Source organism: Helianthus annuus, chromosome 14, assembly GCF_002127325.2.
Source record: "Helianthus annuus cultivar XRQ/B chromosome 14, HanXRQr2.0-SUNRISE, whole genome shotgun sequence".
Lineage (NCBI taxonomy): Eukaryota > Viridiplantae > Streptophyta > Magnoliopsida > Asterales > Asteraceae > Helianthus > Helianthus annuus.
The window spans coordinates 68,473,772-68,545,860 of NC_035446.2; the positions used below are offsets into that span (position 1 = coordinate 68,473,772).

Below are 72,089 nucleotides of genomic sequence, written 5' to 3' on the forward strand. Positions count from 1 at the left end.
GCACAGCCCTCAGCAAAATGATGAAACAATAAAATTGATAATCATTGCTGTTGAAGAAAAGATCCTCTAAAGGGGACACACCTAAAGTCGAGCCGTCATCTTTCTGCTAAACGGAAGTTCTGACCTGAGCTCTCACGGTTTCGCATTTAACCCCTTCATAGATATCATCTGTGGTATACTCACTTGTAAGACTGAATATTGGGATCTGGATACGGGAGTATAATCAAGTAGTGGGACACGCGAATAAGTTTAAGTGCTTAAGACATTAATTCGTATCTAGGAACGGTTGAACTTTGTGTGAGAATTTAAATAGACCAGTATACTGACAATCTAGGTGAATTTTTTAGAACTTAAAATGAAATAAAGCTTAACAGTGTTGGTGATTTGTCTAATAAACTGATATGATCCTCTTACACAAACTCACAAAAATATTGTCTGTAAATATTTCTTTACTGCATTTCATATTATTAAAAAAATAAAAAAAAATTAGTGTGTTTTAGCATAAATTTTGAAAAATACAAAAAGATTTTCGACAACTGGTGTTGAAGAGCTGATTTTCAAAATTTCGAGTGCTAAACATGATGACAGATTGTGAAGGGGAATTGAGTAAAAAGAGTTTAAAATCTATCTTACAAGTGGTCATAAGAAGATTTGAAAAATGATATTCCTGCAAGTGGTTCATCTAAATCTAAATGATAAATCATTTTGTGATTTCTACAAGTGATGTCTGAGTGTATTAAAGTTTAAAATCATAAAATTTATGTTTGTGGTAGAGAATGTGCAGATTCGAGTCAGGCAACGATCTTGAACCTATGAAAGCCAGACTGCAATCCCAGCTGATTGAGAGGGGGAGTCTGAATGACAAAGAGCCAGGTTCTGATTCTGAGATTGTTGTTGCTGATGAATTTCAAGAATCAACATTCGAGGAGGAGTATTTGTTAGTGCTGATAAATAGAGAAGACGTCAACATCCGAGGAAGAAGAGTTTGTTGATATTAGAGAGAATAGAAGATAGAGATTGAGGATGCTTACAGCGTCAGATATTTCATAAAGATGCCCAAAGGCTGATAAAGACTGAAGTTGCGAAGACTCGACACTAAAGACTCCGTCAACATCCGAGGGGGAGTTTGTTGGTGCATCCGTCTGTCGTCTACGTCTTGTATCGAGTCTTGTATAGAATGTATTAGATTAGGGCACGAAAATCTAGATAGCATGAATTAGGAAGATTCCGCTTGAAATGACACCTTGTCATTTCCAAGCGAAATCTCCAAATAGTCTGATTCCGCTTGAGTTAAGTGTATGATTCCGCATGAAACAATGTAGGTGATTCCGCTTGAAATGAGTTCAAGCGAAATCACATGGCCTATATAAAGGGTCATTCGAGCGAAATCATTAATAATTCTTTCTGGTTTTGCAACGAAGTGCTGCCGAAGTGTCGTCACACTGTAAAAGTCATTTTATCAATCAAATCGACAGTTTAAAGTGTATTTTTGCTGAATTGATCTCAGTTTGACTGTTTCCACCGTTCAAACTGAGTAAAACTCTTCTGATCGACTCGTTCGGCTCTGAAAACGATCCTACAATATCGCGTGCCACGTGTTAGGCCGGGATGCGTTCTCACCGTTCTCACACTTTAGGGCGTTTTCTCCTGATCCCGTACCTATATATATAAATCGAGAAACTAATCTAGAAATTGTTCATGAATGGTAGTTTTATTTTTATAATAACATGTAGTTTTTTTTCATATGTTTATTATTTCAATATTATAATAGATCATTAATATTATAATAAGTTATTAATGTATTTAAATTTTAACTTTTAAGGATCTTTTTAATGTATTGATCCGTCTAAACAACATTGATCAGTTTAGTTTCTTTATAAAATGTTGTAGATTACCTATTTCATCTTTTTTATATAAAAAGACATAGAGTACCCTTTTTCGTTTATAATAATATAATACAACGTTATATAAAATTCTGAATATACCATTATCATGTGTAAATTTTGACGGTGGTTCTAGCGGTGAATAGCTTCGATGGTTCCCGCGGCGAACGTCGACGGTGGTATAAACTCACACCGATGAGTACCGAGAGACACGAGGAAACTCCGTTTTCCAATAGTTCCTACTTTCTTTCGATTGTGGACCATAACAAAGGTTGATGATAATGGTGGTTTTTTGTGGTTTTGAAGGTGGTAATGGTTAAGGTGAAGACTGTAATGGTGAGCAATGATTTTTATGGTGGTTGTCGGCGGCGATGGAGACCCTCTACACCCGCTGGTCAGAAGTGTTAGCTCAGTGGTGGTTGTGGTGGTTGATAATGGTTAAGTTGCGGTGACGGTGGCCAGTGGAAGAGACCCTCTTTGGTCGTCGATTAAACAGTGTTCAGTCGTGATAAAGTGGTGGTTGGAGGTGGTTTGATACACGAAATGGTTTGGTGAAGTCATATGCATATAGATATACATTTTTAATCAGTTTGTAAGAACCTTACTTAATTTATATGATTTTCATATAGATTTTGATTATAATAGTGTATTTACGTTTATACATACACTTGAAAATACGAGTTTGTTAAAACATTTTAAGAAATAAAACATTTCAACATCTTGTATATATATTCGCCGTTTAAAACGTGACGACGAAACTTAACGCGAAAACTTGAATTCTTGATCGTGTTCAGTTCTTCACTTAGCTAGATCGTCATTCTGTACTTTACATTATACCTACATTTCATAAAAACATAACATGAAATGTTTTAGTTATACGGAATTTACAAGTATTTAAACAAATCCGTAAGTCAAAACGAATTATCAGCATTGCCAGATTTTTAACCCATCGCATGCAGCGCCGGTTGCTTGGTCTCTATAGCCAAAGTGGTCATAAACATTAAACATCGGTCATTGAAGTTATAAGGTATTAAAATGAATCCGTAGCGCAAAAACAACAAAACAGCAGCTTTTGCTGGATTTTGTACCCGTCGCGTGTCGCGCCGGAGATCACCAAACCTGTCGCGTGTCGCGAGAAAAAAGGGCTCCTCCGTCGCGTGGTGCGAGGACCCTCTTTTTCCAGCATGTTTGGTTAAAAACCTGCATTTTTCCAGCAATACTAGTTTTTACGAAAACTGACATAACTCGCTCAATATTGATCCGTTTTACGATCTGTTTCTTTCTACGTGATCGTAAATTGATTCTCCATCACATGGAGTTAAAATCCAACGTTCGGATTAACAACTTTCTAGGTATTAAGCCCTCGGTTTAAATTTAATTATTAACTTTTTGACAAAGCTTTTGACCCGTTCATGATTTTATCAAACAAACATGTTTATTACATCTAAATTCTCATGAACATCATATTTTAAATCTTTCCTATCATATAAGGTTCAAATCACGGGTTTTTATGCATTCTTAACCCATTTTTGCTTACATGCTTATTTTGACCGGTTAAGGGTATTTAAGCACTTTTAAGCATAAAATTACGCTCATTCCTTTCTAGCATCATATTTCCATATTTCTTATCAAATGGTCTGCCACCACAACTATAATTATGGTGGATTTATTGTGGTAAACTAATTATTTTGAGTTCTACCTCTCGGTTTATCTTTTTACGGAAAGGACTCATTTCAAGGCATTTGACTCACAAGGATCATGCCTTTCGCTTTTATACCTATCCTAATGATTTACTTGATCGAAATGCTTATTTCTAAACAACGCATAAGGGTCGTTTGCTTAGTTTATCGATCAAGGGCGTTTTGGTTAACTTTAGCCCTTCTTTTACGACAAAGGACTTTCAACAACGTACTTGACCAAAATCGCGCATCTTTGCTATAATCTTAATTACTCATACCTGGCTCGGATCAAAGTATAGATCCATTTTAATATTTATCTTTAATAACCGCTAATTAATAGCGATGCAAATATCCATTCGATATTTACTCCTGTAAGCATATAACTCGACAAATAGTCACTAGTCGATATTCTCAAAGGGTAATATTTTCACCTTTTGACCCGTTTGGTCTAAATGACCGTTTATCTTTGTGAGTGATATTTATTACCATCTCATCTACATGACTCGCTTCGGTTTACAACGTACGTTCATATTTCTTATAATTTAATTCTTAATTTCTTTTTGACCCATCATGGCTCATGCCATAAGGTGTTTTTTTACACTAACGGTTATCGTCCACGTGTGACCGAATTACCGTTTTACCCTTATTATTTATTTTGGTTTACCCTATAAGGTAACCATTCAAAACTCATTATCTATTAGTCATTTCATGACTGAAGAATCGTATTATTCATTTTTAACCATTAAACATGGCTTTATATTATTCATAACCTATAAAACAATTAGGTACTCAATAGAAGGTGTAAGCTTTATTTACATTGCATCCAAATTATGCTTTTTCCTTCATACTCGATTTGTTTGACCCGCTTCCTTCCCAAGCTTCCACCTAACTTGTTAAGCGTTAACTTGTTAAGCGTCAAACTATCATTGTAATTTGTAAGATGGTTAAATTAGTCATAATCAATCACGGCTATTCCATCCTACGATTTTTATGTCGAAATTATCATTCGATTATGTCAATGGTCAGTTTGACTTTTTAAAGTCAACTGCCTATTAACTTAAGTAATTACACGATGTAGCTCAACAACTCGTTTAATTACTTGGTCAATTATCAGGTAAGCATCATTCTTATGCTACCATTTTAACCACTTATTAACCAAGTTCTTGTAATCGTAATTCATTCAACTAACACATGATGATATCAAACATCATTTTAACATGAATATATCATCATTTTCATTTTATCATACAAAACCCATTTCATAGCAACTAAGATCATGTATTCAAACACACAATTTGTTCAAGTATATTCCTTATTACTATCATGTATGATGATTTTAAACACAATTATATCATCAATTTCATCTTATGAATAGAAACCCCCAAAATGCACAGAAATCAACAATGTCAGGCATCAAATCAATCATTTTAACAGTTCTATCATGCCCTAATACCAGTATCATCCCAAAATTTGATAAGCAGTCTCAGAGAAATGAAACGGTAAGTCAAGATGTTTGTGGATTTTCCTCGGGTACCACAGGGGCAACTTGTTGTAAGGGTTGAGGGTTTTGCGGAGTGATGACCGCACAGTTCTGGCTTGAAGCCTTCCGCTTCTTACCTTTGTTGTTGTTTTTGGTTGGTGGTTTAGTAGGCGGGGGTTCAACGGTGGTATCGGTGGTAGCTTGTTGCGCAGTCTTAGATGAATCTTTGTTGTCAAAATTCTGTCCAAGATGTGGTTATTGTTGAGCTTGGGTGAGGCAGATTCGACGAAGTTCTGGATGGATGGGCAAAAACACCATATGTACTTAGCGATGGCTTTGTCAGTGGTGTCGACTTGGTCAGGGCATAGCGCACTCAGCTGCTTAAACCGAGCTGTGAGACCGACATTGTTGCTCCCCACTTGCTTTAAATTCAAGAACTCGTTTTCAAGTTTCTGGACCTCGTGTGGAGGACAAAACTCGCCCGTCATCAGCTTCTTGAGCTCGGGCCAGGCAAGGGCATAGGCGAAATCATCACCACGAGCGTTGCGCTCAGATGTCCACCAATCGAGAGCTCTCGATCGGAAGACTCCTGTAGCGTTTGTGGTTCGCTGATGATCGGGGCAACCGCTTTGTCGAAACGTCACTTCAATGGCATCAAACCACTGAAGCATTTTGGTTGCACCCACTTCACCTGTGAAAGGCAACGGGTTACACGAAACAAACTACTTAAAGGTGAAAACATGGGGGATTTGGTGTTATGTGGGCGTTGAATCTTGCTAACGATATCATGTATCACCTTGGCCATCTGCTTGGCCATGAACTCCATTAAATCCTTCTTTGACATCAAATCTTTGTTGTGGTTGATGGGCTAAAAAGTAGTTTAATAAAATTAACTAAATTAACCTAATTCTAGACTCTAAGTAATACTCTAGACTCACTAAGACACACTAAATTACTAACCGGCAAGTGTACCGATTGACTCAAGTATACCTAATGTAAGTCCGGATATCGAACCCACGAGACTCTAATTAATTATGCTAATTACTCTATTTAAACTGACTCTGACACAGACTTAACTATTTTGTTTACTTGAGGGAGGGGGGGGGTTCTAAAAGTCCTATGAAAGCAATTAAATTAAACTAATTAACTAAGTTAACTAAAACGAATAACTTTGGTTTTTTCTCAGACGGTGGAAATACTACCTAGACTCGAATCCTGGTTGCTTTTAGTTATGGATTTTATTTGGAAGTTGATTATTATGGACCGGGATCGTAAGATGCTAAACCTCTCGAGTTACCAACTAAGCTCCCTAATCCTTCTCAAGGATACATTAGGGCACCCTAAAGGCTGTTATGACTACTGGTAATTAGACTCCTTGTTCGGACCTCTAATGATTTATGAAAGTACCCTACAAGACTCTCTCCGTCTCGGGACTCAAGTCAAGGATAAATTTGGGTTCTTAACTAGACTTCTTAGACAGCAGCTAATAGGTTAACTTCCTAAGAAGGACCCACCTTACGGTTTGATAGCTTAGACCTTCGAACTTCCAACCTTCAACCGACAGCCCAAGGTGCTCAAAAACGCTCCTAATGCAGCTCCAAGATCGTCGAATGTGATATTAATTCGTAAGTTAGGGTTTTATGGAAGTTAATGATGATTATATAAGTTTTTCAGCTCAAAACCCTTCTCAATTCGAACCATTCTACCAGCATCACTCTCTGGCGGGGCACGACAGAGACATGTGAGTATATCGCGGCCCGCTAGCGCCTTCTCACCACGTTTAACATCTTTAGGTCTCTCGCCGGGTGCGAGAGACTCATTCTTCTAAGTCGCGGGCCGCCAGAAACCAATTTTCCAGAATTTTGACTTCGTTTCAGCTCCCGAACTTTCCAACACATTCCATGACTTGACTTTTTAGTATTTTGACTCGTTTTACTCAATTTCCAGCACTTTTAAGCGTAAGGACCTGCAAAACGCAATTGGATCAACAGTATGCAAATTCTAACGAAAACTAAACTAAATCTAACGGAAAATTGCACAAACTATACACAAATAAAGGACATATTTTACAATACATCAAATATCCCCACACTTACTCTTTTTTTGTCCTCGAAAAAGAATCTATGCATACGGAATCAGAGATGGATAAACACTCGGATCAAAAGTTATTTATACTTATTAACGTCAAAACTTGCGTTAGCCGCGATTGCAAATATGCTTATCCCTTTAAACCCAAACCCGGTTCTAAGCCCCTCATCATGCAAATTTAGTTCCAGTGCGGTCAATCTACCTAGGGTCTCACGCTAGAAGCCACGGTCCACCTAATCCCGTCTCATGCTTATAGAACAAAAGGAACGATACCAATTCCTAACCGTTTTATACCAAAATCAAGAGAATTTAAAACCAAACCTTTTTTCTCATTTTTTTTCTTTTTCATTCTTTTCTTTTAAGCTTATACGTTGCTTTACCTAACCCAGATGCATTCCCAATCAGAGTCACCATCCCCAAGAGAGATTACAATAGGCGTCAGTAATTTTATTGCAATTTTGATTTCACACATCCTAGAGGCATTCCAGGTCAGAGTCACTATCCCCAACCAAGATAACATAGGTCTGCGCTACTTTTCTTTAGTTTCTAGCTCATTTATTTTATTTTTTTTCTTTTCTTTTTAGGATAAAAAATTCTAACGATTTTAGCTTATAACGGCATTCTTTATACTCTTATTGGTGGTTTCAATTTCCCATTTTTCCCAGATGAGCAACCACTACTAGACCGACAATTAAGGTAATATTAAATCAAAGGGACCTAAAACCAAACCGGGCCTATTCACATATCGCAAACTAGACACAAGCTTGACTCTTTTAATCTCGTATTATCATTATTTGAACCCGAATAAAAACACATCTTTTCTATCATTTTCCGTATTAATTTTGCAAACTTCTTTATTCAAAAGACATTTTCTGATTTTTCAATTATTTTTGGATTTTTCTATTTTTCTATTTTTTTTTTTTGTATTTTTGAAATTTTATGACTCGACTACTACTACTATGTACATGTACCCCATCCCCACACATAAAGATTGCATTGTCCCTAATGCAAGAACGAGAATACGATTCAAACTAACTACCTAAAAATAAAACTAAAAACTAAAAAACTTAAAAACGAAATAAATAAATAAAAAATATACAAGTGAAACGACTTAGCTGAATATGCGAGACTGTCAAAGGGCCAGTCAATTCCACATAAGCCCTCCAACCCGAACGCGCTCAGCAAACAATTCCTAAACTCGGACACGCAAACGAAAGCGGCAACAAATATCAACCTAACAAATATCATCACCAAACACTAGAAAAGATAATATATATGATAATAAGTGTTAGTTTCAACCATCCGCAAACCAAACATCAACCAACCCCAAAAAACCCCACCAACCTCTTTAAGTATATCAGTACAGACCAAAAGACGAGGATCAAAAGAACATAAAAGATAAAAACAAAAGATATGATCCATCAGCACTGCTGCATCCTCGCACTACTCCTCGTCATCCGACTCCCCTGAATTCCACTGCTCCTCATCACTCGCCCACATCCCACTGGGCCCTGCCTGAGACTGCTGCCAAGAAGGCGGTGGCTGCAAATGAAAATTATGCATAAGAACCTGCATGCCATCCTCTAGTCTCCTCTGACCTGCCTCCACAGCCTGCCTAACCCCACTAATCTGATCATCAACATACATACGCAAGTCCCTGAAACCCGCCTGCATAGAATCATATAAGGAGTCCAAGGTAAGTGGATCGGGCCGTGTCTGTACTAGTGGGTACTGCCTAGCGGGAATGTCCTGACGAATATGGGGCCTCTGATAACGGGTAGCAATAGCACCCTGCATAGCCTCCGCAGCACCTGAACCAGACGGAGGCTGAACCTATGGCCCCTCATGTATAGGCTCCCACTCAATCGGGTCATTGTATGATATTATACTAGCAGACTGCAAATCCCTAACACTCATAAGGCACGGGTCTGGCCCCTCCCGCATCCTATCAGTCGGGTACCTCTGAAACACCCCTAAGCTCTCAGCTAACCATGTCACCAACGGCCCACAGTAAATACGGGCACCTGCTCCACCTCTCGACAACCTCTTCATCGACAATGCAAACACAGTAGCCAAGTTAGTTGGCCTCTGCTCCACCATACACATCAAACAAAACAAACTCACTTGATTTACCTTGTTATCCCCTTGACCTCTACCAGCCAAAGTCGCTGCGAGAATTTTGTGAATGTATCAACCGGATCGGTAATATCACTGCAACTGCCTCCGTAGAATACGACACTCTCAAAATAGTGCGCCAAAACCTAGCTCTTGGGCGAGTAGCTGGACCTCGTTTCCTACTAGGCCTACTGGACGATCCTTCACCTGACATTCTGCAAAATAATTAAAATTTGACAAGACAAAGCAAAGCAGTATATTAGCACCGGACTGTTTTTGGTATTTTTGAATTTTTTTAATTTTTTTGGTTTTTTTTTTAAAAAAATTTTAGAAAAATTAGAATAACCGTATAGCATTTCATTCGCGGTTTGATTCTGAAAATCAAGTTGAAATTAAAAAAAAACGGGTTACTTTTTACAATTGCTAAGTGGTAAATAAACTCGCCCGAATGAAGATTGAGTACGGGCGAGCCTAGTTAACTTGTACGTGCAAGTAAACCGAGTAAACTAGACTCAAATTACACGACGCAATGTACACTACCTCCTCCCGGCACTTTATTTGTCGTCAATTAAATCTCAAGTGCCAAAACCAACCCACATTGAGTGTTATCCGAATTAAAGTTTAAAACTTAATGATCGCCTTAGTGCAAACGGATCAAAAACAGTGTAAGAAATCTGAATTTCGTCTCAAAAATTTACCCAACCGAATCCTTACACTCAATGTTCCTAAACCCTAACTCATGGTAGCATTAACATGTATATCATAGCACAAACCGAGCCACCCGCAACCTGCAATATCCTGAAATACCCCAAATCGAACCACCCGCAACCTTACACAACCTCTAACCATTGCAAGACATCCGAGTCAAGCAAAACCTAACCTTAAGACTAACACTAAACTAAACAATAACTGAAATACTTGACTCAAAGTTTAAAAATTACAGGAAACATACCTTATATTCGAGATAAACAAGGAGAACTAGAAAAATTTCCGTTGAACTTGATCCCCAAAGCAAAACCCCATTTTTGGTGGTGAATAGTGGTTGTGAGATGATAGTAATCGAATATATGATGGTTGTAAGTGAAGTGGTGGTGTGATTTTGGTTAACTATGGCGGTTTCTCGGTGAATATGGTGGTGAATTGAGGGTTATCGGCGAAGTGGAAAGGAAAAAAGTTAGGTCAAAAGCTTGAAATTGGGGCTTAATCGTACTCGGCTCTAGAGATGGTCTCTGGCACCCCACGACTAAGATAGGTGATGCTATCGTGGGCCGCCACCTTGTGAAAATGTTCCGGAACTAATGGGGTTCTGACGGGCCGTGATTTAGGGTGTTCAGTGTGTCGCGACCCGCCAGTGGGCAATTTTCACATTAAGTTTTGTTATTTTTGTGAGTTCATGCCTTAGAAATTTTTTTGAAACTTTACCAAACTCCCAAAATTCAACCCCAAAATTTTTCTAACACTAGAACTTACCTGGAAACTCATTTTTTTCTAGCAAATCTCTGCAAATCCTCGGTGATGAATCCCTGCAAATGACTCAAAACACAAAAACAAAGACCGAAACACTACCGAAAACAACTATTAGTTACAAAAAATACAAAAAATTGACGAAAAATACAAACGGTACAAACTCTACACTTGAGATTGCTCTCAAGACACTAAATGGTGGTATTTGGAATGTCTTCGAGAGGAGTTTCCTCCCTCTCGGTCTTGTCAATCGGGCCAGCTAAGTAATGCTTCAATCTATGGCCATTCACCTTCCAAGATCCCTTTGTAACTTCATCAAACAACTCAATCGCGCCGTACGGGAACACCTCCTTCACCACATAAGGTCCCGTCCATTTCGACTTCAATTTTCTGGGAAATAATTTGAACCTTGAATTATAGAGAAACACTTTATCACCAACTTTAAACTCCTTCAAATCCTTTAACCCCCTATCATGCAACGCTTTCGTTTTCTCTTTAACATTCGAAGAACGCTCATACGCCGCATCTCTAAGGGCCTCTAATTCATGGATTTGGAAGTACCTCCTCCTAGCCGCGGGAGTAAGATCAAGATTGACGGTTTTAAGAGCCCAAAGCGCTCGGTGCTCCAATTAATCGGAAGATGGCAAGCTTTACCATAGACTATCATGAACGGTGTGGTCCCTAAAGGTGTTTTGTAGGTGGTACGAAATCCCCACGAAGCATCATCAAGCTTTTCCGACCAATCTTTACGACTTTTTCCTACCATTTTCTCAAGAATTCTCTTCACTCCCCTATTCGCGTTTTCTACTTGAACGTTTGTTTGTGGATGATATGCGGTAGACAAACGGTGAGTAACTCCATAACGCTCTAACGCCTTCTCCATCACAGCATTGCAAAAATGTGATCCTCGGTCACTAATGATTGCTTTGGGTATACCGAATCGAGTAAACAACTTCTTCAAGAATTTCACCACCACCCGGGCATCGTTTGTAGGCTAAGCTTGAGCTTCAACCCACTTCGAAACGTAATCTATCGCCACGAGGATGTACCTATTCCCACTCGAGGAGGGGAAAGGTCTTATGAAGTCAATGCCCCGAACGTCAAATATTTCGAGAATTTGAATGGGATTTTGAGGAATCTCATTCTTGGATGAAATATTGTCGGTCCGTTGGCAAGCATCACACGTCCTAACGAAATCTAACACATCCTCAACTACCGTAGGCCAAAAGAAACCGCAATCATAAACTTTTTGTGCGGTAGTGTATGCACCATGATGACCTCCTGTCAACCCCTCAAGCACATGCCTAAGAATATCCCACCCCTCTTCTTTGCTAACACACCTCCTAAGAATGCGATCTACTCCTATCCTAAAATGGAAAAGATCATCCCAAATATACTTCTTCGCATCCCTAATCAACTTCCTTCTTTGTTGGGCATTCATATCCTTCATCACATACCCATTAGCAAGATAATTCGCCATGTCACTAAACCACGGCAACCCTTCTTTCTCCGCCGAAACAAAATCTATGGACTCGTGAGGGAATTATCTCCTATTGCCTCCTCACGAATCTCTTCCCTACTCGGATCCTCTAAACGCAAAAGGTGATCTGCCGCAACATTTTTCGCTCCTTTCTTATCCCTAATCTCTATGTCAAACTTGGAAAGGAGTAGAATCCAACAGATAAGACGGGGCTTAGCATCTTTCTTTTGGAAAAGATAGCGCAAAGCCGCATGATCCGTGAATACTATAGTCTTGGAAAGCACAAGGTATGACCGAAACTTATCGAAAGCAAAGACAAAGGAAAGAAGTTCCTTCTCGGTCGTAGTGTAATTCTCTTGAGCGTCCTTGAGGGTTTTACTCGCATAGTAGATCGGGTGAAAGTGATTCTCCCGTCTTTGACCCAAGACCGCCCCGGCCGTGTAGTCGCTCGCGTCGCACATGAGCTCAAACGGTAAGCTCCAATCAGGGGATATAAGAATGGGTTCACTCACGAGTTTTTCTTTAAGAAAATCGAACGCTTTAAGACACTCCTCATTAAAGACAAATGGGACGTCCCTCTCAAGGAGTCGAGTCATGGGGCGAGTAATTTTAGAGAAATCCTTAAGAAAGCGCCTATAAAAGCCCGCATGACCTAAGAAACTACGGATGGACTTGAAACTAGTCGGTGGAGGAAGCCTATGAATAGTACCTATCTTGGCTTTATCTACCTCTATCCCGGCTCTAGAAATTTTATGCCCTAAGACAATCCCCTTCGTGACCATGAAGTGACACTTTTCCCAATTTAGTATCAACTTCGTCTTGATACACCTCTTCATCATTCTTGCTAAATTCCCTAAACAATTGTCAAACGAATCGCCATAAATAGAGAAGTCATCCATAAAGACCTCCATAGAACTCTTAACCATGTCTTGAAAGATCGCTATCATGTGTCGTTTGAATGTAGCCGGAGCGTTACATAGCCCAAAAGGCATGCGTCGGTACGCATATGTGCCATATGGACATGTAAACGTCGTCTTTTCTTGGTCTTCCGGCGCAATAGGGATTTGGAAATAGCCGGAAAAACCATCAAGGAAACAACAGAATTGTTACCTCGCGAGACGCTCAAGCATTTGATCGATGAAAGGGAGTGGGAAGTGGTCTTTCCGGGTGGCGTCATTGAGCTTGTGGTAGTCAATACACACACGTCAACCGGTAACCGTACGGGAAGGGATGAGCTCGTTTTTCTCGTTCACGACAACAGTCATCCCCACGCCCCATCTTGGGGACAACTTGAGGAGGGCTCACCCATGAAGAGTTGGATATGGGGTAAATCAAACTGGCTTCCATACGCTTCAACACTTCTTTTCTAACAACCTCTTTCATGTTGGGATTTAAGCGCCTTTGAGGTTGCACTACCGGTTTAAATTCATCATCCATAAGAATACGGTGGGTACAAAAAGTGCGGCTAATCCCCTTGATATCGGACAACTTCCAAGCAATCGCATCCTTGTGCTCTTTTAGCACCTCAACTAATTTCCTCTTTTCCTCCTCCGTCAATCTAGATGAGATAATGACGGACATACTATAATTTTCCCCTAAGAAAGCATACTCTAAGTGGGATGGGAGAACCTTAAGCTCTAGGGGTGGAGTATCTACGGGTTTACTCTCACTCTCTTCCTTAATCTCACAAAGCTCTAGGGTTTCGGGAACCCAAGACGAATCTATCTCCTCAGCCTCATCAACAACCTCCTCTTCAACTACTCCCTCACTAAATAGATTGGCCCCACTAATGAAATCTAGACACCTATCAACGCAAGAGATGAACGAATCTAGGAAGTAGACGGAGTGACATGGACCGCTAGAATCATCGCTACCACTAGGATGTGAATGGCTCTATCTATCTCAAAGGTAACTAACTCATCGCCCGCTCGAAGTGAAATCTTACCGTCAAAGATGTCGATGACGGCCTTTGCGGTTCGAAGGAAAGGACGGCAAAGAATGATCGGGACTCTCTCATCGGCCTCCATGTCTTAGACCACGAAGTCTACGAGGAACACAAACTTATCTACCTTAAAAAGCAAGTTCTCTATGACTCCACGAGGATACTTAACCGATTGGTCGGCTAAGGACAATGACATACGCGTGGGGGTAAGCTCTCCTAACCCTAGCTTCTCATAAAGAGAAAATGGCATCAAATTGATGCTAGCACCTAAGTCCGCTAAGGCATGAGCGGGGGTAACGACACCCCCGAAGAAGCAAGGAATGGTGAATGTCCCCAGGTCAGTTAATTTCTCCGGTAGCTTATTCAAGACCATCGCGGAACAACCTCCGGTCAACGGGATGTTTGAAAGCTCACCTAACCTATCCTTACGTTTGAGAAGGTCCTTAAGGAATTTGGCGTACTTGGGCATGGACTGTAAAACTTCGATAAAAGGAAGGGTGATTTTTAACTGTTTGAACATTTCTAGGAATTACCCATATTCCTTAGCATATTTTTTATGCTTAAGGCGGGCGGGGTAGGGTACGCGTGAATGATCAACTAACGGTGACGGTCTAACCCCTATAGGACGCTTTTCAACACTCTTTTCTACTTGGAGCTCCTCGGTGCGTGCGGTACCTGCTGGGTCTAGCCTATGTTGCACCTTACCGGGAGCTTCCATCTCTATCTGCTCGTCAACCTCTTCCTCTTCCTCTCTCTCAGCTCTCTCTCTAACTACCTCCCCTAGACTCTTGCCACTACGGGTAGTAATAGCCTTAGCCGAATGGTTAGCGGGTTCGGGTAGGTATTTCCTGAAAACTGACCAGGCGGGTTCTCTTGTAACTGTTTAGCTAAACCACCTACTGTTCTTTGAAGGTCTAAAAGTGTGGATTGTTGATTTTTATGCTAAAGCTCTTGATTTTTATTAATTTGCTCTTGATTTTTAGTGAAATTACCAAATTCAGTTAAACTTTTCTGTGTAGCCTGATCTCTCACCATCAACTGAGCAAACATCTCTTCAATCCTACTTAAACTACCGTCTGACCCCTTACCACTCGCCTGACCCTCTTGATTTGACCCCCACAAGCAAATTGACCCCCTGAACCTGAACCACTAAACTGACCTCCCTGACTTGAACCTCCACTAGTGTATAGACCGGGCCCCCTATTTTGATACTCGCCAGATGGAAAACCGGGAGGATTACCAGAAGAGCGGAAACCACTATTATTGCCACTACCACGCCAGTTGGAGTTATAATTAGAATTATTAAAAGGATTCGTGGGACCTCTAGACTGACCGGCTATAAACTCTACCTACTCGAGTGTAAGTGTGGGGCAATCTATCGTATCGTGGCCTCCCCTACAAACCTCACACCTATCAACTTTTTTTCTTAATCCCATTCAACTCTTGTCTAAAAGATTTATCCATCCTCACTAGACAGCAGTTACCGATGAATCCAAGCCAACTTGGTTCACCCCTCGAGTGGCCGAGGAGGTGGTCATAGGAATGGAAGTCCTGCTGGTAGTGCTATATTCCATGTCAGAATAGGCGAAACTCTTAAACAAATCATTGCACTCATTAACTGTCTTTTTACCCATCAGTTGCCCTCTAGCAGAAGTATTGAACCGGGCTTTGATCTCGGGAGTGAGACCATTGTAGAACTTTTCAACGAGTGCCCAATCCGATAAACCATGCTGAGAACAACGAGAAATCAGAGTTTGGAATCTCTCCCAAGCCAGGTGGTAAGGCTCATCAGGCTCCATCCAGAACAAATGGATCTGATCGCGTGGACGAGATGCTTTAGCAGGTGTGAAATATTTAGCTAAGAAAGCATCTCATAAACCTGCCCAGGTGGTGAAAGTTCCCGCTGGCTGCGAATCGAACCAGACGGCTGCGCGGCCAGCGAAAGAAAATGGGAAAACCAGTAGGTACCTGGAATCTAGATTAACACCCTCAATAGAGAAGGTGCTACAAAGGCGGGTGATGCGGTTAATGTAGGCGGGAGCATCCTCATCATCACGACCATGGAATTGGCATGAATTAGTGATGGCCGTCATGATGTAGGATGGAATCTGCCAGGACCTATCATTAGTAATGTTGGGAAGGGTGATGGGGGAATTAGCACCGGTGAAGCCGGTGGTGGGTTGTTGGTAAACGGTTCTATTGGCCATTTGGACTATGGGTGTACGACTAGGTGTACGGGAACGGGAAGGTGGTGGGGAATTGTGGGTTGACGACTTCGGGGTGAAGTCAAAGGCTGGTGGTTTAGATTGGGATGTAGAGTAAGAAGGGGCGGAAGATGAAGTGGAAGATTTACTAACCTTTAAACTAGAATACGAGAAGGCAAACAAGTCAATCGGCGACTTCGGTGGTCCCTGAGAACGTGTATAGGGCATTCACTGCAAAACCGAAAATAAACAAGTAAGACGACTCTAACAAAAGAATCTAAAATAAAAACAAACGACTCTAGGACTATTTAGACTCCTACGACTCAAAAACACACAAATAGCACGTAATAATATCAGATGAAGTCCAAACAAAGTAATCAACGCAATTTCCAAGAATCCCCGGCAACGGCGCCAAAAACTTGATGTGCTAAAAAGTAGTTTAATAAAATTAACTAAATTAACCTAATTCTAGACTCTAAGTAATACTCTAGACTCACTAAGACACACTAAACTACTAACCGGCAAGTGTACCGATCGACTCTACAATAGCTAATGTAAGTCTGGATATCGAACCCACGAGACTCTAATTAATTACGCTAATTACTCTGTAAATCCATAAAAATCACAAATCCATAATAAAAATCCAAACTTTATTCGCAACCATTCATCTGGTCTAGCTAGTTAAACAATTTAACCAGTCATAATCTTTGAAACAAACATCAACAAAGTATTTTCAAGAAAACGAAACATGGTCAAAAAGAAAGAAAAAAACAAAGAAAGACACCCGGATGTTAAAGAGACGACCCGAATGATTCTCCGAACTTCCAACCTTCAACCGACAGCTCCAAGTGCTCAAAAACGCTCCTAATGCAGCTCTAAGATCGCCCAATGTGATATTAATTCGTAAGTTAGGGTTTTATGAAAGTTAATGATGATTATATAAGTTTTTCAGCTTAAAACCTTTCTCAATTTGAACCATTCTGCCAGCATCACTCTCTGGCGAGGTGCAACAGAGACGTGTGAGTATGTCGCGGCCCGCCACCGCCTTCTAACCATGTTTAACATCTTTAGGTCTCTCGCCGGGCGCGAGAGACTCCTTCTTCTAAGTCGCGGGCCGCCAGAAACCAATTTTCCAGAATTTCAACTTTGTTTCAGCTCCAGAACTTTCCAACGCATTCCAGGACTTGACTCTTCAGTATTTTGACTCGTTTTACTCAATTTCCAGCAGTTTTAAGCGCAAGGACCTGCAAAACGCAATTGGATCAACAGTATGCAAATTCTAACGAAAAATAGACTAAATCTAACGGAAAATTGCAAAAACTATACACGAATAAAGGATGTATTTTACAATACATCAGTGGTTAAGACTCGATTTGGAGCCCAACTTGGAGTTCTTGCAGGTGTTGGAGAGACGTTGGGAAGACATCTAAAGAATCAAAAGTAGAAGGAAAGATGATACTCGATCATAATATGTTTATAAAACTACGTTTGTTTGCATGTATGAGCATGTAAAAAAATCACATAACACGTATGATTCATATAGACTACATGAGTATAACAAGTATTCACAAAGCATAATCATGTATAAATTCCTAAAGGAGTATAAATTTAATTTGTTTATGAGAATTATTATTGTTTTTGATTGCGAGAGATGTGCGAATTGTGCATCTGTTTCGAAACGAACGTGGGTAACAAGTATACAACACATCAAAATTGAGATAACATAAAAGAGAGGTAACATAAAATATGGAATATCACGGAACGTAACTAAGACTATTCCAAAGTGAATCGAAGATCCTTTCAAATTAGGGAAACTTGTTTTGGCCTAATAGGTAAAATACTCTCGTTGAGAAGCGATTAACGGTATTTTACCCTTCCAGTTACTACACGTCCCTAATCGATTGAGAAATTGAAACTTTGGCGGGATTGAAAATCGTGGAGTGGGACAAGTTGATAAGATGCAGGTTTCACCCTAAACTTGACAACATCGTACCTTAAATGTGGTTGGTACTCATCGAATGGGTCAAGGAAGCTAATTCTGATGCGTTGGCGAGGGTCCACTAGAGTTTGAATCGGAAATTTTCCATCAAGGTGTGGATTTCACTCCTAACTTGATGACGTAATTTCGTGCAAAAGCGATTAACACGGATTGAGAGTCTTTCACCAAAGGGTGGGTTTCACGCTTATTTTGGTGAAGTCGTCTCATTTGTATGATACGAGTGTCTTCGAGTCTTCAAGTGTGTATTTGTGTAAAATGTCTTAGGAAAAACGTATGTATAAATTAAGACGAAACGAATAAAAAGAAGCAAAAATAGGGAGAATATAACATGTTAAGAAAGAATCAAGAATGGTCAAGTTTGGTCACTTAAACTAAAGGCTAGGTCAAACATGACAATTCTACCTAATTCCCTATAGTTATGGCTCTGATACCAATCTGTCACACCCCAACCGATGGCGAAAACATTGGGGCTGGACGAGGTCGAGATTGTTCGAGACTTCATAACTCTATTGCGACAATATTTAATCAAAACCAGTTTCATTTCATAGCAAAATTTGTCAAGTACAACATTTGAAATTCAAAATACAACATGTTAGAAACAATACAAAAAGTTAAAATAAACAAAATACAACAACAATTCTAGTAGTCTATGTGTGTTTCTAAGCATCCCCTACTAGATTCCATCAACCGAAAACATGTTTTAAAGTATACTTCAATACACAATGTATTGGAGAGTATACAAGTTTGATAATTGCATAAGTATAAAAATGATTTAAACGAATCCACATGGCAAACTTTGTTATCTAGATTAACGTAAAACTAGCATCTGATTAAAGTGTCGAACCAAAGATTACCACTAGTGTAATCCTATCGTAGCAACGGTAGGACCATTCTGTTTTAACTTAACATGACCACAAGACTACGGGCGGTGCGTTACTCCTATAGTGCACGAATCAAGTATAGCGTATTAAGCATGCATGAATGGATTGTTTGTGTGATTGCATAAAGTATAAGTGTAATTGTGTAGGTTGATAGAGTAAACATATTGTACCCAAAAGTGGAAAACGTAAAGAGGGTGTTCGAGTATACTCACGGTTTTGCAAATCTTCGTTTGTTAATTCCGCGAGTTGTTGAGTTGTTGAGTTGTTTGACGAGAGGAACACCAGGTTACCCAACATGGGTAAACGAAGGTTTGAGTCGTTGGAGTTGAATAGAGGATTTGGAGTGTAAAGTTCATAAGTAAGTATAAGAGTATGTTTAAACAGAAATTATATTTCGTCTAGGCAAATGTTACGACACTAAGTTACTGTGATTTCACAGGTCCTGATTTCCCCGTTAGAATCGGCAACAAGGAACGTAGAACTGAAATAAATGTAAACCAAAAAATCCAACTTCGATCAGGCGAATGGACAGTTCGCACGAACAGAAGGTACCCTTCGTGCATGTAAGAGTTCTCTTCGCGCGAATGGGAGCTGCTTGTACGAACAGAACTTCGTTTTGAATGTTTTGACCGTTAATCGGTCACGTTGTGAGTTCAGTTATGTAGTATATTATATTATAGAATAAAGTAGTAGTACAGAATATCATGTAGTTCACAGTAGTCATGTATAGAGGTAATCATCTCATTATAAGTTCACCAAAGCACAAGTTAATTAACTACGTTAACAAACCGGATAGTCATGAATACAATAGAAAATAAATGACAGAATTTTAAATACCAAACAACCAAACAAGGACAACCCAGGTGTGTCGTCTCAACATAGAAGGTGTGAACCAAGTGTTGGAGGCTGGACGAGGCTAACTCATTCTAGGTCTAGGAAGCTGTTTGGGTGTTCTTTTACAAGTTCAAGTGAGGTGGTGGAACTAAATTGAAAACCAAGGTTCCCATGGTTCACACTCTGTTAATCAAAGATTCATCCATATTGAAGACGGGGATCCAGGATAACATTCAACACTTAGAAAATGCTGAAATGGAAGGAAAACAGACCCTTCGTGTGTGAATCGGAAGTCCCTTCGTGCGAGTGGGAAGACCCTTGGCACGAATGGGTTATCCCTTCATGCCATTGGCTCTGTTTTTGGGATGAATTAGTTTGATTTTGTTTAAACATGCTCGTTTTCTTGGCTGGAATCAACCTTAACACTAACCCACAACTATAAATTTAGCTTGTGAACTCGGTGGGTTCCAGATTCGGCCAAGTTCTTATGTCAGAAGTTTAAAAGTTTTAAAAAGTGTAACTTCAATCTTCAACTTGGTTATCAATGTGTTTGAGCTTGCCAACAGACTGCCAAGGCAAGTCTGTGAACCCAAGTTGTAAGGATGTGAAGAAATGCATAGAAGATAGAAGAAAGTAGAAGAAAACAAGAGAAATAATAGTGTTAGTGAGTTTAGAACTCACTTATAAGATTTTGAAAATGCCTTATCCGAAAATGCTCAGAGGTTTTGAGAGAGGATGAAAGTGAGTGGAAGGTGTGAAGTGTGGGAATGAGCTTGTATATATAGGCTGAAAGGGACCTTGGAATGAGTTGGGCTTGGGGCGAATGGGCCCTAGTGCGACTGGGCTGGCCATTCGCACCAAAGGGTATGGTCACTTCGTGCGAAGGGTCTTGTCCCTTTGCACGAAGACTCGAGTTTGCCGTTTTCACATAGTTTTGTCGGTTTTAAGTGTTTTAAGCGTATATGTGCAATGTTTAAGTAAAACGTATGAATAAGGGCATATAAAAACTGAATTTGCGCGTGTATAAATATGAGTTTGCGTATAAGTACGTATCAAGTTTACACGTATAACGAGTATTGTAATGAATGTATAACAAGTAAGTACGAAATATGCATAACAAAATGTATAAAAATATCGAGTTTTATTATGATTCAAGTCTTGAATTACAATGCTTGGAAAGGAAAAACCAATACAAAGAGATTACAAGTTTTCATAAATAGAAATAGAAACAACTTTCCAAATAATAAGGAAAGTTCTGAAATACGAAGCGTTACATTCGTTAATGATCATGTCATTTTCGCAGTTAGGTTTCACTTTCGTGGATGAACATGTCAGCTAAAACCCTAATTCCACTAAAGACAAAATCAGCCACCACACTCCTCACCAACATGTCACGAGCTGTTCTTCAGCGCAACTCATCTGAAGACATCATTAAAAACAAAAATAGGATGATGAAAACCACTTCAAATGATGTGTAAATGGAAATATAACACTCATGTGACCTAGCAAATGGTTAGATTCACTAAGTCTAGTACCACGGCTCTGATACCAATTGAAAGTTCATGTTTTAGATCGAAAACAATGATTAGTGTGCAATTAAGCTCTAAGACGGATGATTGTAGATTGATAAACACTTTCTTGTATAAATTTGGGCAGCATAACGTTATAAACCAACAATAATAAGCTATCCAAACTGCACCGAAAGAGTTTTGTTCTCAATAAAGTTTAGCTATATGGGGTGGACAATATTGTTAGACATCTTTCTTAACTGAGGATTAATAATGTTGTCCATCTCATACAGCAAAACATTATTGAGTTTAGCATGACTAAATAATACTATTTTAATATAAACACCATGTTTTTAAAAATAATACTATTTTAATTAATATGGGTAACAATTACTAAATAATAATATTAATTATTAAATAATAGTATTATTAATAGTAACATATAAATAATAGTTATAATAATAATAATAAGAAGAATAATAATAATAATAATAATAATAATAATAATAATATTAATGATAACTATAATATTGAAAACAATTATAATTTTGTTAATTTTTGCTTATATATTTTAGTGAACGTTTCTTAACCCTCATGCCTCGAAGGCCGGGTCCGATCTATTTATTTCAAATCTGACATGTCGCGTCTACTCTTTTGAGTTATTCCAAATGTACCAAATCTCTACTCTTCCTACAGTTCGTCTAAGTCCCATAATCCATATCGACGTATACTTATTCTACGATAATATGTTTGCATGTATGGTTATATATTTATGTTTCTGCATGCCTATACACATACATATATATAGTCACTAGCATGTGTTGGTTCTTTGTATTGGTATTAAAATGTCAAGTCTCAAGTCCTAAACATCACCATTATCATACGTCTCTAGATATATATTGTATACTCAATATTTATCATTGATATCAAGTAGAATTATACCTACTTTCAGGTGAGGTGACTGGAATCACAACGTGAAAAACCAATAAACCATGCGATATAAGGAGTTATCTGAACCTAGTGTGAGACATAAGTTAATATTAAGAAAAACTGAGATGAGAGATCAGGTTCCCTATCAATAGTTGTTTATGTTGGAATATCAGGGTTTACGAACAGATACACTTGCCAAATGCGCTGGAACAAGTCTTACTTTTATTCATCACAACTTAAACAGGAAACGATAAAGGGAAACATATTGGTAAATAGAAAAGACATAACAAACTTCATTTATTTTCTGAACAAATGGCTAAAGAGTTGCAATCCCAGATTACTCAGCACAACTTGAACCAGCTAGCTTCTTCAAACGTCTACTAACCGCTACCTGCTTCATCAGTTTGTAGCCTTCAAATAAACACCAATGCTATCAATATAATAACCCGCAAGGCCGTAAAATCCAGCGAATGAACCCGCATTCCATGGTACTGTAAAAGGCGTCCCTCTTACGTCACCAAATGGCCCATGGGTTTTTTTATTGGTCATGAATGATATTGACGAAACTACTGTGTGACCCGCATAAGTTCCCCTTGACAATGCAATTGTGCCACTAATGCCATTAATTTCTTCGTTCCCTTGGAATGTTATCTGATCGATCAATTACGAAAGATTAGATTTGAAAACATTATAATGCATTGTTTGTGTTAACTTGTTTAAGTCCGCAACTTTACGAAAGATTAGATTTGAAAACATTATGATGCATCGTTTGTGTTAACTTGTTTAAGTCGGCAACTTTTTACCTCAGTAACATTTTCTCCACCATTCCAACCACCCATCTTTTCAGAAGTGTATGTTAAGTCTCCGTATTGTGCGGTGAACATCAGAGAGTATATGAGATCGCCATGATCAACGGTTATCTTCGTCAAGTGATAAGTTGGCTCAAGTTTGAAAGACCAATTGTTTTGGGGGCCGTCAGGAAGAGGTTTTCCCCATGTTCCGATCTTCAAGATTTGTCTCAAATAGACACCAATGCCATCAATATAATAGCCAGCAAGGCCGTAAAACCCGATTAACGAGCCATTCTCCCAAGGTAAGGAAAACTCAGAACTGGTTGCTCCACCAAAAGGTCCATGGGTGGTCTTGTTCGTTACAAAAGACAGTGAAGAAATTATTGTATACGCAGCTTTAGTACCAACGCTTCCTTTAATTCCAACTATTTCCTCGTCCGAGTCAAGCGTCACCTGTGCCAACAAGAAGGTATATTATTACGTTTCTTAAAGTGGTGCGTGTGCGCGTTGATTAAGTTAAGATATATGCGTTCACCTCCGAAACTGTTTGTCCACCATTCCAACCACCAAACTTGTTAGAAGTGTTCCCTACACCTCCAGCAGCTTCAGTGGTGAACATGAGAGAGTATATCACATCATCACCATGATCAATGGTTATCTTTTTCAGCCTCTGGCCTTGATCAAGTTTAAAAGACCACTCATTCTGAGGATCTCCCCTTTGTCTTCCCCAAAGTCCTACCGGAATAAATCCCGTTCTTTTCTTGATGTTCACGTTTTGTAGTACTCCTGCCATACTGTATTGTATCAAAGAGAGAGAGAGAGATTCAGAACTTAACATTAATATAACATGAATTTGGCTAATTAGTCATACCTTTTCAGCCCTTCTTTTGATCTGTGTCTTGATGTGGAAGAAGCTGGCATAAGGTCCCGTGCATTTATATGCAAACACTGGTACCTACCATCTAGTAAATTATTCACAGAGGATGTATTACTTATTCCCCCCTTGTCTGCTTTGCGTGATTATGTTTCCCGTTGACAAATTACATAAAATATATTATGCAATTATATGTTTCAGAAATGAGGTGCCCACATAAACTCACACACACCGGTATATCAAGTGGTAGATAGTTTACGCTACTTGTTTGTTTGTTTGTTTTTTTTACTCAGTGGGTAGTACTCCTTAGTATATGACTAATTCAAAACCTTATCTCTTTGTATAATTAATACACTATGGGGGCACCAAATGGAACACGGTAAAAGATACTTTATGAGTTCCATAAATAGATTAATTCTCAGAACTCGTGGCATGGTGAGCTAGGGGCTCCGTGCGTGCAGGTTGGGCTGTCTTCCTTTTGTATTTTTAGGATTAAATGAGCTCAAATGAACAAAAGAAGCAAAAAGGCAGCTAAATCTAACAATACAAGAAAAGGAACAACCGTGGCATGCCCGACCCCCGACAGCATCTTTACAAGCAAAAACAAGAGAACAGAAGGCTGAACACGCCCCCGTGCTCAGTGAGCACGAGGGTGTGCCCAAGTGTCTGCAGAAAAGACAAAGTTGTAGAGCGTGCCCAGCGGACACGGGCCCATGATCAACTCTAAGATTCGCAGAATCTAGGGAAATCTTTATAGTACAGATACGCTTCTGCACACGGGGGCGTGCCTAGCGGACACGGGGGCGTGGTCAACTAATGCAGACAAACTGCAATTAATGAAGAAAGAGAAGATGGGTGGACACGGGGTCGTGCCCAAAGGACACGGGGCCGTGTCCGGGGCTTCTGTGCAGGCTATAAATAGGGGTGCTTGGCTCATTTGCAAACCATCCCTTGGCAAACCACCTCTCTCACACTTCACCCACCCACCACCACCATCACAACACCATCATCCACCACCATCATCCATCATAGAGTGTGTGAGTAATCTCGGGATCCAAGATTGATCGTAAGAGTTCTTGACAATCAAAGGCCATGTTTGCCTAAGTCTCTTACATCACTTGGTGAAGACAAGTGTCTAGTATAATACTTTTTATTTTTAATCTTTCCGCACCTTTTTTTTTTTTTGGTTATGTATTAATGACTTTAAATAACTAGTTTCTTATGTTGAAGGTAAATCTTCCTTATCATTTGTCCGTGGTGTATTGGCGTTATTTTATTGTCTATATAAAATAAAAGATTTTCACCATTCATATCTCCACGGTCCATATGGAGATATGTTGGCTACCTAGTCGGGGGTTAAGGGAATGGTTTGGTAAGAGTCTTGCCTTGTTCTGTGTATAGATCCTGCAAGGACCTGGGTCAAATTTAGTAGGACCTCCTTCAATACCCACTGGTATTGGATGGCGGGGGTCCAAACTCTTTAATCCCCTTATATCTAAGGTACTATTAAAAAACTCGGCTACTTAGGACTGTATCCCTGCTGACTCAGACTACTTAGCCGAGGGTAACGTCAACTTCAAAAGAGGGGCCTACCACATTACGCATTAATAACTTAATTAATTATCTTTCAATAATCCGACCCTTTAGGATTGTATTCTTGCTGACTCAAACTACTGGGTTGAGGGTAACGTCACCTTCAAAAGAGGGGTCTACTACAATAACTAAGATAATTTCTTAAAAAGTGCAAAAGTGCGGAAATAATCAAAGGTTACACTAAACACGAGTCGGATCCAAGTGATTCATCTTGACTATCTGTTTTTACTTTTATTTTTATTTTTCAGCATTTTTAGTTTTTATTTTCTAGTTTAAAACCTTTTTTCTAAATTTTTTATTTGATTAGACGTTGAGGATAAACCGGTATTAAAAGCTCTTGTGTCCTTAGACGACCTCGGTATCTTACCAACACTATACTACGCTCACGATGGGTGCACTTGCCCATATGTGTGTTTAGTGTTAGTAAATATCGTGTTTTATAAATTTAAAACTTGGCTAAAAAGTGTTAAAGGGCTTAAAATATACATTAAAAACTATACGACACTTCACACGCATCAAGTTTTTGGCGCCGCTGCCGGGGACACAAGGATTTTAAGAAAGTTAGGAATCAACGGCCTGATCGTTTTTTTTTTTTCTTATTTTTCTGTTTTTTAGGATTTTTCTTAATTTTTCAGCTTTTGCAGAACTCAGCACGGGTCGTGCCCGCTGAACACGCCCCGTGTTGGGATTGAACCCTATCAGAGGAACAGATAATTAAAGTCAAAACTGGATCAGAGCAGTGGATCCTGAATAAGCAGATGTTGATATACAAATCTCTCCCCTTGAAAGTGATTACAACTGCTGATGACCTCCTATCTGCTGATCTTGCTAAACTGCTGACCCATAAATGCTGCTCAACTAAAGATCTGATGGAAGACTAAAGTCCTGCTGATTCAATCTACTGCCTTGAGTCAAGCACTGCTGATCCGGACAAGTGCTGTTGGGTTCACAGCAGTAGAAGGTTGCAGCAGCTATTGTAAAGTCTGTTTTGTAATAGAATGTATTAGCAGTAGTTAACACAAGCAGTGTCTGTATAGATCAGAGGTTAGAGTTTGTTTGGAGGTTAGATGTCACTTTCATGGTGACGTCAGCTAAGATGCTCAGTAGTTTGCAAGTGCCTATAAATAGTTCAGTACTTGGTACTGTTCTATTAGCTCTTAGCATCATTCGTCTTCTTTGCACGAACAAACTACTGAGCTTTGGCTGAGGGGGAGTTTGCAATCACTTATCAATCATTGTAATCGTGTTTGAAATAAATTCAATCTTTCGGTTCATTGTGTAAAGATGTTTGATAAAAGTATTACTCTCGTTTTATTGTATGCAAAGTTTGTTTTCATCTTAATTTCCGCTGCACACTTATCCATCTTCATCTTATTTACAAACGTAAAATACAATCAAAAACAAACTCAGATCCAACAATTGGTATCAGAGCTTGCACAGTCAACTTTGATTTAACAATCATTTGACGTAAATAGTTCAGCTCAAAACAGTTGATACTAATCGTTTGTTCGTCGTTGAAAAACAGAGTAAGGATTAATCACCATTAAAGTTGATTTCTCAGTACCTGTAAAACAACAAGAATGACGTCACAATCTCAGGACGATAAAAACAACATTGGTTCTCTTTTTAAACCACCCATGCTAAAAAGAAATGAGTATAACATCTGGCAGAGGAGGATGGGTCACATCCTCGCTCAACAAAGCACAGGTTGTTGGAAGTCTGTCATCTTTGGTCCTCATGTTCCTACAGTGCCAAGCGCTGAAGATGCTAAAAAACAAGTTCCAAAACCTGTTGAAAATTATACTGAAACGGATTATCAAAAATTTGAACTAGATGCTAAAGCGTTTAGTATCATAGCATCAGCGCTGCCCAACGAAATATATGCTGGATTGTTACATTGTGACAATGCCAAAGAGTTGTGGGACGCGCTTAAGGAACAGTTTGGAGGTACCGAAGAAGTCATAGAAAACAATAGGGAAATCCTGAACCAACAGTATGAAACATTTTGTCATGTTAAAGGTGAATCACTGACGCAACAATTTGAGCGTTTCAGTTGTCTCATCAGTGAACTGAGGCTTGTTAAAACCACTTTTACAAACTCAACTCAAAACAGCAGGTTCCTCAGGTCACTGCCAGAAAAATGGGACACAATAGCTTTTGTCACCTGAAATTCACCTGAGTTCAAGGATCTGACCTTGACCCAACTCCATGGTTGACTCCTGACCTACGAAAGGGAGTTGAACCAGAAAAGGAAGTTACAAGAGTCAGGGAAAACCGTTGATGATTATTCATTCGGTAACACTGCTCTTCTGGGTCAAGAAGAATCTGGTGGTAGTGGTAAGGATCAGGATTATGATCACTTCATTGACATAACTGCTGGTGCAAATTTTAACAACCCTGATCCTCACTCTACAGGTTATGCATTCACTGCAAATGAAAACCAGATGTCAGACAATTTAAGCTTTGAACTCAACGATCTATAGCATTTCGACCCCACTGATCTAGAGGAAATGGACATCCTGCACCAACTGGCCTTGCTAAGTGTTAGAACTAGCAAGTTTTATAAAAGAACAGGGCGAAAATTCCCAGGGTTGCATGGGAATCTAAGGGTTGGGTTGGATAAATCGAAAATCAAGTGTTATAAGTGTAACATGTTAGGACATTTTGCTAGAGAGTGTAGGAGTCAAACAACTGGTCCCATAATCACTCACCCTAGTTCAAATCCTAGACCTCAAAATCAAAACACTGTGCACTATGCCCAATATGCCCCAGCAGCACATGTGAACACTGCTCACTATGTTGTTGCTCCAGTGCCAGTGCATTATGTCCAAACAGCTGCTCCACAGATCCAATATGTTCAAACCCCTGCTCCCCAGGCACAAGTGCAACCTTCACCACAAACCACTGCTCCAGTAGCAAAACAACCAGATCAACAAAGTTTCTTTACTCAAGAATTTGTTGACTGGAGCAGTATGCCTGAAGACCTCAGTGATGAAAATTTTGCACTCTATGCTTCTAATGTTTCTTCTCATGATGAATTTTGTTTGATGACATTAGAGTCAATACAGGAGGGGGTTGAATCTGAAGAGGAACAGCTGGCCTCTAAAATAGTGGATGACGTGATTGAAGAAGTGGTTACTGCTGTGGCAAATGAAGTACTGTTGGAAGAAAGTTCAGGCACCCTGATTGAACCACTGACAGATCCATGGTCCGAAGAAGAAAAGACAGGTGAGTTAGAAGAGAGAGCTGAAGATGAGGAAAATCCTAAATGTGATTGTGCAATGATGGCTGCTGCAAAGGTATCACCTCAAGTTCTTGAAAAACTGTGTTCTGACAATTGCATTATTGCTTTTGCTAACATCAAAGAGGTGAATGAAAACCTTCGTGATAAAATCTTATCTGATGAAGTCATATTTGAAAGGTCTCTAAAAGAACTTAAAAACAAATTGGCTGAAAAAGAGAAAGAGATTTGAAGCATGAAAGAAGAGCAAAGCATAACCAAAACCCAACTTCAAACCTTATAGAAAAATACCAAGGTTGCAAAAAGGAGTTAGAGTCCACCCAGATCACATGTGAGAGATGGGTGGAATCATGCAAAGGGTATGAGGTTATGCTTGAGAAACAGATAAAAAGCAATGTGAAATTTGGGGTTGGTTATAGAAAACATGATGATGAAAACGCTGCTTTTGAAAAATCTGTTTCAACCACTGATGTAACTACTGAGTTCATCCCCACAAACAAGAATGGCCAAGAAGTGAAAATCACTGACAAACTTGGTAACAAAATCACACTTGACAGACCAATGGGTCCCTCTGCTTTTGAGGAGATTAAAAATCATCAATTTAAACCAAAATGGTCTGATGAGTGTGATATTCTTGAAAATTTCAAGCCAATGGACTTTACATCAACTGATGGTGTTAAAGCTCCAAAAGCTAAAGTCATTCCTCTTAAGGACATCCCAGCAGTGGTTAAAACCTCTGCTGCAAAGGAGTCTGAAAAGAGGAAGAAGAAAGAAAAAATTGATAACTTGTTTTGTGAATTCTGTGAGAAGAGGAACCATCTAACAAAAGATTGTTTTCACTTAAAAGCTTATGATTTAACCAAAACAAGTGTCACTACTTCAGCTGAAAGTTGCAGTGTTTGTGGTAAAACAAACCATAAAACTCAGGCATGTGTGTATCTCAAAAACTTTAATGAGAAGAAGAATGAGTACATGGCTAAAACATCCTTGAGTTCATCAGCATCAACACCATCTGTCAAATTCACAAAGAAACAACCACTGTTTGTGCCAGTTCAAACAGCTGTCACAAAACAGCTGAACCAAACATCTGTCAAAAGAGATGCTCGGGTTACTGATGCACCTCCTGCCAATCAGTTCAGAAAAGGCAAGGAAAAACAGTCTTACCAAAGGATTCCACACGTTTATGAGGTCTACAAAAGGCCCTCTAAAACCAGAGTGAATAGGCATCCTTTTGGGTATCAGCAGGTGATTGGGCAAGACCCTCAACAGTGGTTAGCAAGAAACAGTACTAAAACTATCTAAACCCCTGACTTAACCACTGCTTATCACACTGCATCCATACCAGACACTGCTGAATCCCCATCCAAAGCCCTGTTGGCTTTGGAGCCCTTAATGAACTAATCCTTTTACTTCATGTGTAGGGAGCTTCTGCATGCTTTGATAGTCTTTGGTATGTAGATAGTGAAGGCTCCAGGCACATGACAGGATGTAAAGCCCTCCTCAAAGACTTTAAAATCCATGGAGGGGGTGATATATCCTTTGGAAATAATAGTAAAGGGAAAGTTCTGGGGTCTGGAACAGTGCAATCTGGTAATGTAAAATTTGAAAATGTCAATCTAATAGACAATCTAAAATTCAACCTTCTGAGTGTATCTCAAATGAGTGACAAAGGGTTTGGGTCATTCTTCACAAAGACTGTTGTAGGATTGTTGGACCAGAAATGGTCAAAAAGATTGAAGCAATAATCAAAAATGGTCAAACTAAACTTGTTGCTCAAAGAAGTGGCACTGTTTATGTTGTTGACATGTCTAAAGAGTGTCCCAGAGCTGATGCCTGTCTGTTCTCAGCTGCCTCTAACAAAGAGACAGAACTTTGGCACAAAAGACTGGGGCACACAAATCTTAAGACAATAACAGAAATTTCAAAAAATGGTTTGGTAAGAGGCCTACCACAAAAATTGTTTTCATGTCCTGAACATTGCATTTCCTGTTTAAAAGGAAAACAGCATAAAAGTTCTTACAAGTCCATTGAAGAGTCCAAAACAACCCAGTGTTTGCAAATGCTACACATGGATTTGTTTGGCCCAGTTCAAGTCGTGAGCCTCAAAAAGAAAAGATATTGTTTGGTTATAGTTGATGACTTTTCTAGGTTTACATGGACTTTCTTTTTGCACTCTAAAGATGAAACTGCAGGCATTTAGCAAGACTTTGTGACACAGGTTGAAAAGCAATTTGATCTTCCAGTAAAAAGCTTTAGGAGTGACAATGGCACAGAATTTAAAAATAAGGAGTTGGATGCCTTCTGTGTGAAGAAAGGGATTGTAAGGCAGTACAGCATCCCTATAACACCAGAGCAAAATGGGGTTGTTGAAAGAAAGAACAGAACTTTGATTGAGGCTGCCAGAACTATGCTTGCAGATTCAGGTTTGCCATTAACTTTCTGGGCAGAGGCAGTAAACACTGCTTGCTATGTCCAGAACAGAGTTTTAATAAACCCCAGGCACAAAAAGACTGCCTATGAAATTCTGTATAAAATCAAACCACTGATCTCATACTTCAAGGTGTTTGGCTGGCCATGCTTTATTTTGAACTTAAAAGATTCCATTTCAAAATTTGCAGCCAAAAGTGATTGTGGTTATTTTCTCGGATACTCAACCACTGCCAAGGCCTACAAAGTGTTCAATGCACGGACCAAGGTAGTGGAGGAGACTTTGGATGTAAAGTTCAATGAACTTTCATCAATGAAAATCCCAGCAAATCCTGCTGATCTGTTTGATCTTGAAAAATTCACCTATGAAAATACTGCTATCAAGACTAACAGTGCAGGTCCATCAGAGGATACATCACCAGACTATGGGTATGAAATCATCATCCCTCAAAGGTCTGTCACAAAGGGAAAAGCACCAGTTGTTCAAAACAGCTGCCAAAGCTCAACCACTGCTACCTCAACAGTTGTTGACCAAAGTAGCCCATCTACCACTGCTTCCACATCCTCAAACACTGCTGACAAAAGTCCACAAACAGTGGATAAAAGTCAGCAGTGGTCCACTTCATTGCCACCCATTCCACCACCTTTTGAAGCCACTGTTGGGTCATCAAAGTCTCCAGCAGTGGTTAGCTCAGATGACACACATTTGCAGCCTTCACCAACAAATGCCATAATACCATACCAAGGAGACTTAATCTTCTTGAGATCTCATCCACCTGATCAAATCATTGGCAACATAAATGAAGGGGTGCTCACAAGAAGCCAAACCCAAAACATTTGTCTTTTTGCTGGTTTTCTATCACTCCATCAGCCAGTCAAGTACCAAGAGGCACTAAAAGACAACAGTTGGGTAGAAGCCATGCAAGAGGAGCTCCAACAGTTTAAAAGACAACAATTATGGGAGCTTGTACCACTGCCAAAAGAGGTTAGTCCCATTGGCACAAAGTGGGTCTTCAAGAACAAAACAGATGAAAGGGGCATTGTTGTCAAGAACAAAGCCAGGCTTGTGGTTCAAGGTTACAGACAGGAAGAGGGGATTGATTATGATGAAACATTCGCCCCTGTTGCAAGATTGGAAGCTATCAGACTGTTCCTGGCCTTTGCTGTCAACCACAACATGAAGGTGTTTCAGATGGATATCAAAAGTGCTTTCCTCTATGGTACATTGCAAGAAGAGGTGTATGTATGTCAACCTCCAGGCTTTGAGGATCCATTTTATCCTGATCATGTCTACAGGCTAAACAAAGCCTTGTATGGCCTGAAACAAGCACCAAGAGCCTGGTATGAAACTCTTTCCAACTTTCTACTCTCAAATGGTTTCAAAAGAGGTACCATTGATAAAACACTGTTTCTTAAATGGAGAGGGAAAGATTTAATGATTGTCCAAATTTATGTGGATGACATTATTTTTGGAAGCACATGTACCAAAATGTGTGAAGAGTTTAGAGAACTCATGACAGCTGAGTTTGAAATGAGTGCAATGGGTGAGCTGCAATGCTTTCTTGATCTCCAAGTACAGCAATTGCAAAATGGAACCTTCATTCATCAAAGCAAATATGCTGAAGAACTTTTAACCAAATTTGATATGAATGATTGTAAACCATGCAGCACACCCATGGCCACAAATAAGCTGGTCATGTCTGATGAAAAGGATGAGCTGATTGACCAAACACTTTATAGAAGCATGATTGGGTCTTTATTGTACCTAACTGCATCTAGACCAGACATCATGTTTGCAACATATGTCTGTGCAAGAAGTCAATCAGCTCCTAGAAAATCAAATCTCATTGCTGTAAAAAGGATTCTCAGATACATAAAAGGTGCTCCCACACTTGGTATCTGGTATCCAGCTAATGGGAATATCAAGCTTTCAGGTTTTTCAGACAGTGACTTTGCTGGATGTCACACCACAAGGAAGTCCACTTCAGGAGGGTGTCAGTTTCTAGGTGATTGCTTAGTCTCTTGGCAAAGCAAAAAGCAAGCAGCAGTTTCAACATCCACTTCTGAGGCTGAATACATTGCTGCTGCAAGCTGTACAGCCCAACTCCTATGGCTTCAAAATCAGTTGCTGGATTTTGGTATTACTGCCTTAAAGACACCACTCATGTTGGACAGCCAGGCAGCAGAAAATATCATAAAAAATCCAGTTTCCCACTCTACCACAAAGCACATCGACATCAGACATCACTTTGTGAGGGATTGCTATGAAAAAGGTTTGATTTCTCTGCATCATGTCCCAACTAAAGACCAGCTGGCAGATGTGCTCACAAAAGCACTTGATACAGCCACTTTTGAAAGCTTGGTCTCTAGGATTGGGATGCTAAACATGGAATAACAAGCAACATCTTGTTTTTCTATGAATAAAAGCAACAAAATGTTTTCAGAAAATCAAAAATCCATCCTTAAAAATAGCTAAAAAGGAAAATTTCATTAAAATCCTTAAAAGTCTGCCATAACCACTGATTGTTCAAAAGTCTGCTCTACTTCAAAAAGCCTGCCCACTACTGAAAGGCAACCTTTATTCTCTCATTTCTTGATAACCTATGTTGTTCAAAAGTAGTGTCTTATCCACTGATATGCTATCCACTGATAGTGAAAATCATCCACTGCCCCCTTTCCACTGCTTTCATCAGTTGCTTTCATCAAAAGTACTGTCCTTCATTTTCACCAGTGGTTGTCACGTGGGCAGTACATAGCAGTCAGACCTTTTATAACGGCTGCCACGTCAGCATTCATTCTCTTTCCTATAAATTCCCCACTCACCACCAAAACAGGGTTTTACTGTCGAATTGAATTGTGACACCTGTGTCACTTCAACCATCAAACAAATACCAAACCAATGAAATATTGTATTTCATACTTGGGATTTGTATAAACATGTGTATCATTTGCACATATCAACTCTTGTTCGATTTCGGGCTTTAGATCGCTTTATGGAGGGTTATAAGCACACTGATGCGTAAATATAACCAGTTTAATGCAACAAACACTCCGGAATAGTGACATAGGCTTAACATACCTTAAATAACCTTTACATAACTTAGAAATAAGTTTTGGAAGGTTTGGTATGCCGAAATCAAGTTAATTCGCTTACAGGGACTAAAATTGACAAACTACGAAAGTATGCCGATTTGAACTGTAATGAACATTCCGGAACATGCCCATAAGTTAAACACACCCTAAATATCCTTTACATAGCTTGGAAATAGGCTTTGAGGGGTTCGGTGTGCTAAAATAAACTTTTGGGTCATTCAGGGACTAAAAGCGTCAAAAAGTGCATAAGTTTGCATTTTCGCGCATATCTTACATTCTGAATACATCTGGACATCCAAAAATTTATGTAATCATTAAAATATTATGTTTTACTGATTGGCTTGTCAAAAATCCATTCGTCGCGCAATTTGGATCGTTTTTGCGTCCGTTACGACTTTCATCGTAATTAACCGAACAACGCAACCGTACGGCCAAACGAACCGACATCCGACATATTTTTTAGCATGCTTCAAGTTCCCCATACTTTAATTTCATTTTAGAGCCTTAAAATGGGGTTAACGGGGCTTAAACGTGTCAAAACGCATCAAAAACCAAGTTTGGAGGTGCAGGGGCCTGTTCTGCCAATTGCTGAAAGTTACTGCCAGCAAATAAGGTCCTTACGGACCGTATGGAGTTGCTTACGGTCCGTAAGCCTCTCCCAGGTCAGAATACTTCATTTAATTGAAACCCAGCTGCTCCCATGGTTTTGCACTTAGTTTCTTTGATTCTATGGACTGGTTTTGGATACCCCTAGTATCACAAAACCTTGTGCCCACTTGTACGCTCAAGATTAAAGCACGGGAATCAAGAAACGATCCTAACGGTGCTAGAAATCCTATAAATACCCCCACCCTTCTCACCCCCAACTCACTTGAATTCTGAGATTTTCTCTAAGTTGGAGTGGTTATCACTTCATACCTGAGAAATACTTGGAATTCAATCCTGCGGAGACCTTCTGTAAATATTCTTTCGCGTTTTTCGTTCGTTTTAGCGTTAAAGTCAAACTGCGTTTGACTTTCTGCTTTGACCAGTTTTTGGTCAACTCGAAGATCGTTTGAACTTCATAATGTGAGCGTAATCACGATGGTTATAGTCCCTAGTAACTACACCTACTGATTACCACGTTATCTAGGCTCAGTGACGAGTCGTAGTTTCGGCCAAAATGCGTTTTCTTGCGTATTTTGTAACCAAACTACTCTAGGGTATCAAAACCGTTTGTTTTGATACCAAACCTGTTTTCTAACTTTACTAAACATGTTCAAGCATGTTTAGCTCGTCGCTTTTAGATTTGTGCTTGTTTAGGGTGGTAAAGGTAAGCGATCTAATCAATCGCTTATACTTTCGAACCCGACCCACTTGGTCGATCATTAGGATCCGACCAAACACTTTAGATGACCATAGTTGTATATGAAATAACCTTTTAAGGTTATACCTTATGGTCACGTCATTTAAGTAGTTGTATGATAAGTAATTCTTATGCCTTAGGAAAATTACCAAAATGCCCTTTTTACGCATAAATTCATTTTAAGCATATGTAACCTAAGTTTTGACATCTAAACTGATTAGACAATAATATTAGACATGTTAAGGCATACATTACTTGTCATAGGACTAGTTAGGCGTTCTGAACGTGTTTTACGCAAACGACGCGTTAAAGTAGCATAAGCTACCTAAACGGGTCGTAATGGGTCGTAAGCACTTAGGTTAGGTTTCGTTTTAGTATGTAGGCTTTGTTAAACCATATTACATAAGTTCCCACACTTATTTGGTTTACAAACCCTCGTACTACCCGATCCTCCGTTAGGTCCGTTTATTAATGTAGATACTTATATTAGGTGCCGTTTGAATCCGTGATCTTCTAGCTTTGCTTGGTGGATATTTAAAGTCTATTGAGCAATCTCAAGTGAGTACATAGTCCCCTCTTTTACTGTTTTCCAAACATTTTGGGGTGAAACACATGTGCCTACTTGTTACTTTCATGCTTTTCATGTTTTCATATCATATACTTGCTATTTTCATTAGTACACTATTAGTACACGATTTCATTATGTTTTGCTATGTATGTTTACTTAACATGCTAGCACATTGTTTTCACTACTTTTTCTGCTATGTATGTTTACTGAGCATGCTAGCACATTGATTTACATGACTTTTCTACTTTGTATGTTTACTTAGCATACTTAGTACATTTGATTTACATTTACCTTTTTCATGCTATGTATGTTCATTTAGTCCATACTTAGTACATTCACATCACATCACATGCTTACATTCGGTAAAACATTTGGTTTGTTTAAACGGTTCTTTTACTACATTCATTAACATTAGCTACGCCGCTCGGTAGTAAGTAATGGTACCATAGGACTTGACAAATCCCGTTCCTGACATCCTAGGTTTGTTTGGGTGTAAGGAATGACTGAATCCGTGAACATTTTCACTTTGATAACCTTTACTCTAAGGTTATCCTGCTGTCTCAAGGCTTGAATGTATTGCGTTTAACATACCGCATAAGTGTTTATATCAGTATAGCATGCACATCCACAAAACATAACATTGATTTAAACTGAGTTTTACTTCAATACTTTGTTTTGTGCATTTTCACCTATGGTTTAGTTGATACATTTTTTACTTGCCATACATGACTTTTTGTTTACACAATACTTGGTTGACATTTGACAATGGTTTAGACATGGGCAATTTACATTGGTGGTTTGTTTGGGTAAGTGATTTGAGTAACGAGACGTGTGTAATGTGATACAAGCATGGTGGATACGCCGCTGGTACTTCCTATATATAAGTGCTTGTATTATATTACATGTCGTAGCGTTATTTAAATCATTCAATTTGGACTTATACATTTTACACAAATAACATATTTTTCACAAGACATTGTTTTACAAAACAGTTTGATTTATACAAATTCATTTTACTGGGTTATTCATTTAACCTTACATTATTCATTTAAATATACATATCTATTATCGCTTTTCAAATGATTTATAAAACAAAACATTTTACAAGGATCATGACTGACTTTTTGTTAAACAACTTTTTTTTCTAAACTTGTAAGTCATGAATCCTAAATCAATAAAGCCTATGTACTCGCCGGCATTTTTATGCTGACGTACCTATTTTCACATGTGTTTCAGGAGATGATGCATAGGATTGATCAAGATACACATAGGCGGACTTGGGCCTTAGTGACATTAAAAGATGCAAGACTAGTTAATTATGTTATGCTTATTTGTTTGTTAAGACATTGTAATTCTTTTAATCAATAAAACAACATTTCAATTTTCCATGTGTTATGAAACAATGTTTCTGTTACAACACTCCCCGACGATTCCGCCACGTTTTGTTGTTTTATGTGGTCGGGGTGTGACATGAATTCTTAAAAATTCTCTTCTCAAAGCAGTTTTTCCTCTCATCTCTCACAAATTCCTTCGATCGTTCGTTTCAAAAATGACAAAATCGAAGTTATCTGCAAAACCCACATCAAAATCATCGAAAACAGCCTCTCAAAAGGCAACCTCCACTGAAATTCCATTCAAAAAATCTCACAATCTCCTGGGTCTTCTCACAAAACCAGGAACCACAAATGTTTTCGATTCCATTATTACCATCATGGCAAAATCAAAGTACAAAACTTTGCTCACCGCCGATGCACCAATCTATTTGGCGACCCAAAGGGAGTTTTGGAAAAATGCAACCCTTGAAAAACAAGGAGACATTGCAACCGCCATTCACTCTTCTATAAAGGGTAAAACTGTGCAAATCACGCCACAATCCATCTCCGAAGTCTTTCAACTCGATGATCAGGCAGGTAAAACTTCCTTCACTAAAAACGAGTTGCACATTGACTTCATTGAAAGAGGGTATGAAGACACCATGATGAAGAAACTGACCTTAGAAAAAGGTCATTTTCCTCCTGCACCCAGATTCCTATTTCATACCCTCCTACTATGTGTTTCAAACAAAACCACTTCTTTTAATGAGATCCCTATAAAGATTCAAAATCTGGGATATGCAATTCTTCAAGAAGAAAATTATAACTATTCTCGTGAAATCTTTAAAGATTTGGTTAAAAATGTTGAAACCAAATCATTCTTACTATTTCCAAGATTTTTAAGTTACTATTTTGAAAAGAAATTCAGTAAGAATGATTTAGCTTTAATAAACCAAGGTGAAATAACTGTAATAAACTGCCTAACATCTGAAACTTTTTCACGAATGTTAGCACCTTGCAAAACACAAGCAGAGGTGCCTGAGCAGAATTTAGCAGCTACCACTGCTCCTCAGGTATCTGCTGCTGAGCCTACTACTCTAGGTGATCAAAGCAGCAGACCAACTGTTTTGAAACCCACACCTACAAAACCCAAAAAGCTTTACAAAAGGAAAACTCAAAAACCCCCCAAACCAATCAAAACGGCAACTCTGGAGGATGAGATACCAGAGTTAATGCCTGTGACAACACAAATGTCACAAGAAACCACTGCTGCTTCTTCCTCACAGCAGTTGGTACAAATATCTCAACCCATAACCATAACTCCTCCTGCTTCTTCACAAAAAGAACAGGTTGTACACAAAGGGCCACCACATTATGATGCTCTGGATACACTCGTTTCCATCATCCACAGCTCAATGCCCGGAGCAAGTCTGCCTTCTACACCAACCATCACATCCTCAATTCCACGAAAAACACAACTATTGTTGAATGCAATTGATTTGAACCAGGCATTACTCAGTCCTTCTCAATCACCTGTCAATGAGAACATGCCTCAACAAATGACTGAGCCTGCTGTATCATTCATTGCTAACCCACCAACACAACCTGAGGAGAGTTACAAGTAACTCTTTGTGGTATTCCAAGTGAAGCAGCCAATACAACTGTTGAACCCACTAGTTTACAGTTGGATAGTGGTTACATCAATAAGACTTTCTTGGAGGCAATTCCTTTTATAGCACCTCTGCCAACCACCAGTGGATTTATTTATCCTACTGGAAACATCAAAAGGTTGTCACGTGTTGAAGGAAGAAGACCCCAGTACCAAGAAAAAGGGGCATCAGTGGTTAATGTTTGGAGTAAACTCCCTACTTCAACCACTGATAAAACCACTGTTAGTGGGAAATCAGATGATCCCATTAAATTGGGTGATGATTTAAAGTACCAGAAATTGACGGCTCGTGTTGAAAAACTTGATAACTCTGTTGCAGAGCTCAAAGATATGCTCCAACAGTTGTTACAGGTACAAAAGGTACAATCCACTGCTGTTCCACCTCAAGCACCTGCTCTCCAACAGGCACCTGCTACAAATGAGCTCTGGAATCTATTCCAACCTTTTCTCCATCATCAAGCACAAATAGCAGACCAGCAACATGAAAAACATGTTCAAGAGCTGAGAAATGCTATGGAGTCTAGGTTCAAAGACACTCAGGCTGATCTAAAGGCTCTCAAAACTCAGATCCTGCACAACTCTGGCACTGCTCCTCCACCAGTGTTCTTCATTGATCAACTCCCCGATGATAATGCCAAAAAGGGGGAGAAAATTCAGGAGTGGAGAAGGAAAGGAATAACAGATGGTCTCTACCTTGCACCAGAAAATTCAAATATGACCAAACATATTCCTTTGCCAGATGGGAGTAAGAAAATTGATGTGACCACAAATGCACTTGCAGAAGCACTTGCATGTGTGAAAAGGGATAGAGAGGCCAAAAAGAAAGCCAGGGTGGATTATCTGGATCAGGGTACTTCAGGGTCAAGAGATGATGAAAATCTTATTGATGAAAAGAAGAAGCCTACAAGAAAAGTAAGGCTACCCAAATCCATTCTGGTCAGACGTTCAAAGTCTGCTCAAAAACCACCACCTAAAACAGCTGTTGTAACTCCTGTTGTATCAGCTGCTGTTGGTACTTCAGTAGTTTCAACATCTGCTCCCACTTCAACACACACCATCTCAACACACACTACATCCACTGCTTTACCACCATCACCACCAAAATCAATATCACCTCCTGTCAATAGGCAAAAGACAGCAGTTGTTATAACTTCTGCTGTAAAGACAATAGTGGTTGGAACACCAGTTGTTTCAACAGCTGTTAGTCTATCACCCACCACTGCCACTACAACCACCTTTCCATCCAAAACATCATCAGTCCCTCCTCAAATAAATAGAAGAAGGCTAATTCCTAAAGATGATGTCACTGCACCATCCCAAACATCTTTAAAACCTTTAGCACTTGTCAATATACCAAAACCAGTCCCACTCTCTTCTGTTCCAATGCACAAGCCCTTACCTCCTGCAGGTGTTCAATTTCCTCTTGAACTAGAAGCTGTTAGAGAAGAAATAAAATCCTTTTATACTGAGGATGACCCTGCCAAAAGGAGTTTGCCTTCAATCAAAGGATATCCCTGGCCCAAAAATATTGATGAATATTTGAAGATAAAGGCCAAGCAAGCAGAGGATATCTCGAAAAGAAACACACAAGGGAAATCTGACAAAGAAGTATCAAGATACTACCAATATCTGCTCACACAAGTCAGTTCCTTAGAACGTTTTGTAAAGAATGTCAGTCAACAAATTTCAGAAAGAGCAGCTGAAACTTTGAAGAAAGACTACATTGAAAGCATTATGTTTCACAAAAGATACAAAGGAGAGAGACACATGTACAAAGAGTGGACTGTTCCTAAACTTGAAGTTGAAACTGCAAGAATTCAAGACATGATAAAAAGGAAAGTCACTCACACTCCTCCTGATTGGGCAAAGTTCAGAAAGAATGTACCTGATAAGCAAATGGAACTGAAGAGAATGAAAGAAGAACTGGTTGTTGCTGATTTTGGTACAAAAAGACAAATTGCTAGATGGAAAGAAGATGTGGTTAGGTCAACCTACAAAAGGTTGGAGGAATTAAGAAAGAAAGATCCAAAAATTCCTCAAAAACCTGACTATCCTGAAGCAGAGGTTTCAAAAACACCCCGTGCCCAATTTTTGGAACTGGCAATCCTGTTTTAAGTCAGACAGTAGCTGAACACGGGGACGTGCCCACTCAACACGCCCCGTGCCCAAGCCTCAGTTACTGAAAACAGAAACGTAAGATCCCGACGGTTGGTAAATTCTGACACAAACATGAGTGATACTGATATTTTTTACTTTCGTCACTCTTATGGTACGTGGTGTCAAATATGTGGTGGCCCCCATAAAGATTTAGAATGTTATTTTCTAAATTATAAGCCCCATTATATAGACCCGTTGTTTTCCTGTAGCCTTAAGAGGGGCGAAAGTAAAAATAATCTCTATCTCTCTCTCGAATGCTCTCAATTGGACCTTCTAGGAGAAATGCTTCTTGATGAATTATTTCAACTAGACGATTTAATTCTTAATTGGTCAAAAGAACTTGAGTTGGACTTTCCATCTCAAGATGATACCCAAGAAGAATTGTTGGGAACGCATTCGAGTAAAAACAACTTCGTTGTTCCCCATATTACCTTTAATTCTAGCGAGGACTTGAGCGATAGTCGTCCCTGTGTCGATTGTGCCGTGAAGGACTCCCCATCGACTTCGTTCGGTGCATATATAGACCTGAGCGATTCGGCATACACCTTCTTTAACGAGAGCCCGGGAAAGGGTTGGACTTGTCCACCTACATTTAGCATAGGAATCACCCTCACCGACAACCTCTTGCGTTCTCATCTTAATCTAGAGCAATTAAGGTATCTAAGGCACTTTGGGGTTGTTCCATCCAGTAAGGAACTGCCCGATCTGGATAAATTCCTTAAAAATAGACGAAACTTCATAAAAGGCCTCTAGACACAGGGCCGTGTCCAGGTCAGCACGCCCCCGTGTCCTCCAAAAGATTCATTTCTGACTTTTTGTCAGAATACGGACAAAATGTGTTAGGATCCCGCCTACACACGGGGCCGTGTCCAGCCGACAAGGGGCCGTGTGCAGCATGTTGTTGTTTTCTATAAATGCAGCTAAGAATCCTGCACATTTGGACCATTCTGGGGATAGAGATTTGGTGGGATCTTCACACATACCATCCTAGGTATTTTCTAAAAGAAGGTTCTCAACAATCATCTTTTCCTTTCCTCTCTTGTCCATTACCTTCTTCTTCATTTTTACCTCAACACCTCCATTAGAGCTTGAGATCACCATGATTCCAAGATTTATTGTGATGTTTGTTAGGTTTTTGTTCAATGAATCTTGTTAAAAATAAGTTTTGCAACATTGTTTTAAGTCATTTCTTAACCCAAAACAAACACCCTTTTACCCGCCAAAACCCCTTTTCATTTTAAACCCTTTATTTTAGTAACAAAGCTCGGTTTTTCTTATGACTTCTTGAAAAAAAAATTATATGATGAAGCCAAAAGAAATAAACAAACAAGTTTATCAAAAAGAACTTTGTTTAATTGCTTCATCAAAATAAAAAGTTGCAAAAAAATAAAAAGTCTCAAGAAAACCGACTTTTTTACGCCTTTCGCCCTTTTCTACTAACCACTAACCCAACCACCTACCTTTAACCCAAGCCTAACCCTTCACCCCCAAAAAGTCCTCTTGATATTTACAAAGGTAGATAGTTAAAAAGGATGAGGATTGATTGCTTGGCAAGCTTATGGTAGGAGTAAGTTCCATGCCGCTCTCGAGTGTTTCACTAAAATACACCTTCGGCCGAGTGTTGAGTGATCCCCCGTGAGGTATGTGAACTTGAATATAAATGGAATTTTAAAAAGGCATGTTATGCCCTAATAAGTAATTTATCTTGTGTAATGTTTTTAATAAATCATGACGAATGGGATGGTAAATAAATAAAAATAAAACTTAATTAAGAATCTTAGAAATCCCAACACTCTATGACAAGCCCAAAACCCTTCTCTTCTACCCGTTCCATTTGGGAGTGTAAACCCACATTATAAAGAGTTTTGCTTGAGGACAAGCAAAGATTCAAGTGTGGTGGTATTTGATGTGTGCAAAATGCAACATATAAATTACATCAAATGTGGCATAAAACTAACCCTTTTTTTAGTACTAATGTTGGAAAAAGTGTGTTTTTGTCTTCCTTTTGTATATTCAGGATTAAATGAGCTCAAATGAACAAAAGAAGCAAAAAGGCAGCTAAATCTAACATAAATACAAGAAAAGCAACAAACGTGGCATGCCCGACCCCCCGACAGCATCTTCCCAAGCAAAAACAAGAGAACAGAAGGCTGAACATGCCCCGTGCGTGCCCAAGTGTCTGCAGAAAAGACAAAGTTGTTGAAGCTTCTATCACCCACCACGGGGGCGTGCCCAGCGGACAACGGGGCCATGGTCAACTCTAAGATTCGCAGAATCTAGGGAAATCTTGATAGTACAGATACGCTTCTGCACACGGGGGCGTGCCCAGCGGACACGGGAGCGTGGTCAACTAATGCAGAAAAACTGCAATTAATGAAGAAAGAGAAGATAGGTGGACACGAGGCCGTGTCCGGGCTTCTGTGCAGGCTATAAGTAGGGGTGCTTGGCTCATTTGCAAATCATCCCTTGGCAAACCACCTCTCTCACACTTCACCCACCCACCACCACCATCACAACACCATCATCCACCACCATCATCTATCATCCATCATAGAGTGTGTGAGTAGTCTCGGTATCCAAGATTGATCATAAGAGTTCTTGACAATCAAAAGCCATGTTTGCCTAAGTCCCTTACATCACTTGGTGAAGACAAGTGTCTAGTGTAATACTTTTTATTTTTAATCTTTTCGCACTTTTTATTTGGTTATGTATTAATGACTTTAATAACTAGTTTCTTATGTTGAAGGTGAATCTTCCTTATCATTTGTCCGTGGTGTCTTGGCGTTATTTTACTGTCTATATAAAATAAAAGATTTTCACCATTCATATCTCCACGGTCTATATGGAGATATGTTGGCTACCTGGTCGGGGGTTAAGGGAATGGTTTGGTAAGAGTCTTGCCTTGTTCAGTGTATAGATCCTGCAAGGACCTGGGTCAAATTTAGTAGGACCTCCTTCAATACCCACTGGTATTGGATGGCGGGGGTCCAAACTCTTTGATCCCCTCATATGTAAGTTACTATTAAAACTTTAACCCGGCTACTTAGGACTGTATCCCTGCTGACTCAGACTACTTAGCCGAGGGTAACGTCACCTTCAAAAGAGGGGCCTACCACATTACGCATTAGTAACTTAATTAATTATCTCCCGACCCTTTAGGATTGTATCCTTGCTGACTCAAACTACTGGGTTGAGGGTAACGTCACCTTGAAAAGAGGGGCCTACTACAATAACTAAGATTATCTCTTAAAAAGTGCAAAAGTGCGGAAATAATCAAAGGTTACAGTAAACACGAGTCGGATCCAAGTGATTCATCTTGACTATCAGTTTTTACCTTTATTTTTATTTTTCAGCATTTTTAGTTTTTATTTTCTAGTTTAAAACCTTTTTCTAAACTTTTGATTTGATTAGACGTTGAGGATAAACCGGTATTAAAAGCTCTTGTGTCCTTGGACGACCTCGGTATCTTACCAACACTATACTACGCTCACGATGGGTGCACTTGCCCATATGTGTGTTTAGTGTTAGTAAATATCATGTTTTATAAATTTAAAACTTGGCTAAAAAGTGTTAAAGGGCTTAAAATATACATTAAAAACTATACGACACTTCACACGCATCAGGAGTACCTGGCGATTCTTATGTTGGACGTTAAAAAAAATACAACGTGCACCAATCAAACGAAATATATATTGTGGCACATCGGATTTAGATTTGCTAAAATGCATGACCTCCTTAAATAATCAAATATCAATAATTATACATAATACATTTTTGGATAATTACACCCAATAGAAAATATGTATATACTAACACACATGGTTTGATAATCTCTCGTCCTAGGTTCGAGTATATTACAAGTTATCATTTGGTTCGTGAAAAATTACATAATAAACACTAATTAAGTGGGTTTAACTAATAAAGTATAAAAATAATTAATAAAAACTACGAGAATCGGTTCCAAACCGGTTTCTCAAAAACGAATTTAACTTTTAGAATCTCAAAGTGGTATAAAGAGGCGGATCTTGTCCCCTGGCAGCTTCGTTGAGGCAGCAATAACATATAGTATATGTGTAACATCCTAGTTACTAATTAACGATTTTGTATGTAATTACCAACGATTAGATGTGTAGTTAAGACTACACATGCTATAAAAATACGGGTTTATTAAAACTTTTACAAATCATGAGTTATTCCACATCACGTGATCATATGTTTAATCCTTATGTATCAAAGTCAAAACTAATGTTTTAATGGTTTTGACCCTAGGTGATTCACAACATGGCAAAGTGTGGAAGCGTGTATCTATATCGTGTTCGGTTCTTCGTTGAGCTTGATCGTCTTCCGGCATCCAAGGTGTACCTACATTTCATAAACATGAAATGCTTTAGTCATACAGGACTTAAAACGTGTCTAAACGAGTCCGAGAAACAATTGATAACAAAAACAAAAATTTCAACCTGACCTCCACCGTAAATTACGGTGGCACCGTAATTTACGGTGGCCACTGATTTTACATGCCCCTACCGTAAACCAGTAGGGGGCCACCGTAAGGCTTTTCATCTCCACCGTAAATTACGGTTTACGGTGGACCCTGCATCCAGTTTTCCATTTTTGCCGTAATTTGACACGAAATCTTCCGTATCTTTCAAACCGCTTGTCCGTTTGGCCTACCGTTTCTTCCTACGTGATTGTAATTTGATTCTCCATCATTTGGAGTTAAAATCCGACATTCGGCTTAACAAAATTTAAGACTTCTAAGTCTTCGGCTTATTACCCTTTATACCAAATTTTGACCCGGTTATGCATTTTATCAAACAAACGTATTTATCTGATTCCTATATTTCGTACACTTCATCAAATAATTGTGATATACCATATTAGGTTCTAATCATAGGTTTATTCACAAATTAAACCCGTTTTCACTAGTATGCTTATTTTGACCCATTAAGGATATGTTATGCACTTTTAAGCTAAATTTCGCTTTCACTCTAATCTAGCGTTGTAACCTATATCTCTTATTTAGTACTCTTCCATCACAACTAAATGTGTGTTGGATTTAAAGTAGATATCTATGTGTTCCGAATTTATACCTCTTGAAATATCATTTTACGGCAAAGACTCATATGGAGTCTTTTGGCCCAACAATTACGTCTTTCACTACCCGTACTTGTTCTAAACTTTTGTTTAATCATAAGACTCCTTTCCAAACAACCTCTAAGAGTTGTTTGTTCAATTTAGCCTACAAGGGCGTTTTGGTCGATTTTGGTCCTTCTTTTACAATGAAGGGCTATCACCAATTATTCGACCAAATTAGCACTTTTACATACATCATAAATAAGCGTACCTGGCTCGGATCAACAAATAGACCCAATTTTAATACCTTGCTTTATATTCGCTAATTAAGAACGATGCGAATATCCATTGGATATCTATTCCTGTAAGCATATGACTCGACAAAAGAATCATTAGTCTATATAGTCAAAAGGTGTTGTCTACACCTTTTGACCCGTTTGGCCGAATTGACCATTTATCTTTGCGAAATGATATTTATTATCATCACCTCTACATGACTCTTCCCGTTTAACACCGTACGGAAATTTTAAATATAAACCATGTATTTCTTTCGACATAATATGACCAATTTATCGATTTACTTCTCTTTTAACCATTATTATGGTTTCTATCATCTTTGATTTTCTTGTTCCGTTCGACTACACGACGGAACATCATATTTCAATTGTTTAGATATCTCATTCATAATTTATATGATAAGAAAACATTCCACAATTTAAGACTAGTGTAAGCTATACTTACCTTGCATCCGAATTATGCTTTTCCGCCATTCTTGCTTCGTTTGACCCGCTTCCTTTCCAAGCCTCCACCTAGCTTGTCAAGCGTCAAACTATCATCATAATTCGTAAGACGGTTATATTAGTCATCATTAATTATGACTATTCCATCTTACATATTTTCTATCACAATTACCATTCGATCTTATAAATGGTCGGTTTGACTATTAAAAGTCAAATCACTAATTAACACATATGATTGCACTATCAAGTTCACAAGACTCAATTAGGCACATTATCAACACTTACTTCTCATTTAGGCATTTTAACAAACACCTAATGTGCATGATTTTACATATTTACTAACTAGTTCCTAACTAGTTATTTTTTTACCAAGATTAACATCAAAATTCACCACTATCACTTATGATCAATTACTCAAACTTGCAAATTGTTCAAGTATCTTGTTCCTACTAGCAACTATGATGTTTTTAAACATGTGTACATCATCATCTTTACTACATAATCAAAACCCACTTGACACGTGAGTGTATAATCATGGATTCACAACCATGAACATCAATTCAACAAGTACATGACTAGGGTTTACTCCTAGACATAGTTTCATCACTAATTTCACCCAAACAACAAACATGCAAGTTCAGATTCGAGTTCTCTAGGTTTGGTCAGAATTTCAACTAGAGATTTCTCAAGAAATTTACATACCTCATGACTCCTTTTTCAATGGAGATCACTAATTCATACTCGGATTTTGATTTGGACTTGATTTGCCCCTTCAATTTGATGAAATTGTGTTGATTAGGGTTTGACCGTTCTTGGTCGCCCCTGAGCTCGATCCAGAACACACACTGTGTGTGTGTTTGTGTTTGTTTTTATTAAATAACTTTTCTAGTTATCCCGCTTTAACCCCTCGTGTTTGGTTCGTTATTAAGTAGGCCACAACCTACTTATTTCTTTTAACAATTTTCCCACTTATTAACTAGGTTGAATATTCCTAGTTAACTTAGCGGGTTCGGGAATATTTATGACTAAGTTTATTTTAGGTCCCGTTAACTCGGGTCTTCTAAGCTGTTATTTCTTAAAAGCTTTTATTCACTTTTTTTATTTATTATTAGGATTAATTATTTAAATCCTAATATTTACCGGGGTTACCACTAAAGGTATTTTACCCGTCTTTACTATTAACGTGGTTTGATTACCAAAGCCGTTTTCGGGGTGTTACAATATGTAATTTGCTTTAACTCTTCATTGGGGCATCTGTGACGTATCGTGTATATATAATTTGCTTTAACACTGAAACCCGCATCAATGGTGTATCACTTTGGGAGATGATGTTAAAAGTTGAAGAATTATAGAAATATATTGTGCAATTGGCCTGAGAATAAAATAGATGTACAGATTCATCTTATGATAATTTGGTGTGTGCAGACATTTATAAACTCACACATTGTTCACATTATTTGTTTACATTTTTTTACTTTGCTCAATGGTACTAACCCTAACTATATGACTTATTTAATTTGATTATATATTTCTTGTAAATTTTGCAAAGAGAGTGGGCGTGTTTCACAAACCTAGTAAGGTTCTATTTGGAAGATTTTTGTTATTTTTATTTATGTTATATATAGATTATTAATACTAACTAGTTTTTTTATATCGTACGCTGCGGCGAAACCGAGTAAATGATAATGTAAAACAAACATGATTTGAAAACAAAGCATGTTGTTTAGAAAGTCAAACCATTAGAACGATTTAATTTATCATCGTACTGTTTTATTATACCAAATAAATACTTTATTTTGAGTATAAACTCGTTTTTAACAAAACTTATAACTGAATGTCAAGTAAAGAAATCAAGCAAAACTACGTACTTAAGTTTTTAGAAAAAAGTTTTAAACGTAACTTATTATAATATATTAAATTTTAAAAAAATATATAATAATAAAAAGAAAAAATATGTTGTTAAAAGTAAATATAATAATAAACTATTATAATATATATTAAAAAAAGAAAAAATATATTAAATTTTAAAAAATATATATTAAAAAAAGGTAAAGGAAATATGTATTTTAAAAAAAAGAAAAAAATATGTTATTAAAAGTAAATATAATAATACACTATTATAATATATTAAATTTTAAAAAATATATATATTATTATAAAAATAAAGTTACTATTCATCATCACTCGAAATCAATATATATATAATTGTAGTGATGATAACTATGATAAAATGTACAAGTAACCGATATTTTTAATTGTAGTTATAATATGAATTATGATGGTAATACTTATAATAATAGTTATAATAATTGTAGTATTAGTTATAATATGCTTTATACATACATAACCGAATTTGATCGTATTTTTATGGCACATCGGATTTGGATTTCAAAAATGCATGACCTCCTTAAGTAATCAAATATCAATAATTATACATGATACATTTTTCGATAGTTACACCCCATAGAAAATATGTATATATTAACACACATGGTCCGATAATCTCTCGTCCGTTATCATTGGTTCGTGAAAAATTACACAATAAACACTAATTAAGTAGGTTTAACTTATAAAGTATAAAAATAATTAAAACAACTACGAGAACCGGATCCAAACCGGTTTCTAAAAAACGAATTTAACTGCTAGAATCTCAAAGTGATATAAAGAGGCGGATCCTATCCTGTGGCAGCTTCATTGAGGTAGCAAAAACATATCGTATATGTAATTTGCTTTAACTCTTCATTGAGGCATCCATGATATATCGTGTATATAATTTGCTCAATGGTGTGTCACTTTGGGTGATGATTTTACAAGTTGAAGAATTATACAAATAGATTGTGCAATTGGCCATATGAGAATAAAATAGGTGTACAGATTTATCTAATGATAATTTGGTGTGTGCAAACATTTATAAACTCACACATTGTTTACATTATTTGTTTACATTTTTTTTCTTTGCTCTATGGAATTAACCCTAACTATATGACTTATTTAATTTGATTATATATTACTTCCTTGTAAATTTTACAAAGAGAGTGGGCATAAAATCTTAAAGTTGTTATTTTTATTTATGTTATATATAGATTATTAATACTAATTGTAGTGATGATAATTATGATAAAATATACAAGTAACCGATATTTTTAATTGTAATTATAATATGAATTATGATGGTAATACTTATAATAATAGTTATAATAATTGTAGTATTAGTTATAATACTTTTTATACATACAGAACCGAATTGATCGCATTTTTGCCCCTGCTTGATTTGTTTAAAACCGAGCCGAGCATTTTCCAACCGAGACAAAATCGAATGAGCGCCTTTCGATCCGAGTATTTTTCAAACAAACGTCAAGCGAGTATCGAGTGTCATAGAACAAATATGGAAGTGACGATCAAGGTGTTAGTTTTTAGAGTAAATTGTAGTAGCTTTCACCCAATAAGAACACAAGTATAAATTTAAAAAATAACAAGAATAGGAAAAACACTCAACTAGTTCTACCGAGATCATATGAGTGAAAAGATATAGTGGTCGATCGATTGAAGCATGCCCTTGCTCTATCAGAAGTTTGAAATCGAATGAACCAGTTGAAGCAAAACATTGGTGAGTTAGCGTCTTGGCAATGGAGAATTCGAATAATGATGGTTGATGCGGGGTCTAATTAGGATTATGTACTTTTAAATTGAATGGCTGGTTGACCCTTGAGTATCGATCGACGCTTCACATTTCAGGATTTTGATATTTTGACTCATTTATTCAAATGGACATTGGATTTGTGACACCTGTGTCACTGTGACCGTCGAACAAGTGCCAAACCAATGAAATTTTGTGTTTCATATTTGGGATTTGTGAAAATATGTGTATCCTTTGCACATATCAATTCTTGTTCGATTTTGGGCTTTAAATCGCTTTCTGGAAGGTTATATGCGATCTGATGCGTAAATATAACCAGTTTAATGCAACAAACACTCCGGAATAGTGACATAGGCTTAACATACCTTAAATGACCTTTACATAACTTAGAAATAAGTTTTGGATGGTTTGGTATGCCGAAATCAAGTTTATTCGCTTATAGGGACTATTTGCGTCAACTTGCAAAAGTCTGCCGTTTCGTAAGGCAACGTACAGTCCGGAACTTGATCATAAGTTAAACATACCATATATAACCTAAACATGGCTTAGAAATAAGCTTTGATAGGTTCGGTGTGCGAAAACATGCTTATATGATCTTACAGGGACTAAAAGTGTCAAAAACGGCGTAAGTTTGCATTTTCTCGCATATCTTACGTTCTGACCACATCTGGACATCCAAAATTTTTGTACACACTAAAATATTTTTATTTTAGTGATTGGCATGATAAAATTCCATTCGTCGCTTAATTTGGACCGTTTTTACGTTCGTTACGACTTCCGTCGTAATTAACCGAACAACGCGATCGTACGACCAAACGAACCGACATCCAAGATGTTTTTGAGTATGTTTTGAGTTCTCTATACTTTAACTTCATTTTAGAGCCTTGAAATGAGGTTAACGAGGCTTAAACGTGTCAAAAATGAGCCGAAATGCAAGTTTTGCAAGTTCAGGGGCTAAATTGTCATTTTTGAAACTTGCTGGTCTGCAGGTCCCTTACGGACCGTATGGACATGTGCTTACGGTCCGTAAGCAGTCCCCAGATCAGCAGAATTGCAGAAACACTGAATCTGGTCATTTCCTCTTGTTCCAATGGTTTTGATCAATGGTTTTTCATGCTATGGGCTGGTTTGTGTGGAGAACAAGTCCCCCAATCATTCTTTGACAATTGTATGGCCTAGATCATGCCCTCTTCTCCAAGAAATGATCCTAACGGTTGCGAAAAACTATATATAGGCCATCCCATTTCACTTGTTCCTTGCTCATTTCTTCTTTCTCTTATTCACATCTGACTTGGGAGCTCTCTCAAGCATTGGGACTTTGTCTTCTTTGTTGAAAAGATAGCAAGGACCCTTAGTGAGCATTCTTTCATTCTTTTTATGGCTTTTTCCTTATGTAGTGCAGAAAGTCAAACGTTTGGCCAACAGTTTGACTTTCGGTTTTGACCATCAATTGGTCAAGTCAAAGTTCAATTGAACTTTGAAACGTGATTGTAATCACGATAGTTATAATCCTTCGTGATTATAGCTGCTAATTACCACGTTAGCTAGTTGTAGTGTCGAGTCAAAGTTTCGGTCAAAATGCGTTTTAGCACGCATTTTGAAACGGAACTACTTTAGGGTATCAAAACACTTTGTTTTTATACCAAATCAATAGGTTAAACATGTTTTGACATGTTTAACTCGACACTATTAGTTTGTGCTTATTTAGGGTCGTAAGGTAAGCGGTCTAAACAACCGCTTATACTTTCGAACCCGACCCGTTTGGTCGATCTTTAGGATCCGACCAAGCTTAGTTAGTGATCATAGTTGCATAGGGAATAACCACTAAGGTTATACCTTATGATCACATAGGATTGGTTAGTCATTTGCTAGTTAGCTTGTATGCCCATAGGAAATGACCAAAACGCCCTTTTGAAGCTAAAATCCGTATTTTGCCTATGTGAACATATTTTTGACATATAATCTGATTTAGTAACATGTTTAGGGATAATTGGGCATGTAAGACTTGGCATAGCACATAGTTAACCATCCGAACATAGTTTTACGCTAACGACGCCTTATAGTAGCTTATGTTACCATAATGTGTCGAAACGGGTCAAAAGCACTTAGGTAGACTTTCCAATCAGAATGTAAGGTCTATTAAATCATACCATATGAGTTTAATTACTCGTTTGATTTATAGAACCTCATTCTATCCTATCTCCCGATTTAGGTCCGGTTATTTACATAGTTACCTATATAGGGTGCCGTTTGATTCCCTGATCACTCTAGCTTTGCGTGGTTGTTGTTCAAGACTTCTAAGCACCCTCAGGTGAGTACATAGTCCCCTCTTTTAATGTTTTCAAACTGTTTTGGGGTGGAATACATGTGCCTACTTGATACATTCATGTTTCCCATGTTTTTATAGCATATACTTACTATGTTCAATAGTACATTATTAGTACACGATTTCATTATGTTTTGCTATGTATGTTCACTTAACATGCTAGCACATTGATTTCCATATACTACATTTTGTCGCATATGCTCATCCAGCATATGGACACATTGTTTTACATTTTGAACCGTTGTAACCATTTGATCATTTGAACCGTTGTAACCATTTGATCATTTGAACCGTTGTAACCATTTGATCATGTGAACCGTTTGTAATCACTTGACTATGTGAACCGTTTGTAACCGTTGATTGACATGAACCGTTGAAACCTGTTTGAACCAATGGGTTAGGGAAGTGATTAGGTAACGGGGCGGGTATAATGTGTTAAAAGCATGGTGGATACGCCGCTGGTACTTCCTATATATAAGTGCTTTTAATACATTATATATCGTTGCGTTATCTAGATCACTTGGGCAATGGTAAACAAAACAAGGTTGTAATACAAGGTTTTTCCAACAATATATTATACTATTCGAGTTTTTATTCCAAAAACGATTTACAAATCTGGATTTAATTAAACAAATGTTTTGGGGTTAAGAATCATGACTACGAGATTTTTATAAATTGTAACCAATTTGATTTGAGTTGGTTATTTATGTTGCAATAAAATACTTTTCAAAACAAGGTTTTTAAATAAGTATTGCAACATGTAAAACGAGTCATGAATCTGAAACTCATACAAAACCTATGTACTCGCCGGCATTTTTATGCTGATGTACCTATTTTCACATGTGTTTCAGGTACAATAGTTGATGATGCTTGATGATGATATTGGTGTACTCTCACATAGGAATGGACAAGGCCTTAGCGACTTTAAAACTTGAAAGATAATAGTTGTATTTATCTAATTTGTATCAAAACATTTAGTTCAATAATTCAATAAAACAAAACTATTCGATCCATGGTTGTGAAACAATGATTCTGTTACAACACTCCCCGAGGTTTCCGCCACGTTTTGTTGTTTTACGTGGTCGGGGTGTGACAGAAAAGTTGGTATCAGAGCTCATGGTTATAGGGAATTAGGTTATTAGTAATGCTTTGACCTAGACTATAACCTTCCTAGGACCCTAACGCGAGTTTACTTGCGTTTAGTCGTAAAACAATACCGTCACCTATCCTTAGGTGATAACCACAACGAGAACATAATAACGAATCCGCTTCGAAAATTAATCATCTGTTCTTGGATGATTGATTACTAGGTTTTGAACCTTCTGTTATAAGGTTTTGAACCCTTCCGGTTTGATTCATCCTTGGCTTTGTGCCTTTTGAGTTTTCAAAATCTCGTCAAAGTTTGGGTCTAAATAATGTGAACACGTGCGAACTGGAAGAGTGAATGTCTGTACCCTGAGTTTTCTGTCTAAGGCTAGAGTGTTCGTACAAATCCGCAGTATCGGACCAGTCACTCTTACCTGGGAACTCTTGGGGTGAGTGTTCACTTATAGGCGAGCATGTCTTCAGTGATACATTATATTGACCTATTTACTTTGATTTGTCACAGTGTCGTTTGTTTGTTTTAAGTAACGAATAAATGATCACAATCCTTATGCCTTGTTGATATTCTTAACATTCTGTTTTGAATATCCAATAACATCTCACTCGTTTTTCCCTCATGTTTCCTTTGCTCTTTTAGAATATGCCTCCTCGACGTGATCAAGCTCAGGATGCCGCTTTGGCAGCTTTAATCACTCAGCAAATCGCTGCTGTACTCCCGAACCTTATCACCCAGATAAATCAGGCAAACAATAATAATAACAATGTTCAGTGCACCTTTAAGACATTCAACTCAGCTAAGCCATCAAAGTTTTCTGGGTCCCAAGGAGCGACTGCACTTCTGCAGTGGTTCGAGAGTTTAGAGAGCACCTTCAGACATGTTCAATGTCCAAACGAGCGAAAGGTAGATTTCACATCTAGTGTCTTTGAGAAACAAGCTTTGACGTGGTGGAACGGTGTGGTGAGAGATAGGGGTGCCGATGTGGCACTGGCTCAAACGTGGGAAGAGCTTCGAGCTCTGATGACGAAGGAATTCTGTCCTCGTCATGAGATCAGGGTCTTGGAAAGGGAATTTGACGATCTTAAGCAAGTCAGCGGTGAGCATCGAGCCTACACGGACCGTTATGAGGAATTAAGTCTGTTATGCCCAAACATGGTTACGCCTTTGGATAAGGCAATCGAAAAGTACATCGATGGCCTCCCTGACTCAGTACAGGACATTGTGACTGGTAATAATCCCACTACAGTTAGACAGACCATTGAGCTATCCGCTACCTTGACTGAATCTCAGATCAGGAAAGGTAAACTTTTCCGAAAAAGTGACAAGAAACCGGTTGAGGAATCGAAACCAAGGGATGAACAGACTGAATCCTCCAAGAAGTCAAAGAAGCGAAAGGCTTCTCAGAACTTCGTCGTGGTTGCTCACAATGATCAAGCCATTCCCAACCAACCAGCTCAACCCCCTGCTAAGAAGCCCTACAACGGAACTGCACCTTTGTGCAACCAATGTAGCCTACATCATCATGCTGGTATGAAGTGCCGCACATGCCAAGTTTGTGGACTCATAGGCCATACAGCAAGAGTTTGCCCAGCTGCAGCTGCACCAAATCAAGCTGGCAACAATCCTGCTCAAGGTCGTTTTCCACCAGGTTCTTGTTTCAATTGTGGCGAGATGGGCCATGTCCGAAGAAATTGCCCAAGGCTTGCTAATGCAAATCCAGCGCAGGGATGAGCATCAAAACGGCAGAAAGACAACACTGTTTGGAAATAATCAATCTTTTTGTATTATTTTCTTTTGTTGTCAAGGTCTAAGAAACAGTTGTTGTTGTTGTTTATAAATAAAGCTTTTTATTTTACATCGCAATATATTGTTATGGTTGCATGTATAAACAACATATCCCCTACAACACCGACAATCAAGGAGTCGCATTCCTTGAAGAACAGACCTACCCCCAAATTTCTTCCATTTCATGATCTCTTACGTTTTCCACGACAATCCTAAGTACCTGTTTTCCTCCAAGGAAACAAAGTACAAGGCGCAAGTTACAACTCTGGACGAATACCCAATCCTTGATAGGATACCTAAGGGTATTTCCGTAAGTCCATAATTGTTGTATACCTTAATTCGAATATAGTGATCCCTAGTAATCAAAAGTCGATTTTTGGAGGATCATTCTATCTTTTCAGATAAGATGCTTCAGGACGTTGAGGCCCATCGACTAGGTTCCTGGTATACCTTAAATACCCATGTTCAAATCAACGTCAAGTTAATAGTAACCAATAACAAGATAATAATCCAAGAGAAACATTTATGTGCCTATGTGTTTATATGTTAACCCAATTAATGATGTCTCAAGCTTGTTGTAATTCAATCCCTTTCACATCACAAAACAAACTGTGCGGACTGTGCAAGGAATTACGTAATTATGGAGGCCTACATAATTATGGAATTTAGTGCACAGAAACCATATCGAGTTTTGTCATGAGCCTTGAGTGAACCCTGTTCATTTCCAATTCTGATGAAGCATCCGTTGAAGAAAAATGAACTAGCTATTCATTTTTCACTTCTGAAAGAATATCTGTTGATGGAAATGAATATCCGTTTGTTTAATCCTTCATTTCCGTTCTGATGAAGAATCCGTTGAGGAAAATGGATCATCCATTCATTTTCGCTTCTGAAGAATATCCGTTGATGGAAATGAATATCCGTTTGTTTAAACCTTCATTTCCGTTCTGATGAAGAATCTGTTGAGGAAAATGGATTATCCATTCATTTTCGCTTCTGAAGAATATCCGTTGATGGAAATGAATATCCGTTTGTTTAATCCTTCATTTCCGTTCTGATGAAGAATCCGTTGAGGAAAATGGATTATCCATTCATTTTCGCTTCTGAAGAATATCCGTTGATGGAAATGAATATCCGTTTGTTTAATCCTTCATTTCCGTTCTGATGAAGAATCCGTTGAGGAAAATGGATCACCCATTCATTTTTCGCTTCTGAAGAATATCTGTTGATGGAAATGAATATCCGTTTGTTTAATCCTTCATTTCCGTTCTGATGAAGAATTCGTTGAGGAAAATGGATTATCCATTCATTTTCGCTTCTGAAGAATATCCGCTGAAGGAAATGAATATCCGTTTGGTTATCCTTTTCATTTCCGTTTCTGAGGAAGCATCTGTTGAAAATGACTCCGTCCCTTCATTTTCGTTTCTGAAGAATATCCGTTAAGGAAATGACAGGATTACGCCTTACATATCTCTGGTGGTTACTTAACACAACGTCACAGACAGACTTCTACGAATAAATTTCGGGACGAAATTTCCTAAAGTAGGGGAGACTGTGACACCTGTGTCACTGTGACCGTCGAACAAGTGCCAAACCAATGAAATTTTGTGTTTCATATTTGGGATTTGTGAAAATATGTGTATCCTTTGCACATATCAATTCTTGTTCGATTTCGGGCTTTAAATCGCTTTTTGGAAGGTTATATGCGATCTGATGCGTAAATATAACCAGTTTAATGCAACAAACACTCCGGAATAGTGACATAGGCTTAACATACCTTAAATGACCTTTACATAACTTAGAAATAAGTTTTGGATGGTTTGGTATGCCGAAATCAAGTTTATTTGCTTACAGGGACTATTTGCGTCAACTTGCAAAAGTCTGCCGTTTCGTAAGACAACGTACAGTCCGGAACTTGATCATAAGTTAAACATACCATATATAACCTAAACATGGCTTAGAAATAAGCTTTGATAGGTTCGGTGTGCGAAAACATGCTTATATGATCTTACAGGGACTAAAAGTGTCAAAAACGGCGTAAGTTTGCATTTTCTCGCATATCTTACGTTCTGACCACATCTGGACATCCAAAATTTTTGTACACACTAAAATATTTTTATTTTAGTGATTGGCATGATAAAATTCCATTCGTCGCTTAATTTGGACCGTTTTTGCGTTCGTTACGACTTCCGTCGTAATTAACCGAACAACGCGATCGTACGACCAAACGAACCGACATCCAAGATGTTTTTGAGTATGTTTTGAGTTCTCTATACTTCAACTTCATTTTAGAGCCTTGAAATGAGGTTAACGAGGCTTAAACGTGTCAAAAATGAGCCGAAATGCAAGTTTTGCAAGTTTAGGGGCTAAATTGTCATTTTTGAAACTTGCTGGTCTGCAGGTCCCTTACGGACCGTATGGACATGTGCTTACGGTCCGTAAGCAGTCCCCAGATTAGCAGAATTGCAGAAACACTGAATCTGGTCATTTCCTCTTGTTCCAATGGTTTTGATCAATGGTTTTTCATGCTATGGGCTGGTTTGTGTGGAGAACAAGTCCCCCAATCATTCTTTGACAATTGTATGGCCTAGATCATGCCCTCTTCTCCAAGAAATGATCCTAACGGTTGCGAAAAACTATATATAGGCCATCCCATTTCACTTGTTCCTTGCTCATTTCTTCTTTCTCTTCTTCACATCTGACTTGGGAGCTCTCTCAAGCATTGGGACTTTGTCTTCTTTGTTGAAAAGATAGCAAGGACCCTTAGTGAGCATTCTTTCATTCTTTTTATGGCTTTTTCCTTATGTAGTGCAGAAAGTCAAACGTTTGGCCAACAGTTTGACTTTCGGTTTTGACCATCAATTGGTCAAGTCAAAGTTCAATTGAACTTTGAAACGTGATTGTAATCACGATAGTTATAATCCTTCGTGATTATAGCTGCTAATTACCACGTTAGCTAGTTGTAGTGTCGAGTCAAAGTTTCGGTCAAAATGCGTTTTAGCACGCATTTTGAAACGGAACTACTTTAGGGTATCAAAACACTTTGTTTTGATACCAAATCAGTAGGTTAAACATGTTTTGACATGTTTAACTCGACACTATTAGTTTGTGCTTATTTAGGGTCGTAAGGTAAGCGGTCTAAACAACCGCTTATACTTCCGAACCCGACCTGTTTGGTCGATCTTTAGGATCCGACCAAGCTTAGTTAGTGATCATAGTTGCATAGGGAATAACCACTAAGGTTATACCTTATGATCACATAGGATTGGTTAGTCATTTGCTAGTTAGCTTGTATGCCCATAGGAAATGACCAAAACGCCCTTTTGAAGCTAAAATCCGTATTTTGCCTATGTGAACATATTTTTGACATATAATCTGATTTAGTAACATGTTTAGGGATAATTGGGCATGTAAGACTTGGCATAGCACATAGTTAACCATCCGAACATAGTTTTACGCTAACGACGCCTTATAGTAGCTTATGTTACCATAATGTGTCGAAACGGGTCAAAAGCACTTAGGTAGACTTTCCAATCAGAATGTAAGGTCTATTAAATCATACCATATGAGTTTAATTACTCGTTTGATTTATAGAACCTCATTCTATCCTATCTCCCGATTTAGGTCCGGTTATTTACATAGTTACCTATATAGGGTGCCGTTTGATTCCCTGATCACTCTAGCTTTGCGTGGTTGTTGTTCAAGACTTCTAAGCACCCTCAGGTGAGTACATAGTCCCCTCTTTTACTGTTTTCAAACTGTTTTGGGGTGGAATACATGTGCCTACTTGATACATTCATGTTTCCCATGTTTTTATAGCATATACTTACTATGTTCAATAGTACATTATTAGTACACGATTTCATTATGTTTTGCTATGTATGTTCACTTAACATGCTAGCACATTGATTTCCATATACTACATTTTGTCGCATATGCTCATCCAGCATATGGACACATTGTTTTACATTTTGAACCGTTGTAACCATTTGATCATTTGAACCGTTGTAACCATTTGATCATTTGAACCGTTGTAACCATTTGATCATGTGAACCGTTTGTAATCACTTGACTATGTGAACCGTTTGTAACCGTTGATTGACATGAACCGTTGAAACCTGTTTGAACCAATGGGTTAGGGAAGTGATTAGGTAACGGGGCGGGTATAATGTGTAAAAAGCATGGTGGATACGCCGCTGGTACTTCCTATATATAAGTGCTTTTAATACATTATATATCGTTGCGTTATCTAGATCACTTGGGCAATGGTAAACAAAACAAGGTTGTAATACATGGTTTTTCCAACAATATATTATACTATTCGAGTTTTTATTCCAAAAACGATTTACAAATCTGGATTTAATTAAACAAATGTTTTGGGGTTAAGAATCATGACTACGAGATTTTTATAAATTGTAACCAATTTGATTTGAGTTGGTTATTTATGTTGCAATACAATACTTTTCAAAACAAGGTTTTTAAATAAGTATTGCAACATGTAAAACGAGTCATGAATCTGAAACTCATACAAAACCTATGTACTCGCCGGCATTTTTATGCTGATGTACCTATTTTCACATGTGTTTCAGGTACAATAGTTGATGATGCTTGATGATGATATTGGTGTACTCTCACATAGGAATGGACAAGGCCTTAGCGACTTTAAAACTTGAAAGATAATAGTTGTATTTATCTAATTTGTATCAAAACATTTAGTTCAATAATTCAATAAAACAAAACTATTCGATCCATGGTTGTGAAACAATGATTCTGTTACAACACTCCCCGAGGTTTCCGCCACGTTTTGTTGTTTTACGTGGTCGGGGTGTGACAGAAAAGTTGGTATCATAGCTCATGGTTATAGGGAATTAGGTTATTAGTAATGCTTTGACCTAGACTATAACCTTCCTAGGACCCTAACGCGAGTTTACTTGCGTTTAGTCGTAAAACAATACCGTCACCTATCCTTAGGTGATAACCACAACGAGAACATAATAACGAATCCGCTTCGAAAATTAATCATCTGTTCTTGGATGATTGATTACTAGGTTTTGAACCTTCTGTTATAAGGTTTTGAACCCTTCCGGTTTGATTCATCCTTGGCTTTGTGCCTTTTGAGTTTTCAAAATCTCGTCAAAGTTTGGGTCTAAATAATGTGAACACGTGCGAACTGGAAGAGTGAATGCCTGTACCCTGAGTTTTCTGTCTAAGGCTAGAGTGTTCGTACAAATCCGCAGTATCGGACCAGTCACTCTTACCTGGGAACTCTTGGGGTGAGTGTTCACTTGTAGGCGAGCATGTCTTCAGTGATACATTATATTGACCTATTTACTTTGATTTGTCACAGTGTCGTTTGTTTGTTTTAAGTAACGAATAAATGATCACAATCCTTATGCTTGTTGATATTCTTAACATTCTGTTTTGAATATCCAATAACATCTCACTCGTTTTTCCCTCATGTTTCCTTTGCTCTTTTAGAATATGCCTCCTCGACGTGATCAAGCTCAGGATGCCGCTTTGGCAGCTTTAATCACTCAGCAAATCGCTGCTGTACTCCTGAACCTTATCACCCAGATAAATTAGGCAAACAATAATAATAACAATGTTCAGTGCACCTTTAAGACATTCAACTCAGCTAAGCCATCAAAGTTTTCTGGGTCCCAAGGAGCGACTGCACTTCTGCAGTGGTTCGGGAGTTTAGAGAGCACCGTCAGACATGTTCAATGTCCAAACGAGCGAAAGGTAGATTTCGCATCTAGTGTCTTTGAGAAACAAGCTTTGACGTGGTGGAACGGTGTGGTGAGAGATAGGGGTGCCGATGTGGCACTGGCTCAAACGTGGGAAGAGCTTCGAGCTCTGATGATGAAGGAATTCTGTCCTCGTCATGAGATCAGGGTCTTGGAAAGGGAATTTGACGATCTTAAGCAAGTCAGCGGTGAGCATCGAGCCTACACGAACCGTTATGAGGAATTAAGTCTGTTATGCCCAAACATGGTTACGCCTTTGGATAAGGCAATCGAAAAGTACATCGATGGCCTCCCTGACTCAGTACAGGATATTGTGACTGGTAATAATCCCACTACAGTTAGACAGGCCATTGAGCTATCCGCTACCTTGACTGAATCTCAGATCAGGAAAGTAAACTTTTCCGAAAAAAGTGACAAGAAACCGGTTGAGGAATCGAAACCAAGGGATGAACAGACTGAATCCTCCAAGAAGTCAAAGAAGCGAAAGGCTTCTCAGAACTTCGCCGTGGTTGCTCACAATGATCAAGCCATTCCCAACCAACCAGCTCAACCCCCTGCTAAGAAGCCCTACAACGGAACTGCACCTTTGTGCAACCAATGTAGCCTACATCATCATGCTGGTATGAAGTGCCGCACATGCCAAGTTTGTGGACTCATAGGCCATACAGCAAGAGTTTGCCCAGCTGCAGCTGCACCAAATCAAGCTGGCAACAATCCTGCTCAAGGTCGTTTTCCACCAGGTTCTTGTTTCAACTGTGGCGAGATAGGCCATGTCCGAAGAAATTGCCCAAGGCTTGCTAATGCAAATCCAGCGCAGGGATGAGCATCTGAACGGCAGAAAGACAACACTGTTTGGAAATAATCAATCTTTTTGTATTATTTTCTTTTGTTGTCAAGGTCTAAGAAACAGTTGTTGTTGTTTATAAATAAAGCTTTTTATTTTACATCGCAATATATTGTTAAGGTTGCATGTATAAACAACATATCCCCTACAACACCGACAATCAAGGAGTCGCATTCCTTGAAGAACAGACCTACCCCCAAATTTCTTCCATTTCATGATCTCTTGCGTTTTCCACGACAATCCTAAGTACCTGTTTTCCTCCAAGGAAACAAAGTACAAGGCGCAAGTTACAACTCTGGACGAATACCCAATCCTTGATAGGATACCTAAGGGTATTTCCGTAAGTCCATAATTGTTGTATACCTTAATTCGAATATAGTGATCCCTAGTAATCAAAAGTCGATTTTTGGAGGATCATTCTATCTTTTCAGATAAGATGCTTCAGGATGTTGAGGCCCATCGACTAGGTTCCTGATATACCTTAAATACCCATGTTCAAATCAACGTCAAGTTAATAGTAACCAATAACAAGATAATAATCCAAGAGAAACATTTATGTGCCTATGTGTTTATATGTTAACCCAATCAATGATGTCTCAAGCTTGTTGTAATTCAATCCCTTTCACATCACAAAACAAACTGTGCGGACTGTGCAAGGAATTACGTAATTATGGAGGCCTACATAATTATGGAATTTAGTGCACAGAAACCACATCGAGTTTTGTCGTGAGCCTTGAGTGAACCCTGTTCATTTCCAATTCTGATGAAGCATCCGTTGAAGAAAAATGAACTAGCTATTCATTTTTCACTTCTGAAAGAATATCTGTTGATGGAAATGAATATCCGTTTGTTTAATCCTTCATTTCCGTTCTGATGAAGAATCCGTTGAGGAAAATGGATCATCCACTCATTTTCGCTTCTGAAGAATATCCGTTGATGGAAATGAATATCCGTTTGTTTAATCCTTCATTTCCGTTCTGATGAAGAATCCGTTGAGGAAAATGGATTATCCATTCATTTTCGCTTCTGAAGAATATCCGTTGATGGAAATGAATATCCGTTTGTTTAATCCTTCATTTCCGTTCTGATGAAGAATCCGTTGAGGAAAATGGATTATCCATTCATTTTCGCTTCTGAAGAATATCCGTTGATGGAAATGAATATCCGTTTGTTTAATCCTTCATTTCCGTTCTGATGAAGAATCCGTTGAGGAAAATGGATCACCCATTCATTTTTCGCTTCTGAAGAATATCTGTTGATGGAAATGAATATCCGTTTGTTTAATCCTTCATTTCCGTTCTGATGAAGAATTCGTTGAGGAAAATGGATTATCCATTCATTTTCGCTTCTGAAGAATATCCGATGAAGGAAATGAATATCCGTTTGGTTATCCTTTTCATTTCCGTTTCTGAGGAAGCATCTGTTGAAAATGACTCCGTCCGTTCATTTTCGTTTCTGAAGAATATCCGTTAAGGAAATGACAGGATTACGCCTTACATATCTCTGGTGGTTACTTAACACAACGTCACAGACAGACTTCTACGAATAAATTTCGGGACGAAATTTCCTAAAGTAGGGGAGACTGTGACACCTGTGTCACTGTGACCGTCGAACAAGTGCCAAACCAATGAAATTTTGTGTTTCATATTTGGGATTTGTGAAAATATGTGTATCCTTTGCACATATCAATTCTTGTTCGATTTCGGGCTTTAAATCGCTTTCTGGAAGGTTATATGCGATCTGATGCGTAAATATAACCAGTTTAATGCAACAAACACTCCGGAATAGTGACATAGGCTTAACATACCTTAAATGACCTTTACATAACTTAGAAATAAGTTTTGGATGGTTTGGTATGCCGAAATCAAGTTTATTCGCTTACAGGGACTATTTGCGTCAACTTGCAAAAGTCTGCCGTTTCGTAAGACAACGTACAGTCTGGAACTTGATCATAAGTTAAACATACCATATATAACCTAAACATGGCTTAGAAATAAGCTTTGATAGGTTCGGTGTGCGAAAACATGCTTATATGATCTTACAGGGACTAAAAGTGTCAAAAACGGCGTAAGTTTGCATTTTCTCGCATATCTTACGTTCTGACCACATCTGGACATCCAAAATTTTTGTACACACTAAAATATTTTTATTTTAGTGATTGGCATGATAAAATTCCATTCGTCGCTTAATTTGGACCGTTTTTGCGTTCGTTACGACTTCCGTCGTAATTAACCGAACAACGCGATCGTACGACCAAACGAACTGACATCCAAGATGTTTTTGAGTATGTTTTGAGTTCTCTATACTTTAACTTCATTTTAGAGCCTTGAAATGAGGTTAACGAGGCTTAAACGTGTCAAAAATGAGCCGAAATGCAAGTTTTGCAAGTTCAGGGGCTAAATTGTCATTTTTGAAACTTGCTAGTCTGCAGGTCCCTTACGGACCGTATGGACATGTGCTTACGGTCCGTAAGCAGTCCCCAGATCAGCAGAATTGCAGAAACACTGAATCTGGTCATTTCCTCTTGTTCCAATGGTTTTGATCAATGGTTTTTCATGCTATGGGCTGGTTTGTGTGGAGAACAAGTCCTCCAATCATTCTTTGACAATTGTATGGCCTAGATCATGCCCTCTTCTCCAAGAAATGATCCTAACGGTTGCGAAAAACTATATATAGGCCATCCCATTTCACTTGTTCCTTGCTCATTTCTTCTTTCTCTTCTTCACATCTTACTTGGGAGCTCTCTCAAGCATTGGGACTTTGTCTTCTTTGTTGAAAAGATAGCAAGGACCCTTAGTGAGCATTCTTTCATTCTTTTTATGGCTTTTTCCTTATGTAGTGCAGAAAGTCAAACGTTTGGCCAACAGTTTGACTTTCGGTTTTGACCATCAATTGGTCAAGTCAAAGTTCAATTGAACTTTGAAACGTGATTGTAATCACGATAGTTATAATCCTTCGTGATTATAGCTGCTAATTACCACGTTAGCTAGTTGTAGTGTCGAGTCAAAGTTTCGGTCAAAATGCGTTTTAGCACGCATTTTGAAACGGAACTACTTTAGGGTATCAAAACACTTTGTTTTGATACCAAATCAGTAGGTTAAACATGTTTTGACATGTTTAACTCGACACTATTAGTTTGTGCTTATTCAGGGTCGTAAGGTAAGCGGTCTAAACAACCGCTTATACTTCCGAACCCGACCTGTTTGGTCGATCTTTAGGATCCGACCAAGCTTAGTTAGTGATCATAGTTGCATAGGGAATAACCACTAAGGTTATACCTTATGATCACATAGGATTGGTTAGTCATTTGCTAGTTAGCTTGTATGCCCATAGGAAATGACCAAAACGCCCTTTTGAAGCTAAAATCCGTATTTTGCCTATGTGAACATATTTTTGACATATAATCTGATTTAGTAACATGTTTAGGGATAATTGGGCATGTAAGACTTGGCATAGCACATAGTTAACCATCCGAACATAGTTTTACGCTAACGACGCCTTATAGTAGCTTATGTTACCATAATGTGTCGAAACGGGTCAAAAGCACTTAGGTAGACTTTCCAATCAGAATGTAAGGTCTATTAAATCATACCATATGAGTTTAATTACTCGTTTGATTTATAGAACCTCATTCTATCCTATCTCCCGATTTAGGTCCGGTTATTTACATAGTTACCTATATAGGGTGCCGTTTGATTCCCTGATCACTCTAGCTTTGCGTGGTTGTTGTTCAAGACTTCTAAGCACCCTCAGGTGAGTACATAGTCCCCTCTTTTACTGTTTTCAAACTGTTTTGGGGTGGAATACATGTGCCTATTTGATACATTCATGTTTCCCATGTTTTTATAGCATATACTTACTATGTTCAATAGTACATTATTAGTACATGATTTCATTATGTTTTGCTATGTATGTTCACTTAACATGCTAGCACATTGATTTCCATATACTACATTTTGTCGCATATGCTCATCCAGCATATGGACACATTGTTTTACATTTTGAACCGTTGTAACCATTTGATCATTTGAACCGTTGTAACCATTTGATCATTTGAACCGTTGTAACCATTTGATCATGTGAACCGTTTGTAATCACTTGACTATGTGAACCGTTTGTAACCGTTGATTGACATGAACCGTTGAAACCTGTTTGAACCAATGGGTTAGGGAAGTGATTAGGTAACGGGGCGGGTATAATGTGTAAAAAGCATGGTGGATACGCCGCTGGTACTTCCTATATATAAGTGCTTTTAATACATTATATATCGTTGCGTTATCTAGATCACTTGGGCAATGGTAAACAAAACAAGGTTGTAATACAAGGTTTTTCCAACAATATATTATACTATTTGAGTTTTTATTCCAAAAACGATTTACAAATCTGGATTTAATTAAACAAATGTTTTGGGGTTAAGAATCATGACTACGAGATTTTTATAAATTGTAACCAATTTGATTTGAGTTGGTTATTTATGTTGCAATACAATACTTTTCAAAACAAGGTTTTTAAATAAGTATTGCAACCTGTAAAACGAGTCATGAATCTGAAACTCATACAAAACCTATGTACTCGCCGGCATTTTTATGCTGATGTACCTATTTTCACATGTGTTTCAGGTACAATAGTTGATGATGCTTGATGATGATATTGGTGTACTCTCACATAGGAATGGACAAGGCCTTAGCGACTTTAAAACTTGAAAGATAATAGTTGTATTTATCTAATTTGTATCAAAACATTTAGTTCAATAATTCAATAAAACAAAACTATTCGATCCATGGTTGTGAAACAATGATTCTGTTACAACACTCCCCGACGTTTCCGCCACGTTTTGTTGTTTTACGTGGTCGGGGTGTGACAGGATTATTGGACAATGGACTATTGGTATCGGCCTTCAATTCTATATTTAAATGGTATCTATTTGGATGTTGAACCAAACATTATTAATGTACGCCTCTAGTTATTTTATTAATATGTTTATATATATACTAAAAAATAAATTGAGCCAACTGAACTAAGTGGATCTTTGCTTGTGCTCGGTTCGTTTACAAACTGAACCAATCCGAACCAAGCGTCTTGTTCAATCGGGCTGAATAGATTGAGCAAATTCTGAACATTTTTCAATCGAGCGTCGAGCAATTTGAACAGCCTTACATACAATTGTAAGAATATGTTATTAATTTGTCATAAAAATAAAGAATGGTAATCATAAAACGTTACAAATAATAATAGTAATACTAAAAATGGTTGTAAATAGTGTTGTTATTAAAATAAATTTAGTTATAGTATTAAATATACATGTATTAATCATATGAATAATAACTGATTGTATTTAATAATATATTAGTAATTGTTATACTTTTGAAAATAACATTAACGTTTATATTCACAAAATCATAGTGATAATAACTTTAACAATTTTAGTTAAGTTAAAGAATATTAACAATCATATTATATATATATATATATATATATAATCAGAAACTGATCTAGAAATTGTTCATGAATGGTAGTTTTATTTTTATAATAACATATAGTTTTTTTTTCATATTTCATTATTTCAATATTATAATAAATCATTAATATTATAATAAGTTATTAATATATTTAAATTTTAACTTTTAACGATCTTTTAATGTATTGATCCGTCTAAACAACATCGATCGGTTTAGTTTCTTTATAAAATGATGTAGATTACCTATTTCATCTCTTTTATAAAAAGACATAGAGTACCCTTTTTCGTTTGTATTACTATAATACAGCGCTATATAAAATTCTGAATACACCATTATCATGTGTAAATTTTGACAGTGGTTCTAGTGGTGAATAGCGACAGTGGTTCCCGCGGCGAACACCAGAGGTGGTATAAACTCACACCGATGAATACCGAGAGACACGAGGAAACTCCGTTTTCCTATAGTTCCTACTTTCTTGCGATTGTGGACCATAACAAAGGTTGATGATAATGGTGGTTTTTTTGTGGTTTTGACGGTGGTAATGGTTAATGTGAAGACTGTGATGGTGACCAATGATGTTTATGGTGGTTAGTGACAGCGACGGAGACCCTCTACACCTGCTGGTCAGAAGTGGTAGCTCAGTGGTGGTTGATAATGGTAAAGTTGCGGTGACGGTGTGTAACACTGTAGGACCGTGTTTCTGGACCGAAACCGTGATTAGTGTGAGATTAGTTCAAGACGGGAGAGATTAGAGATGGATAAACACAAATTCTTTGTATTAGTTGGTAGTATAACATTACAAAGGAGTATACATCCGGGGAGAGACCAAGTGGTGATCTCTCCCCCAAACCAAACAACTCACTGTGAACTCTCTTAAATGAGCTCACTCACTCTAACTCTCTCTGATATGTCTTCAGTCTACTGTTATATATAGACACAACAGGTCGACGAAAGACTTGTAGCCGATGAAAGTCATGCAGCCGACGAAAGACTCCGGCGAATAACATGGGACGGCGAAAAACTTAGGTCTTTCGCCATAAGGTCTGATCAGTTCTTCAACAGGTTTTTTGTCATATATGTAGGTCTTTTGTTGACTTGATGTTGCAAGGTCTTCGTTGGGAGTGGATAGAAACAGACAAAGACAGTTAAGATATTTAACAAATGAAAACCATGCATTCACATATCCATGGATTGAAATGTCATCACATGACATCATCATGGTGATGTCATGGTGATGTGGCGTCGGAAAGGTTCGCGGCTCTTCGTGCTTCGCGTGTCGAACTCTGGGGCGCACGACGGAGGAATGTCGCGACGTCGGTCTTGAGCCGCACCTAACCGAGTCGAACCAAACCGAGTCGCGTCCACATAAAATGTATCAACAAACTCCCCCTTGGACGCTACTCGTGATGGTTCATTCTTCATATTGTTGTCGAATCATTAAAGAGTCTTCAGGCGTCACAAATAGGGAGTGTATCAATAAGTGATTTTATCACATAGGGCTTGCATTCATCCAAAATAAGTGAGTATCTCACATTTTCATATACATCAAAACAGATGATAAATGGTATACTCACCAGTAAGATGAACTCTCGAGCATACCTTGTTACGGGAATGTGTCGTGTGTGGATGAACACCGGTCGGTAAGTATAAATCATACACTAATTGTATCCCCAAATCATGAGTACATCTGATAAGTTGAGCTTATGTGGACAATAATACCGATAATCGTTATAGGATGCTTATCTAAATATAACTAACTGAACAACAAGAGTGTTTTGGTGTGACCGTACACTGATATGATTCTCTTACCCTCGAAACTCGCAAAAAGAATGTCTGTAAATATTTATTTACTGCTTTCAGTTTCTGCATCTCTGTATATATTTATTTACTGCTTTCTGTCTTTACATTTCAAATATTCAAAAATACCAAAAATATTTAGGTGTGTTTTAATATAAACTTTATAAAAGCCAAAAAGATTTTCCTTCTATCTTATTTTCGATTGTACGATGTTGGATCTTGAGTCTTAACCACCTGAAACCTGATTGAAACCTAAAACAACTGCATCTTCATAAACGGTCGAGATTTAGCAAGTGTTGAAAGTTAAAATCTAAAACTGATCATATTTTTACAACTTTTAAACTGTTGTCTGTCGGTGTTTGATTAAGAGTTGGCCATGTGTGCGTCGTTTGTTTATGCTGATTATATTCGAAGCGATTGTTCTTATTACGCGTTTAGCTTTCTTGTATATGCAGATGTGGTATCAGGACCAGCTAAAGGCAAAGAGAACGTGTTCTATGACAAGCTTTGGAATGAAGACACGACGTGGAGACACTCAAAAGATAAAGATGATCGAGTTGCCGCTGACCTCTCATCAATGCCACAAGGATCTAAAGAATTGAAGATCGACAGATTCACGAGCATAACTCAAGGGAGAGTTTATTTTAAGGGGGAGTTTGTTAACACACTTCCTAAATGAAAGGGGGAGTTTGTTGATACACTTTCTACTTACGACGCGTGAAGACTTTGAAGATCCTCCGACATGATAGACATGGAAGATGAACCCTCACGAGCAGCATCCAAGGGGGAGTTTGTTGATACACTTTGTGGATGCGTCTCGCTCAGTTCGTCCGTGTTACGGAATGAAGATCACAGCTCGATATCCTCCATCGAGCTTTGAATCATGTTGTCAATGTTACAAATCTGCATGTTGCAGATCTGTCTGCTTGTTGCTGTGTTTGTATCTGTTAAGAAAGACCTGCATATCATCATGACGAAACACCTGCATGATTGACGAAAAACCTCCATGTTACCTGTTTTTGACGAAAGACATGTTGTCTGCATGCTTATGACGAAAGTCCTGCTTGTCTTTCGTCAGACATGATCTTTCGTCGGCTCCCCAATGTGTTTCGTCGGCTACTGAAGTGTTTCGTCGGCAGCAACATCTTTCGTCGACCTGATCCTTTATATAACCAGCAGGCTGAAGACAGAAATAGTAGACACACAATACAGACATAGGAGAGACACGAGAGAACAGAGTGAGTCTGTGAGAGCATTATCGTTTGTAATCTTTGTAAACAAAACTCTCTGGTTTATAATACATCTGAAGCTTTAAACGTTGTATCATTTCGTTGCTTTATTTTGTGTCTCGATCTCGGTTTAACTTACCGGTTGGATTCCGCACAACCATGTTTGTCGCATAACAAGGATTAGGTTACTAGATCCTCCGCTAGTGGACCTACAAACACCCCGTGTTTAGGAAAGTCAAAGTACAAGTCAAAGTCAAAGTCAAAGGAAGAAAAGATTGCTAATTGCGATCTGTCACTTATTGCTTAACTATTGATTGTACATTTTGACTTGTAATCGAATCTTTCATTTTATTTGCTTTAGTTGTATTATGTGGAGTATCTGTGAATAATCGAGGTTTTAATCGCATGTTTTATCGCTTTATCGCTAATCGCATCACTATCACGTCGCAACTCGAATTATGTGTTCTGGATATTGTTTTACGTGTGTGTTATTTATGTTTACTTGTGCATGTTTATTTATGGTTTGTGGTGATTAATCGAAAACGCAATCGCAACCTAATCGCAAACGCTAAACGCAAGTTATTTATGAAGATTGTATGTTAGATATAGCGAGTTTCAATTAAGATAATTGTAGCTATTATTAATCTATTGCATCGCTCAAACGCATCGCAACGCTCAACACGCGAGACGAAACGTCGAAACGCAACTCGTCGGAGCCACTCGATCGAATGACCGTTCGATCGAATGACCATCCGATCGAAGTGTCATCCGATCGGCACGCCATCCGAC

General features: G+C 38.3%; 2 protein-coding genes and 1 long non-coding RNA gene across 3 annotated transcripts; all 3 read right to left on the reverse strand.

Annotated features, from left to right (window-relative positions):
• Window positions 1-10,900: 10,900 nt before the first annotated feature.
• LOC110906619 lies at window positions 10,901-11,592 on the reverse strand. The gene is made up of 2 exons (XM_022151726.1): window positions 11,473-11,592; window positions 10,901-11,332 (listed from the first exon to the last, which is right to left on the reverse strand). Exons 1-2 carry the CDS (start codon window positions 11,590-11,592, stop codon window positions 10,901-10,903), a joined length of 552 nt encoding a protein of 183 aa, XP_022007418.1.
• Window positions 11,593-22,697: 11,105 nt separating this feature from the next.
• Window positions 22,698-24,071, reverse strand: LOC110905416 (mannose/glucose-specific lectin). Its single transcript, XM_022151183.2, has 3 exons — window positions 23,814-24,071; window positions 23,291-23,731; window positions 22,698-23,138 (listed from the first exon to the last, which is right to left on the reverse strand). The coding sequence occupies exons 1-3, from the start codon at window positions 24,069-24,071 to the stop codon at window positions 22,887-22,889; spliced, it is 951 nt and encodes a 316-aa protein (XP_022006875.1). The 3' UTR covers window positions 22,698-22,886.
• Window positions 24,072-45,767: 21,696 nt separating this feature from the next.
• Window positions 45,768-48,176, reverse strand: LOC118486329. The gene is made up of 3 exons (XR_004878493.1): window positions 48,077-48,176; window positions 47,376-47,463; window positions 45,768-45,920 (listed from the first exon to the last, which is right to left on the reverse strand). It is a non-coding gene; the product is annotated as an uncharacterized LOC118486329 (long non-coding RNA).
• Between the last annotated feature and the right edge of the window lie 23,913 nt (window positions 48,177-72,089).

Bases quoted from the DNA above. Each gene is read 5' to 3' on its own strand.
- LOC110906619 (XM_022151726.1), bottom strand. From the start codon at position 11,592: ATGGAGAAGGCGTTAGAGCGTTATGGAGTTACTCACCGTTTGTCTACC. The intron at 11,333-11,472 runs GTAGGAAAAAGT...GATTAATTGGAG, and splicing joins AGAGAATTCTTGAGAAAATG to CACCGAGCGCTTTGGGCTCT.
- LOC110905416 (XM_022151183.2), bottom strand. From the start codon at position 24,071: ATGGCAGGAGTACTACAAAACGTGAACATCAAGAAAAGAACGGGATTT. The intron at 23,732-23,813 runs GTGAACGCATAT...TTGTTGGCACAG, and splicing joins GTGGACAAACAGTTTCGGAG to GTGACGCTTGACTCGGACGA. The intron at 23,139-23,290 runs GTAAAAAGTTGC...TTGATCGATCAG, and splicing joins GTGGAGAAAATGTTACTGAG to ATAACATTCCAAGGGAACGA.